A 72,089-nucleotide genomic window follows, 5' to 3' on the forward strand; every position below is an offset into this window, starting at 1 on the left:
TTTCATAACGCTCCCTTAAAACCTGCAAAGTCCAATTACATTCTTACCCAGGTGATCCAGCCAATGGCAGCACTCGCACTTGCATTGTGAAAGAAAAATGGACATCACAAAAACGAAACGGAACAGCTGGACGCTTCTGTCCCAGCAGCCCGTCGTTTCTTTCGCTACTCGGAGGGGGAGGTTGCACGTTAGGCACCGTCTTCTCAGGCCCAGCAGGTCTGAGGAAGTCTAGACGTTGGTCTCCAGGCCGTTCATGTCGATGGTGCAGTGGTCCTGGTCCTTGTTGTCCCTCTTATGGTGACGCGGCGACAAGTGCGAGGATTTCTTCTTATCGGCAGGCCTGATGCCTTCCTCCAGCTGCATGAGGCGGGCCACGTCCGGAGAGAGCGGTTCCTGCTTTCGGGGGCCCGGTGGAGGAGGCTGGAAGCAGCCGTTTTTCTGGTAGGACATCATCTGCTGGATACTGATCATGGGCTTTGTTTCACAAATGAGAGGGATCTATGTGTAAGAACGTCAGGAGAGGACACGTACGTTTAATTTCCAGAACTGAAATGCTAGCAAAAGAAATTTGATCTAAATCAGTGGTTGCCAGTTTGGGTCCTGGAGAACCCATGCTCTGCGTATTCTTGAGTCCAGGATGAGGATTGGGAACCACTGAGTTACATCAGCACTTCATACACTACTTGGCCAAAAGTATGTAAACACCACTTCTAATTAGTGAGTTAGCTTTTTGCTAACAGGTGCATAAAATCAAGCAAACAGCCGTGCAGTCTCGATAGACAAGTACAGGCAATAAAATGGGTCGGACTGGGAAACTAAATCTCCTTTCATGTAAGTCAGTTTGTCCAATGTGAGCACAGCTAGAGCTGCCTTGGTAAGTACTGCCTTACTAGAGCTGCCCTAACTGTCAGCGTTGTTATTGTGAAATGGAAGTGTCTGGGGAGAACAGCTCAGCTGCAAAGCTAACAGAAAGGGTTTGCCAGGTGCGTAGAAATCATCAGTCCTTGGTTGCTACACTTACTACAGAGTTCCAGACCACCGAGCTCTGGAGCAGTGGACATGTTCTCAAAGTGATGGATCATGCATCACCATCTGGTGATCTTACAGAGTTCGGTGAATGACAGAAGAACGAAACCTGCCTTGATCCAAAACCTACACAAAACTTTCCCAGAAGAGTAGCGTAACTCCATATTGATGCCTGTGGTTTTGGGATGAGATGTTTGGCATGCACATATGGATGTGGTGTCCATGTACTTTTGGCCATGCAGCGTACTAAAGTGACAGCATTTTTCCTCACAATGTTCACATGGATCTTACCTCTTCACCCTCCTTGATAAAGTCTTTCCTACATATGTGTGCCATAATCCCTGTGGCCAGAGCGTCACCCATCACGTTCACCATGGTCCTGAACCGGTCTCTGAAACGAAGACAGATGCATCGTTTGGTGAATGTCTTGGATCAAATGTCCTGTGTGGTCTGCAGAAACAATTTCCAGTACTTACAGGGCCCAGTCCACGGCAATAATGAGCGTGATGTCATCTGTGGGTAGGCCCACAGAGGTCAATACAATCACCATGGTTACCAAACCGGCTTGAGGAATTCCTGCAGCGCCGATACTGGCCGCCGTGGCTGTGATGCTGGGAGAGAGAATCACAGATATTATTGCTTGTGATGGAGTTGAAATCTCCAGCTCTGTTGACCTCTCACAATTCATAACTTGCTGAGCTGCCCAGCAGGTCATTCCTGTTTGTGCTTTGAGGCCATGAAGATGAAGTTCAAGTACTCAGAATACACTGCACACCAAGGCACTCTCACATACACCATCAAGTGCAGCCTGGTGAAGCTACATGTGGGTACCTTTCACTCTTCTGCCCAAGGCTTTTTAATGTTTTTACTTGGTTTTGCACTGGAAAAAAAAGCAATTTCAACCTTTAATTGTTGTGCCTTGGTGTGGCATGAACTTTGAACACTGGGATATCCAACCAAAGACCGGTGTACTGTTAACATGAGTCAACATGAAACTTAAACACAATGCCAATGCAACATAAGGCTGACATATTCATACATATGAGTCAATGAGAAACAAGGTTTAAAAAGGACATGATATGCATTTTTGTATCTAGATTAAGTGACCCTTATTAGTCCCACAATGGGGAAACTTCACTTCTGCATCTAACCCATCTGTGCAGTGAAACACCACTAGGGGGCAGTGAGCACACTTGCCCAGAGCAGTGGGCAGCCCTATCCACGGCACCCGGGGAGCAGTTGGGAGTTAGTTGTCTTGCTCAAAGGCACTTCAGTCACATAGTGTCAGCTCACGGGATTGAACCGGTGACCTTCCGGTCACAGGGCTGGTTCCCTAACCTCCAGCCCATGACTGCCCTCACAATGTGCCTTTATGTACATTTTATATCTTAAATATAGTGAGTGTGATCAAAGCTTTTAATTGCCTGTTTCAGTCATTAATACTATGCTGGTCTGGTTGCACCATTTGACTTTGACTGGTTATGCCACCTGACTTTTCAGACTAATTTCAAATTAAACAGGAATCTGTTTAGACACCATAGAAACCTTTGTTTTTGAACTTGAGTTTAAACCTACATTGTTTTTCAAACAAATAATCATTATTACAATAATTACACATTTACCTGGTTCTCCTGAGGTCAGACCTCCTGACATGGTAAACTGAACCATTCTAACCATGACTCAAGCATCACATTTTGACTAAATTTGTGAAAGGGCTGCTGACCTTGGTATTGCACCATGAAGGTCACTTGGGGTCTTTGATGCAGTACCATGGCCCCTCTTTTGTAAAAGCACATAAAATAAAAATAAAAGTCTCTTGTTTTTAGTTGTGTCGTCTGACATTGAGGGAATAAGAACTTGCGGACAAAAGTTTTTCAGTGAGTTGAGCACTTTTGAAGTTGCCTTATTTTGCAACATGTTTTCAAAGATTAAATCATGCCAAGTTGTTTTATTTAGAAATTTACCTGACGAAATTATCTTTTTTGAGAATGGTCCACCAACAGCGTCCTGTGGGCAGCGTCCTGTGACCACTGATGAAGGACTAGAGGATGAGCAACACAAACTGTGCAGCAGCAGATGAGCTATCGTCTCTGACTTTACATGTATAATGACTTTACATGGTGGACGAACAAGGTAGGAGTGTTTAACAGAGTGGACAGTGAGTGGACACAGGGTTTAAAAACTCCAGCAGCGCTGCTGTGTCTGATCCACTCGTACCAGCGCAACACACAGTAACCCACCACCACCACGTCAGTGTTACTGCATTGCTGAGAATGATCCACCACCCAAATAGTACCTGTTCTGAGATGGTCCTGTGGGGGTCCTGACCATTAATGAAGGGGGTAAAGGTGGGGTTACAAATTAAGCAGAGAATCTGATGGCCTACAGTCTGTTACAGTAAAACTTTTCACATCAAACCACTTTTATATCTATGATTGAATTATGCAAAACATTTGAATATTCCTCTTTTAATACAAATGTGTTTTCTGTAAACAGACACAACAGAGGAAGGTGAGGATTAAAGTGGTGTGAGAGAATGAAAGAGTAACACAGGATCTGATATAGATTTTGCGCTGCAATTACAGGCTCTGTAAGCCCACAGTCAGTCCTGCACTGTATTCCTGTCACCACAACAAAGCAAAGCCATTTAAGCGACCACTGAGGAATTAATTCAGTTCACAAAGTTCCTTAAGGTTTTAGCCATTTCCCCAAAGTCGATATGTAAGCAGCCATTCTTCAGTCTCGCAAATCTAAATCACCTTGCACTTCGATTGGCCGCGTTAGAAGCCGAATTCAGACGGCAGACGTACCTGATGGTGATGATCTGGCCAAAGTCCAGCTCGTAGTTGTTGACCTGAGCGATGAAGATGGCCGCCACGGCCTCGTAGAGCGCCGTGCCGTCCATGTTTATGGTGGCACCCACAGGCAGCACGAAGCGGATGATGCGTCGGTCGATATGGTTGTTCTCCAGGAGGCACTTGAAGGTGATAGGCAGTGTGGCAGAGCTGCAGCAGAGCATATGCATACAGGCAGTTCAGAGACGGCCACTTCATCTAGAGGACCATTAAATGAGCTCCACTACATGCTGTAATTTAGTGTAATGCGCTTATTTCGTTCTCTCTCTTTGCTCTTATACCTCCATTACAGTGTTCCTACATATACTTCCTGCTGTTTGCGTGAGGTTTTCTTTGTTTCTTTCATTTTACTTCTGCGCCTGTGTGTAATGGGCCCAACTCATACACTGTTCTTGTATTTTTTCCAGGTCCATTTGCAGCCATGTTTCGTATGTGAATGACCACTTAGCAACCTCTCCTTGTCCTTTAGGCTATTTTTATCACTGTGCTTTTAAGACCCCTGTGTAAATAATGTCTCTTCTGATTGGCCGTCCTATATTGTGTCTTGTTCAACAAAGCAGTTTGGGCTGAAACACTCATAATTTCAGAGTGCATGGGCGGGGCTAAACTGCCGCTTATCCTTCTGGGTTGTGGGGGGAGCTGGAGCCTGTCCCAGCAGTCACTGGGCAGAAGGCAGGATGCTAAGTAAGCAGATATATGTAAGTGTATCTGTTGGTAACATAACAAACCCAGGGAATTTTAGTCTTTGCCAACTTCACCCGCTCTATCTGATTATAAGATGCTACCGACCTAGGAGGGTGAAGGCTGGCACACGCTTCCTCCGAAATATTTCTTTTCAAGCTGACGCAAAAACAACATCACTGGCTAGCTCAACGTGCTTAGACAAGTACTCCAACTGCCCATTCTGTTACTTTAGCTAACAGACGCTCACATTGGCTAGAATTGCACTGAGTGATTAGTCCAGGGGTCGCAACCCAATTGTTAAGAAGAGCCATTTTGGCTGTAAATATGTCTCAGTATGTGCTGATGTGCTAATATAGGATAAAAATATAATATGAACAAAAATGCAGACTCTGCTTTTCTCGCATCTCCAGCAGGAAACTTTTCCTCAAAAGTAGAATAGTTTCTTGTAAAATGTCTCTAAACGTTTGATTTTTCACGAGGCTGATTTCAGCTTCTCATTCTCCAGCTTCTTGTTCAAATTTTCTCGCCAGAATGTAACTGCTGCACCTTTTAAGGTGGAACAGGAAAATTAGGACAAGAAGCTGGCGAATGAGAAACTTCAGCTTCATGACTTTTTAGTTTGACAGTTTATCACTGCAGATTAAACGTATCAGGAAACCAGCTGGAGTGATTATAAACGCAAATAAGTCCATTCGTCTCCAGATTATCGATGTTCGTCTTAAATCTCTCTCTTTGCCGTTTCGCTACTACCTGGGCAAGATTGTTGTTTGTGTTGCTATGACGACCAGCAGTCTGCGCACCAGTCTTCAGGGTTAAAGGGTGAATTAGCAGTTCTACATTAACTCCAGAGTTTAAGACCATTTATTGTTAAACTGTGTTGAACGATCAGCAGAGCTTTATTTTACTGTAAAGGAGGATTATTTTATTTTTACCTACAAATCTGATTCTGCTGTGGAGCCACAACAGGGCAGTAAAAGATGCAATGCGGCTCTGGAGCCACATATTGCCAACCCCTGGATTAGGGGGAGATGAAGAACCATCCTACCCACCCATAAAGAGCAAGAGGACAACAAAGCAGTTTTTGTAGTGTCGTTTCCATGTACAGACTGTTTGGGACGAGGAGTGAAAGATACTTCTTAAAACTGGTTTGTTATGGATTATTATGCGTGTTCTCACCTGGATGAAGTGGCTAGTGAGATGAGCAGAGCCTGCAGGATGCCTCGGATGTAGACTATGGGGCTTTTCTTGGTGATGAAGAAGTACATGGAAGGCAGGATGAAGAGGCCGTGGAGAATCAGTCCCATGACGACAGTGATGGCATAGAAGCCCAACTTCTTCCCCATGGCTGAGGGGTCGTCCATCTCCAAGATCTTCCCAGCCACCAGGAAAACAATCCCAAATGGGAAATACCTGTGAATCAGATCAAAAAGATATCAGCCCCTACAGCCATTTTTCTGGAACTAGACTGTCAACATCACACAGAGTAGCTGTTCTATATATTTTTGGGCTCTCAAGTCCAGACAGGCAGCTAGTCTGTCCCTGTAATTGCTATTCCAGAATAAAATAATCTTTGTTTTATCTTTATTCTCCTTCTGGAAATTTTGTCCCATCCAGTTAGTTAGTGATTAAGGCACTCAAGTGAGTCAAAGGGACCATAATTGTTGGGATTTGGCTAAGAGGGTGCATGTATAAATTAAATAAGAGCGGCCCAAGAATTGAGCCCTGGGGCACACCACAGGTCACTGGAACTCTCTCAGAAACATTATTTTCTATTTTGAAGTAGTTCCTTCCTGCAGACATGAACTTGAATCATTTTAGGACAGTCTCTGGGAGTCCAAACCAGTTTTTAAGGCTATCTATGAGAATTTTATGGAGTAAAGGTGAAAAGCATGGAGATCTTAATCAGGAGAGCCGGTTCTTACCAGATAACAATGGCTACAATTTTCAGCACAGCTTCATTCAGACTCTGACAGAAGTTGACCAGGGCACTACCATTGGGTCCCATTCTTCCCAGCATGATGCCTACAATACAGAACACACGGCATGAGGATGTGTTAAAAAGGTGGGAACTTCAGGTGTTGAATGCATTTAAAGGAAGCAATAAAATGAGGACTCCAAAAAAAAAATGTTCAGTACTCTTTTATGTAAATGTATTTTTTCAGAGCGTTCAGTAGGGGTTGTTTGAAGGACACTGTGATTAGAAGCTTGAATGACCCTGATTCAGTGCTTTTTGTTACATGTTTCATATCTGAATGTCAGAAATGCGAACAGATTCTCAGAAAATATGTTCTCTGACGGATTTATGGTGGCTAAATGCTAATGCCCAGTCATGTTTCACCTTAGAGTGAGTTGTGACAGACATCCAGCTGCCTGAAGTAGATGATGATACATTGCACAAGCAAAGCAATTTGTCTCATGTAAAATTGCTTCAGTTCTAAGTGACTCTGGTCTCTGGACTACTGTGAAAAAGAAATGAGTCAGCACAGTATTTCAGCACGATCCACGGAACTGATGAGTGAGTCAGTGAGAACAAATAGAAACAATCTCTGGAACAGAATATCCCCAAGGGGAGAAGTCTGGCTTTAGGCTGGGAGATGCGAACCGCAACTGCCTTTTAACAGCAGAAAACCTCACAGAAGTTGGTAGGTGCATTCACTCACCCATTGTAGCTGAGAAGATGACGATACCCAGGACGTTCATGCCGTCGCTGGTGCCCGGGAGTGTCCTGAATACCACGTCTGGAGGTGGCGTCAGGTCCAGAGAAAAGTTCTGGATGTCGGTTCCGTTGTCATCCTGGATGCCATAGATGAAAACCCGCCTGGTGGTGGTCTCCATCAGGTCCTGGCTGACTGTAGGCCTGGGCTTCAAGATGGGGATGCTCTTGGTGCGATACTACCAAAAGGATAGGATAAATAATGGCATAAATAACGCAGCTTAACATGATATTAACAGTGAATTTGTCAGTTCTTCTTTAAAAATGAAACAGCCGCCTGAGTTTCTGTATTTCTAAGAATTATGGGGAACAACTAGATTTTTATTTATAAAATCTAGAAACCAATTTCTTTTAATGAATTCACTGGTGTATACAGACAACTGGGGGCTCAGAATTTTCGTGGTATCCTACCATTCCCATGTTCATGCTTCAGCTGTTTGAGACTCACAGTAAGCTAGCACGTTTGGCTGCTGTGTGCATATAAAAAGCTCTTTAAAGGGGTTAGCATGTGAAGTAAACAGCTGTTTGGGTGGTACTGCATTTATTTTAAAAGTGTATGTATGCTATGTCAGTTCACTATTTATACAGTGCTGGAAAATGTGCAGTTCTGTGGATTTTGATCAGAATTTTTGCACATAATGACTTAAACTAACAATTACCCAAGAATCCCCTGTGTGTTTTTGACATCATGCACAAATAGTGTATGACAAACAAACAAGGTTCCATGGGTGCCTTCGTGATTAAATAAAATCACGGATTAACAACTTGGAACAGTCTGATCTCTTGAGAATCTCCTGCTTGCCTTGGAAGTTTGAAACTTCCCAGTTCCCAACTGATCATGTATGCAGCATAAATAATGTCATTTTCATGCTAGGAATTTTTGGTGCCAGTCATGTTGTGTGGGAATGATTTAGTTTGCCAGACAAATGAGTAAAATTCATATCAGGGCTGAGCGATTAATCAAATTTTATTTTCAATTAAAATTTTGGCTTCCAACGATTCTGAAAACGAGAATCCATTCCGTTTCATTTTGCCTTGTGTTATAAATCCAGCGCACCCCTTTCCTTCACAGCAGTACATTTTCACCCCTCCCTAAAAGCCTAAACTCTTCCAGTTTATTTTTATTTATTATTTTTATATCTGTTTAGTTAGGGAAGTGTTTTGGAAGTGCAAACTTATTTTATCGTATTATTATTTTTTATTATATTTATTTTTTATTTGTAATTTTTATATCATTTATTTAAATGCATATATTTGTATATTTTTCATTTATTTATTTTATTTATTTATCTTTTTTACATAGTTTTTAATTTGTTTTTCAGTTGAATTATATTAGAAGTTCTAGGAAATCCATTTTAAAGACAAATTTCTTGGCAGTTTAAGAAGGTTCAACCTTCACTGATCTTTCGCTTCTTTGATGAGGAGAATTCACCCTCTCGCTTTTTCTTGTGCTAAATAATAAATATGATCCACCATTTGTCAAATTTTTGGTTCTCACAACACAAAATGTTTAGCCAGCACCGGCAGCAACCACTGATTCTTCCAACTGGAGCTACAGCGCCACCAAACTCGAGCTGCTTCAATGGAAAAACGCGAAAGGCACCTCTAGAGCAGTGTTTGGTTTGTCTGTTCTGTGCGACTGTAGAAACAGTAAACAGTTACCAGCTAACATAAGCCATAGTTAGCATTCAGAATAAGCAGGAAAAATGTGATTAAATTAATTACATCATATAATAATCTAACCTATGATCCCCTGATCCCCTGCGTTTTCACACAATAGGCTTTTCTTTAGTTCAGCTTTCTGATTTCAGCAGAATGTGAGCTTCATTGCGCTCTCAGTTGTTTTTCCACTTCTTTTCTGAACTTGCTTGCTGTCATGTGGGTTCATGCTGTTCAGAGAAGCTCAGTTCGGTGAACCCAGCGCCACACGTCCGCAAAAGAGAACAGGCACTTTCATACACCTTTTCTTCATGTTGGTTTCTCATTAGGCCTTTTTTAATGTAATTTTTTCAGCCACTTTACTGCAATCTGGACGTCCTCTTCCAGATAATAAGGGTTTACACCCTGTAGTGTGGCCTTCTGAATGGTTCCTAGTTCCTGCACTCTGAACAAATTTCTTCAGTTCCTCTTAGGCTTTTATTCACTGGTCTGGTGCTTTTTATGCTTGACTATAGTTATTTTTCTCAGCAGGCCTCATAGCTGTGTTCTTGTACTCTTGTGATTTCTGTGTCCGTACAGAATTGGATATTTTTACCATCTACTTTGTTGTTTTTTTTTCTGAAGGTCACTGGAGTCTTCAGGTAGATTAATACAATGACGTCAAACGCAGACATCAAAGGCAAAAAATTTAGCTACGTTTGCAGCCTGATAATCCATTAATAATCCAACTAACAGCTCAATCTGAATAGACTAGTCTGATTGAGGCCATTTGGAATACAGTGTCTATCCGATTGATCGAGGTGGGTAATCCTGTAAATAATCCGTTAAATAGAAGAATAATATCCGTGTAAACGCCTGTATCTGATTACTTTCCCTATCAGAAAGTTTAAGTCCGTTCTGATCATGTTCGTCACGTCATAGTGAAAGTTTATACCGTTCAGCATGGCGGAGCAGAAACTGGTCTGCAGAGGAGACGAAGTTTATGCTCTGATCTTTAAAAGACGGCGGTGGGACGGACGTCCAGCTTATGTGTCTCAGAACACGACGTCTTCCTCTCGGCCTTCTTTAATAAGGACATGTGAAGGACGTTTTCCTGAGTCTAACATCATTTTAAAGTAATTAAAAAATTAACAACTTGTGCTTCATGGCTGTTTTGACTAGAAATTAAATGAATAACGGATGGTCTCTGACTTTTTCACAGAGCTGCACATTTTAAGCTGTAATGCTTTGACTAACTCAATAAATATAGTATCTATAATAATAAATAGCATAATAATAATAATAGTATCTGGAAATGGAACTCACCTGCTGGAAAGTAGCTTGCACTAAGTTGGCAGGGAACATGTTGCTGTTGAAAAAAAAAGAAGATATTATTTTTCAGTTCACATGTTTTCGTTCACTCTGAACAAGTTCATTAGTTAATTTGTGATTGTGTAGCTACCAGAAGCAAAATCAACAGGGATTCACGGGAAGTGTTTGAATGCATGTTCAAATCTAGTCGTCTCTATATCTTTACAAACGCTCCTTCTGAAGGAAGAGATATTCTTAAAACCATAGTTCAACCAGGAATCTGATTTATATAATTTTATTGACACAAATTGGTCCGTCTCACATGGATCACTGTTTCGTCTCAACACAAAAAAAAAATACTGACCTTATTTTGTCAGTATTTTTCAGAATCACCACCAAAAAGTAACTTCCATCAAGACTCTTTCAATAATATCCTGTACAAACGCCAAAAACCCTTTATCTCATCATGTTTGTTGACTGATTGCTGATAGTTTTCACATCTCAGCCCATGTTTGTCAAACCTCTGACAGTGTGAAAGCTGATCTGGGAACAGTTGGTGCCCTTTATGTACTGATTTTGATTATATGAGCCCTAAAATCACTGTTAGATTAGTGTTCTGACTCTGAAATTATTAATAAATATGGGCAATTATTAGCAACAAGAACATTCAGGAAACAAAACTAAAGGCTTTGTGGAGTTTTATAGGTCATTTAGCATGTGGGGTTGTACATTTACTTCCAGTAGATGCATAAAAACATTCAGATTTGGAACTTAATTCCCCATATGAAGCTGAAACTGTATCGTCATTTGTATATTTTTGTATAATTAACATTAATCATTTTTTAGAGTAATGGTACAGAGACTGTATAATTAACTGTCAGAGTAACAAAACTGAAGTTATGAATGTGCTATATTTGCAGAATCTCTCATAAAACTAAAAATCACCAAAATCTCTGTGGCCTCCTACATCCTGAAGCTACTTTCTCAACATGAATCTTGTTTATGGAACCTGGTAGAAAACATCCTGAATCTAGCAAGCCTTCACCTTGTACAGATTCAGACTGTAACTGACCCAATGTCGAGCCAGTTCTCCACAGATTTTTTTCTCCTGGGTTTGGAGCACATTCTGTGAGCTATAGGGGCAGCAAAAAACATCAGGGACTCGTAGCAACAGAATCAGATCTGGTTGTACTGTTTGTATTTTATTTGTGTGAAACTTTTTACAACCAAAACCTTCATCCAGAAATCCTATACGAGCCCCCAATGAGGATCAAGACAGAAAAAAATGGAGCATGAGGAAGAATCACTGAGAGGAACCAAGAGATGAGGAGAAACTCCCTAGTCTCAAAATGATGGGTCTTCAACGGTTCTTTAGTGAAGACAGTGGTTCTATATAGAACTACGAACACTTAAAGGACCATGGTTCTATGCATGGTGAAATGGTTCTTCAGATTGATGGAGAATGTATTGTATATTTTGAAAATGGTTCTATATAGCCCAAAAAGGGTTCTTCTACTGTTGTAAGCTTGGTGCTATATAGAACCATTTTCCATAGAACCACATAAACACATTCTCCATCAAGCCTTGAAGAAACATCTTTTTTCAAGAGTTTAATACAATGAAGAAGAACCACTGAGAGAAATCAAGACTAAAGGAGAAACTCCCTAAGAGCATGAGGTAGGACCAATGAGTGGAACCAAGACTTTAAAGGAGAAACTCCCTGAGAGCATGAGGTAGGACCACTGAGAGGAACCAAGACTCGAAAGGAGAGACTCCCTAAGAGTATAAGGAGGAACCACTGAGAGGAACCAAGACTCAACATGAAAAGCTTCCTACTGCATGGGGAAGAACCACTAAGAGGAACCAAGACTCAAGAGGAGAAGCTGCTAAAGAGCATGAGGAGGAACGACCGAGAAGAAACAAGACTCAAAAAAGGAACCCATCCTCCTCTGTAGGATGCTGAAAAGTGCAGTTAGGATACAAGTAGGACATAAAAGTAAGCCAGTTTACCTTACATGGAGGGGCTTGGATCAGCAATCACTGATCCAAAGGCTTTCAAAGATTTGATGGCACACTGACTGTGCCGGATATTAAAAATAAGAACTTGGTGGGAAAGATGTTCAATATGAGTGTAAGTTTATTACAAGAAATATATATCGTGTCACCATTGGTGCTTGGTGGTTTTGTGCAGGTACATTTTTCGTCCATCAAGATACAAACAATGTTAATGTTCCCTCAAAGGTTCACCAGTGGTATTAAGGTCCAATCGTGAAACCTTAGGTTTTTCCAGGTGAAAAGTACATAGTGGTACCTTTTAATAATAATGTTTTAAAACAGAACAATAAAATAAAAAGCCTGGAGACGAGACGGGGTGTGTGGAGTCAGTTCAACTTAGAAAATATCTCTGACTAAAGGTACTGAGATGTACCCTTGAGGGAACCACCCCAGTGACAAGAGGGGCGCAACCCCAGTAACAGTTTAGTACCTTTTTTCTGAGAGTGTACAAAAGTCAGGGCTGGATTGGGAACTAAATTTAGCCCTGAGCTTTTGTCTAGACCAGCCCCCTACAGTCATATTTGACACATGCCACTTGTCCCGGGTGGTCACTACTGAATTTATATGGGACTACATTAGAAACACTGTCACACTGTCCTGGTATTCCAGATGAAGCCCAACCGAACCTGTGGAGTCACCATGCCTGGATAGTTTAGCCATGCTGCTAACATTTTCCCCAACAGACTTCCAGTAATGGAAGGCGCAATGAAGCTAAACCCAGCGGTAAGTCGTTAGACATCACTTCCATGAGGGCCATATGGCTCAGGTCAGTAAGGAGCAGTAATTAGGTCCTGGCTCACACTCTGAGCACACGCTCCTGTGACACGGGGCAACGCTCCGCCGCATACACACATACACAGCGCTGCGACAGGTGGGACAGGACAAGTCTGTTCTTCTCCACCGCCACAAGGCAAAGCCACGTCTAAGCCTCCTCTTCTGATAGGGCCTTTCATGTAGCTGCCTCCGTGCCTTAAACTCTTAACCTTCTCTTCCCAGATGGAAGCTGCGTAATCCGCTCCGCGTTTCTGAAGCACAAACACAGAGCCCGAAGCTGCATAAGGTATCCTCACCTTGTGTGGCCTAATGCAAGTGTTTGCTTTGGTTGTGCATCATTTCATTTCATGAAATCCACCATTGTTTAGAGCGGTTTGATCAATAAGGGCTTCAGCGGCAGCAGGATTGTTTCCAAATCCCTCAAGACACACTCTTAGAATGCCTAATTAGATCTTCCTTGAGTCTTCATTTATTTCTTTCATCTCTTTCCATTTGATCTAAAAGGCTTAGAAGCAAGTAGGTGTTAAGGAAGTGAGTCTACTAGCATGTCCTACTGACCGACTGGAACAGTGACACAATGACACTGGGACTGTGCCACGTCAAGGACAAGCTGATCCCTTTGCTCTCTTCTTGCTGCAGCTAATTAGCTTAGCATGAGTGCAAGGCTTCATTAGAGCTCACAGTACTTACTCTACTCAGGAGTGACTCCATCTCCATCACATTTGGTACAGAAATGCACACTCAAGCAGTTGGGGGTTATGTGCCTTGCTCAAGGGTACATGACTAAAGTGCCCTTGAGCAAGGCACCAACTGCTCCCCAGGCGCCATGGATAGGGCTGCCCACCACTCCGGGCAAGTGTGCTCACTGCCCCCTAGTGTGTGGGTTCACTAATGTGCATGCATGTGAGTGTTTCACTGCATGGATGAGTTAAATGGTTCTAAATTCTTAGTTCTAATTTAAGAAGATCCACGTTTGGTGACGAGATCCACACTCAGCCCAATCCACACAAAACACTAACCCCATGAAATCTACATAAGATACTACCTTCAATAATTGCAAATTAAATGCTGTCAACAAATTCAACTAGAAACATGCATTTCCTGAAGGAAACGGAGCTTCAAAGGTTCCCACTTCCTGCTAGGTTGTTGCTAGGTGGTTACTATGGTATCCCAGGTGGTTGCTAAGGTTTTGCTAGTAGTTGCAATGGTGTATGGGGTGTGTATTTAGTTGTTCGTCAGGAGTTGCCAAATGTTAGTTACGTGTTGTTGTAAATAAATGGGAGTCTATGTGAGGAACGAGGGATGAAAAAACGAAACATAGAGGAGTGCAGGTCAGTGTGGCTGTGGATTAGAGCTTGGGGCTCTGCCCTGCGTGAGTACATGTACCTTGGTATCTGTTGGGCAAAGAAAAAACAGGGCTTGTGTTTGGGTGAATATGAAAGGGACTATATGGGAGGAATAATGGATGAAAAAACAACACACAGAGGAGCGCGGATCGGTATGGCTGTGCAGAGTTTGTGGTCCGACCCTGAGTGAGTACATGTAGTTTGGTGGCTGTAGGGCAACAAAGTAGTAGAGTTTGTGTGGTGGTGAAAATGAATGGGACTCTATGTGAGAATCAAGGGATGGGAAAAAACAAACAGATGAGTGCGGCCTGCCCCGAGGTAGTATATGCGAAACAGTGTCTTTCAGTTGAGCAGAAATCCAGTAGATGGTCGTGCAATTTTTCACCCCATTCATTCCTATGGGAAAACAATTCAGAATTTAAGATTGTACGAAAACCACGCATCTGATCAAAAAGCTGTATACAAGCCCGAATCACACAATCAGACCGGACGATCTGGAGTTGGAACGGTACTGATATCTCAAAAACTGCTGGAAGAGATACGCAACAAAAATCAACAGGAAAATAGGAATTAAAATGAAGAATATAAAACAAAGAACAATATATAATATATATAATCATAATAACTTGTAATATATTTAATATCACTTTTGAAACCTGTGACACTGTGGAGTTAAAGTGGCATTTAACTGGTTTTATATTATTGAAAACAGTGATTCAAACTGACGCCAATAGTGATTATATGGGTTTTACGGTCTCCCAGTGGTCCAACTCATCTGCCTTCCTGAGGTCTGCCCAGTTTGAGGCCTCTGGAGCTCATTGGAGAAAGAAGGCAGGGTCCAAGGCTTGCCTGTTTGTGCCCGTGGGCAACCCCTGGAGCCAACTAGAGGTCTTGACCCACTCTAACTCATCGAGAGTGAATAGTACCCCAGGGAGTACTCAGGGAGTCTACTCACTACAGATCTTTGGACGTCCCCAGAGAACCAGAGGACCCTACAGCAGCCCATGCTAGGTTGTCGCTAACCAGGAGCAATCCCTTTTGAGGGTTGCTACAGAAGGTGACCCATGGGTTTTCAGGTCTCCTGGTTGCCTGCCCCATCTAGAGAAGATGGCTTTGAGCAAAACCTGGTGAGCACGTCATAGATTGGAACCAGTCGTGCTTATACTAGCATTGAACAGCAGCACTGACTTTAAATGATCTTTATTTCCTGAAGAAACACTGTGTAATGATCGCACTCAGGCACTCATCCAATAGTACCTGCTCTGTGAGGGTCCATGGGGGTCCTGACCACTGAAGAACAGGGTAAAAGGGGGCTAACAAAGTATGCAGAGAAACAGATGGACTACAGTCTGTAACTGTAGACCTACAAAGTGCACCTATATAGTAAGTGGAGCTGATAAAATGGACAATGAGCGTAGAAACAAGGGGGTGGTCATAATGTTATGCCTGATCGGTGTGTATATGTCTGTATATATATTTCAAGCTGGAAACTACAAGTTAGAACTTCTTAAATGTAAATATTATACTGTAATCATTCATTTACAGATTTTGTTGGGTTACTGCCCTCAATATTTAATCACCACTTAAAATGCAAGGCATTCTGGAAATCTATTTATTAATTATAATTTCATTCTCAGTGGTCAACAGATTTCCGAGTCCTTTCAGAAGCATTTAGAGCTCTGTTCATCATCTAGACACATCTAGCATTTCCATTCCCCCCTTATGTCCTGCTTACTATTTCAAAGCTGTAAGTTGCACAGAACTACCACATTAGAATCCTAATATATATATATATATATATATATAAATATATATGTATATAAGACACTAAAACTGCCCCCATCAGATAAACAGCACTTAAAGCTTTCATCTCTGAGAGAGAGGAGAAAATCAAGCTGCTTCAGATCTGAAAACATCCACAGGTGTTTCTGTCCATCCTTCCACTGTGAGAAGACGACTCAGCGCTGTGGGTCTGAAAGGATGTGTAGCTGTCACTGAGAAAAGGAGACGGACACATCAAACAAAGAAGCTGAACAATGGACTGACCACCCCAGAGTCCAGACTTCAACCACTGAATGTGTTTGATTACTTCAGAAAATGATCAACCAGCTTCTAAGACTGAACTTTGGAGGTGTGTCTGCAGATTCTTTGAGGAACTGAAAGTGAGTCTCCTGAAAAGAATGGAAGCTGGAATAAAGGTGATAGTTGTGAAAACACTAAACACTGAAAAATGTGATATATTTAGTTGTTGAGGCTTCTGTGTAACTTTCTGTTACATATGTTTTCTGCTTTTTTCAGATTAAAAATACAAAATACAAAATGAAATTTGTAATTATCAGCCATTTTTGACTGGAAATGAAATAAATGAAAGAGTGGACTTTTGCACAGTACTGTACTTTACTGACGTGAAAGGTAGCCCATGGTGGACATCATTGCAGTTATCGCTATTCTACAGACCACTCTACTTCATATGAGTGGCCCCACACTCTGAATGGAGGCTATTATCCCAAACAACTCTGAAGTATCCAGTAACTATTAGGAAACTGTTATATAAAGGCTCCTCAATAGATCTTTAGAGTTGAAGTGGTCAGTGGACCACGAATCATTAAAAAAGGAGGCAATTTCTTACCGGATGAGGTCCAGCAGCGCGTCCGCTGAGCTCATGATTGGCTTTCCACTGTCCTCTGCGTCCTCCTTCTGCGCTGCCCCGCCCGGATGGATGATAATGACCATGACGATGCCCACAACTACGGCTACAAAGGTTGTCCACAGGTAGTATGAGATGGTCATGATGCCCAGCCGACTGGAGCACTTGGCATCCAGGGCTGCGAGACCCGACATCAAACTGAGAAGGAAGGTGAGAAATGGTCAGAAATATGGAATGATAATAACTCTGCTACACAGAATAATCCTTAGTCACTCTGATGAGACATTGCCACCCATTAAGCTTTTCTCTGTCAGTTTTCATTTCATGGAAAAAAAAGTTTTTAATTTATAGACTGGCTTTTGCCAAAGCTTTTTGGTATAATAATAAGAACTGTCATGGGCCTGGTAGACTGACATATCTAGTATATGAGAGAAATTATTCCCAATTTTTCTTTTGTGGGCACTTATTAATTGTAAAGTGACTATAAAACATAACAAATGAGCTTTGAGTCCATAAAAAAGAGCACTGTTGTAAGAACAAAGTTGGCACACTATATTGAAAAATGCTGTAATTTGAAAAGTTTTTAATAAAACTAACAACACTAGATAAGTATTTGGGCTTTTGTGCCTCACTTAATAATGTATAAAGCTCTTTGTGTTTGGAAACAAAATGTCAAACCAAGTGGGATTCATTGTAAACAGAACAGTCCAAGAGCTTGGCTGGTGGCTGATGTTTTTCAGACTGTTTTTGTTCAGATTGTAATTTCTTTACAGGCTTTTTATAACAAAAATAATTAGTTTGATTAAAATAGCATTCTTCTCAAACCAATGGATACTTTGAATTACAACAAAACTATAAATCAACAGAAAAAACACCCCACCTGGCAGGGAGAGAAACTCTCCCAACTGTGATCTAAAATCTACTGGCTTGAGGCCCAGTCAACCTCTTTTACTGGCATACAAAGTCTCCTAGCACGAAGTCCAGTCAAGCATAGCTACTGCCATGAAAAGTCTCCCATATTGTGGCCCAGTCAAACCCTGCTACAGTGGTGAAAGGTTTCCTGGCTCATGGCCCAGTCAAACCCCTCTACTGCAGTGAAAAGGCTCCTAAATCATGACCCCGTCAAACTCTGATACTGAAGTGAAAAGTTTCCCGGCTCATGGCCCCGTCAAACCCCACTACTGTGGTGAAAAGTCTCCCGGCTCATGGCCCCGTCAAACCCCACTACTGTGGTGAAAAGTCTCCCGGCTCATGGCCCCGTCAAACCCCACTACTGTGGTGAAAAGTCTCCCGGCTCATGGCCCAGTCAAACCCTGATACTGCAGTGAAAAGTCTCCCAGCTCATGGCCCTGTCAAACCCCACCACTGCAGTGAAAAGTCTCCTATATCATGACCCAGTCAAACCCTGATACTGCAGTGAAAAGTCTCCTGACTCATGGCCCTGTCAAACCCCACTACTGCAGTGAAAAGTTTCCCGGCTCATGGTCCCATCAAACCCCACTACTGCGGTGAAAAGTGTCCCGGCTCATGGCCCTGTCAAACCCCACTACTGCGGTGAAAAGTCTCCTGGCTCATGGTCCCATCAAACCCCACTACTGCGGTGAAAAGTCTCCTGGCTCATGGCCCAGTCAAACCCTGCTACTGCAGTGAAAAGTCTCCTGGCTCATGGCCCAGTCAAACCCCGCTATTGCAGTGAAAATTCTCCTAGCTCATGACCCTGTCAAACCCCACTACTGTGGTGAAAAGTGTCCTGGCTCATGACCCCATCAAACCCCACTACTGTGGTGAAAAGTCTCCCAGCTCATGGCCCTGTCAAACCCCACTACTTCAATGAAAAGTCTCCTGGCTCATGGCCCAGTCAAACCCCACTACTTCAATGAAAAGTCTCCTGGCTCATGGCCCTGTCAAACCCCACTACTTCAATGAAAAGTCTCCTGGCTCATGGCCCAGTCAAACCCCACTACTGCGGTGAAAGTCTCCTATATCATGACCCAGTCAAACCCTGATACTGTGGTGAAAAGTTTCCCGGCTCATGGCCCAGTCAAACCCCGCTACTGCAGAAAAATCTCCCGGCTCATGACCCAGTCAAACTCCACTATTGTGGTGAAAATTCTCCTGGCTTGCAGCTCAGTAACACTGTGCTACTGCCCCAGCTTCTGGCCCAGTCAAACACCATTACTGGGGTGAAAAGTCTCCGGGCTTCTGACCCAGTCAAACTCTATTACTGGTGTAAAAAAAGGCAGACAAATCTATTTATAAACCATAGCAGTGAAACAGTTTAAACTGTGTAATATTTTAAACCATGAAATTCAATTTGCTGGACTTTAGGTTGCAAACTATGCAGTCTGTATGCATGACTGGCTGCTGAAACAACTTAGTCACCTTACTTTGCTAGCTTGCTATTAGGATTTACTAATGAGGATGAGTGCATTCTGTGAATTAAAAAATCCACTCCTTGCTGCCCCGTCCTCCATTCTTGTAACGTAGTGATGAGTCAGTGTTGTTGACGGCATATTGAAAACTATTGAAATGAAGCCTCAATTAATTACTCCCATAATTCCTAAAGGAAATTAATCAGCTTTGCATGAGTTTGAGCTTCATATTGTTCTGCACACTATAGAAATAAAGATGTAAACCTTTATATAGAGCTTCAGCATTATACTGTGTTATGACATTTATAGAACAGTTTATGTCTGAAAGATATGAACTACTGAACTGTTTATAATAATTCTGTTAGTTATTTTATAATTATGATTATGATAATTGCCACTGGGTCAGCCAAATCCTGAAATGTATTCAAACAGACTGCACAAAATGAACCCTGGCTTTTGACTAAAATGTACCAGTGGTAATTACTGAAATTCTGATGACTGAGCAATGGCCACATCCTAGTGTTTGGTCCTAAATGGCAACAGATTAGAGGTTCTGGTTGCCACTGGCACAAGAAATGAGTCATGGAAGGCACATGGCACAGCTGGGATTCAAATGTATTAATTCAGATTTCAAATGGTGTTTATTTTCCATGAGCCAACCACGGTTAAAAAAACAACAATGCAGATTTCTTTGGCTCTTCTAATTTGATGCAGCCTCCAAGTAGGCCTGGTTTCTCTGATGATGGCCCTACATGTGGCAGTTTTTTCCCAGCTCCAGACCTGCAGTCCAACTGCACTGCACAGTTTTGAATTGTTCTCACGCTAACCAAGCTGAGCGGGATCCAGAAGGACTTGGTTGTTAGCCAGTGGTGTGACTGTAGTGTACATAACTGGAGGGGAAGCTGGGAAACAGTGGCTTAGGGATGTGTTAAATGGCAGCAGTGGACCACTGCTGTGATGAAGTTCTCTAAGTATAATTAAGCAAAGCATTCTAATCACCAGCGCACCATCAAGACACAGAGTGATGGCACAGATGATGCTGTTTTACAGGGAAAAACAAGCCATAAGAAAAAATTAAAGCAAGTAACACTGGCTAAGGCAGCTGGCCAGTGCATTAGTAGTTAAATCTGATATGTGGACCACATTCTCCTCAGACACTCTGCTCTGAGAGACCAAACAGGCCATCCCTGTAATCTAGCCTACAGGGTGACATTTTGAGTGAATGGGCTTCTCAGCTTCCCTGCTGATTCTAGAAGTACAGCACAGCTCTCGACAGCTTTTGGGAGAATTAAGGCTGATCTCCAACAAGACTCCAGCCAGCCACAGACATATCCCACCACAGCCTGACAGCAGGGGGTTATAGGTATTACTCCATCCGCTCAGCAGGAGAGACAAGAGACGTGACATGAGACAACAGCCGAGAGTGGCTGTAACAACTGGGTCTTTTGATAAAGTCGATGCCAGAGGTAGATTTTTTTGTATCTCATTTTCTATTTGGTTTGGTCTGTTTTATGATGCAACCAATAGTTAACAAAGGTGTGTTTGTTGTTTGGTTAGGAATCTGCGAAGGATACAACCATTCTATCACTTCTACAGTAGCCCTTTCACATGATTAATGTCCAGACAAAACTGCCATAAAGCTATTCAGCACTAAAAAAGCAGAAAATATATTTAACAGAAATACTGAACTCTCAACAACAAAATATATCATTTTTTTCAGTATTTAGTGTGTGCACTCAGCCTTTATTACAGCTTCCATTCCTTCCAGGAGACTCACTTTCAGTTTCTAAAAGAAATCTGCAGGGATATTTTTCCACACCTCCCAAGTTCAGTCTTAGAAGTTGGTTGCATTTCCCAAGTAATCCCACACGACTTTTCACCTTTTTGAGGGTGAAACAGTCGCTCCTCCCTCCTGTCTGCTCCTCCTTCTGCCGTGCTGTGGCTGCCATGGAACAGTGTAGTGGGACATTGTGAAAGCAGAGCTGGTCTGCATATCTAAAAAAATCTCTGGTGAAACTGCAACTTGTTTGACTGAATTGCAGTAATGCTCTTTCAAATTGTCCACGATAACGCATTTTTAATATCGCAGTATAGCAAATACCGGCACATAGTCTAGTTACAAACATTTCTGCATTTTGTTCATTTTATTGCATTTACAACCCACCCTGAAAATATTTAATTAATTAGTTGTGCTAATCTGAGTATATTTACTCCCAATTTCAGTATTTTATGAATGTTTATGTACTGACACCAGCATCTACTGATATATACACAGAAAAATATATCGGATATTGGCATCGGCTTACAATTCCCATATTGGTGGACCAGTACATTCAAACTCAGTCTCTCCAAGATGTTCTGGATAAATAGATGGCATGATGTTCATTGCTTGTATATGAAATAATCAACAGTATAAGCAATGAATTGAAAAGAATTGAAAACACAATGATTGGTGAATTCATTAGGCTGTCACCACTTCAGGGCCTACTTCCTATCAACATGTACAAGCCCTATTCCAAAAAAGTTGGGACAGTAGGTAACGTGCAAATAAAAACAGACAGCAGTGATTTATACATTTACTTTAACCTGTATTTGAACAAAAGGAGTAGATAAACAGGATATGCTATGTTTTATCTTACAACTTCATTGTTTTTATTGTAAATATACACTAATTCTGAAATTGATGCCTACAAAAAAAGCTAGGACAGGGGTAAAAGTAAGACTGAGAGCATTGTGAAATGTTCAAAAACATCTTTAATAGTTGATGCAATCAATATTTGGATAGAAAGGGAACATCCAGGAAAGGCCAAGTACTTTATGAGCAAGGAGGGTCGATCTCACCACTTTGCCAAAAATCCATCAGCAAAAAATCGAACAGTTTAAAAATAATGTTCCTCAGCAAATGACGGCAAGTATTTTGGGTATTTCACCCTCCATAGTGCATAATAATAACAAAAGATCCACGTAATCTGGAGAAATATCTGTGCATAACAGAGAACCACAGATCAATATCTGTGACCTTCAAACCCCTCAGACAGCACTGCTTTAGCAACCAGCATGTTATTGTGATGGATATCATTGCATGGGCTCAGGAATGCTTTGACAAACCAATGTCAGTAAAGTCTCTTCATCGCTGCATCAACAAATGGTCTGTCTCATGCGCAGAGAAAGTCATATATCAACAGCGTTCAGAATTGCTCCTGACTTTTCTGGACCCGAGCTCATCTGAGATGGACTGATGCTCAGTGGAAACATGTATTGTGGTCTGATGAGTCAAGTTTTCAGATTGTTTAAGGAAATAATGTTTTTTCTGTTCTCTGGGCCAAAGAAAAAAGGACCATCCAGATTGTTACCAGCATAAAGTTCAAAAGCCAGAGCCATCACTGTAATGGGGGTATTAGTGGGTAACCTGCACATCTGTGAAAGCACCACTAATGCTAGACACATTTTGGAGCAACATGTGCTGCCTTCTAGACATCGTCTTTTTCAGGGACGCCCATACTTATTTCAGCGTGACTGCGCCAAGCCACATTCTGCACGTTACAGCAGCAAGGCTGCGTAATCAGAGAGTGCAGGTGTTAGACTGGCCTGTCTGAAGTCCAGAACTGTCTCCCACTGAAGATGTGTGTCTTATTAAGCTCAAAACAAGTTAACAAAGGCCCCATATGGTTGCACAACTGAAGATTTAGCGAAAAATTCTGCTTTTAAAACTGGTTTAGTTTGTGTCTTTCATCCTCAAACGATGATAAGTGTTGTTACAGGAGTGGTGATGGAACACAGTGGTAAACATGCTCCTGTCTAAACATGTTGCAGGCATCAAATTTGGAATGACTGTATATTTACAAAAACAATGACGTTCATATAGTAAAACATACAATATTTTGTTTTGGTTCTGTTTTCAGACCATAAGGTGACATGGTAATTATTTTTTTAATAAGGCATGACCACAAGTTAACATATTGAGGCCACAATTTACTACATTGAGGCCACAAATTATTATATTGTGGCCACAATTTATTATGTTGAGGTCATGAATCACTATAATGAGCCAAAAAATTAATATATTGAGGCCATGAATTACTATATTGAGGCCACATACACGATCACTCCAGACCAGCACAACACACACTAACACACCACCACCACGTCAGTGTTACTGCAGTGCTGAGAATGATCCACCACCCAAGTAGTACCTGCTCTGTGGGGGTCCATGGGGGTCCTGACCACTGAAGAACAGGGTAAAAGGGGGCTAACAAAGTATGCAGAGAAACAGATGAACTACAGTCTGTAACTGTAGAACTACAAAGTGCACCTATATAGTAAGTGGAGCTGATAAAATGGACAATGAGTGTAGAAACCTGGATAATGTTATGCCTGATCGATGTATTAATATATTGAGGCCACATATTACTATAATGAGGCCACAATTGACTATATTGAGGTTAATATATTGTGGCTACAAAGGACTATATTGAGGCCACAAATTAATATATAAGAGAAACGTATCTCGTGTCCTCAATACATTAGTTTGTGGACACACCTTATTAAAAAAAAATAATCACCATGTCACCTTAGGGGCTCCGTGTTTATTAGTATCTCACATACTGTCCCGACTTGTTTGGAGTTGAGGTTGTAGATCAGTCACTGAAAAACACGCACCGCATGTAGAACACAGTGAATAAAAAGGTTCTCACTTTGCACGGCTGTTTCTGACAGAAGAATTCATTAAAGAGCTGTCAGAAGCACACAAGGCCGTATAAACTGATACGAGGCCACCATGAACACACAGCAGGTTTGGTGACGCTTGCAACTTCATTAACAAACTTCTCGGCCAAAGTGCACTGAGTCATTTCTGTCTTACCATTCACTGAGTTTGAGGTGTATCCGGTGCATTGTGAGATGTAAAAAGCCTCTAGGCGTACGTCAGATGAATGGCAGTGTGCAGAGGAGATTGAAATGCTGTATCACGCTTTGTACCTGTACAACTGCAGCTGCAGCATGAACTCGCTAACTGTGTTCCTTCATGCAGCGACAGCCTGTGTGCCTGTTTTCTCACTTCAGCCTGGAAACCATGAATGTGGCAGGGATCTTGCAATAATGCAGTGATCTTGCATTGCAGTTTGGGGGCTCCCTATTTTAGGACAGCTGCTGTAGTCAGGTGTGAAGCACACTGCCCTCAGTCTAATGCTACTCCTCAATCTTCATGCTCAGTAACTACTGTTTAAATCTGAATATTTTTGTTATTTGTTTAAACAATAACCAATACAGTGTAACATATTATAATCCAAAGACTAAAAGATATTTTATTCAATATTTCAGGTTTTGTGAGTCTAACAAATCACAAATAATGTGCTGTAATTTAAGTCTGTTCATAGTTATTTTTTGTCAAGTTAGGTTTGATCACCACTTTTTTTTTCAAGGCATTCTGGATATTCATATTATTAGAATTTCTTTTTGGATAATAATTTTGTTATAAATTCACTGGATATTAATTTTATTGTAATTTCCTTCTGGATTTTAGTATTTTTACAACTTCATTCTAGATACTAATTTCACTATATTTTCATTTTGGATATTGATTTTATTAGAACTACATTCTGGATATTAATTTCATACTAACTCTATTCTAAAGTAAATTGTGTGAAAAAATCTTTATAGATATATATTAACTTTATTAGAACTTTATTAGAACTAGAAATTCTGATATTAATTTTTTAGACACTTTTCTGGATGATAACTTTATTAGAACTGCATTCTTCATATTATTTTTATTTCAAATGGGTTCTAGATATTAATTATATTAGAATTTCTTTCAGAATATTGTTTTATTATAACTTCAATTTTCAGATTAATTTTGTTACCGATGTATTCTAGATATTAATTTTATTAAAACTTCATTCTTTGTATTATTAGAATTTCTGCATATTAATTTTATTAGAACTTTATTCTGATATTAATTTCATTCTTCATAATATTTTGGTATATTCATTTTATTAGAAATGTATTCTAGATATTAACTTATCAGAACTTCATTCTGGATACAAATTTTATTATAACTTTATTCTAATTTTATTAAAGCTTCATGCTAGATTTTTTTTATTAGAACTTCATTCTGGGTTTTAATTTTTTAGAACTGTAAATACAACAAAAGTAAATTAATTTTGAATAAAAACAATGACTCCAATCTTTTGAACGGTACTGTGTATTATTAGAACAGGCTCCCCACTATAACCAGACAGGCTGTGCTTCTTTGCCATTCCTTCAGTCACGGTTTGTGGCATTTTTCCTCTCTGATGCTACTCATATTCAAACGTGTTCAAATCAAAGATATCATCGCAGACCTGCAGTGAAGCTGCGTTCTCCATGCATGTGGTGCAGGTTCGGGCAGTTTTATGTCCGTGATGTCAGAGGTTGGATTAGGTTCCGTGCTGCCTGACCCTGCGTGTTCCTGGTGTGGCCTGGCAGCAGAAGTTCTGGACCATCTGGAGCTTACTGCCCGCACCTCTCCCCCTCAAGAGCATTACTCTAATCCTGCCTGGAGATGGGAAGGTCCTGCTCAGGCCTCTCGCCTGGGTTTTCCCTCCACAGCGGTCGGCGATGTTGTGACTGATTGTTGTGACTGATTGAACTGTTAGTTGATTGAGTTTAATTGCCGTGGTGTGACTCAGAGCTATTAGCTTCCTCTTTCCCGATGCATCTGATAAAACAATCGACCTTCCAAACAAACAAACAAGAAAAGCACATAATCACCCCGGCGGAGAGTCTCACTGAGTCATCTAATGTGGCGTTTTGTGGCATAGCGCCCAGGGATGGCACCAATACGATTCCAGAATCAGTGTCCAACTGATATCAGCAGAAAATGCTGGATAGAGCACGACTTTAAGATGACCATCTTCAGTGAAGTGCTACAGTTAAACAAAACCCATTTTAAAGGTGCCATAGAATGTATTTACCCTGTACTGTATTTACATTGGCCTGGTTCAGGGGTCGGCAACATGCAGCTCCAATAAAATAAGATAATCCTCCTTTACAGTAAAATAAAGCTCTGCTGATCGTTCAACACAGTTTAACAATAAATGGTCTTAAACTCTGGAGTTAATGTAGAACTGCTAATTCACCCTTTAACCCTGAAGATCAGCACGCAGACTGCTGGTCACCATAGCAACATAAATAACACTCCCGCCCAGCTAGTAGCTAATAAAAAAGACAAAGAAAGATTTAATACGAACATCGATAATTTGGAGGGGAATGGACTTATTTGGACTTATTATTTATATTCCCTCCAGCTGATTTCCTGATATGTTTAATCTGCAATGAGAAACTGTCAAACACTAAAAAGTCACGAAGCTTCTCTTTCACCAGCTTCTTATTCAAATTTTCCAGTTCCACCTTGAATGGCGCAGCAGTTACATTCTGGCATCTCAGGCACCATTTAAGAAAATTTAACAAGAAGCTGGTGAATGAGAAGCTGAAGAAAGGTCGAACATTGAGAGACATTTTACAAGAAACTGTTCTACTTTTGAGGAAAAGTTTCCTGCTGGAGATGCGAGAAAAGCAGAGCGAAGTAAGTCTGCGTTTCCGTTTATATTATATTTTTCTGTCTATACTAGAACATCAGCACATACTGAGACATATTTACAGCCAAGATGGTAAAATGGACATAAAATGTTGTGGCTCCCAAGGTGGATTGATTTCTGTTGAAAGGACAAAATGGCTCTTCTTAACATTTGGGTTGCGACCTCTGGTCTAGTTGAATAAAGAGAGTTCAGTACATGGAACTGATATACCGTGAGCCTCAAACACTTTTGCAAAAGAAGGCATTAAAAAGGGCCAGTCCCAAAATCCTAAACTGTTACATAACAGTCTTGACCCATTAATATTTACACCCCCAAATGTACAAACACCAGCCCACGTTCTAGCCTAGCAGGTATTGTGGAGAATGAAACAATGACAACAGAGCAACAGCAATGAAAATGGCAGACTATGTGCAGAAATGTACCGTTCCAGGCTATGAAGCGAACGTCAGCACTTTTCATTCCCTTCCCAAGGAACCAAACTGTCAGCAGGCATGGCTGATGTTCATCTTTAAACGAGGCTAAAGTTGGCTATTTGCCAGCTTCTTAATTGAGTGTTCTGTTCCACCTTAAATGCTACAGTTTCTACAGGCACCAGAATGCAGCTGCGGCAGCATTTAAGGTGGAATGGGAAATTCGCAAAACAGGCTAGCGTATAGGAGGCCAACTTCAGCTCCCACATCTTTAACAGGATCCTGGACAACTTTAAATCGTTTGCTTTGTTTATTTCACTCCTGACGGTTTCTCAAACATTGGACCATATCGAGCAGCTCCGCTCAGTGTTTGACCCGGAAGAGACGGAGGGGCAGTTCCAGCTTTACTAGCATCACAACATCAACAGCAGCCTGTAAGCAGCCAAGCTGTGTGATTTTATCCACTTCTTGACACGTGAAGCAGATCATATTAAACAGAAAGCTTCATAGTGAGGCTAACAACATTAATTTACTGTGTGTTGTTGTTGAGATTAAAAGCAAGTAGCTAGTGAAAGTAGCTAATTGTTAGCTACTAGGAGGCTCCAGGTAACTAGCATAGCTAACTAAATAGTATGACGACCTCAGTTATTCACACAGAGGTTCATTATATTTTCCTTCCTGTGTCAATTTCAACATGTTGCTTCTGAGCCATCTTGGTGCCTTGCTGTAAACCAGCCAATCAGAGCAGAGCTCATCAAATTATTCATGAGCCCCCCCATAAAAGGGAAACAGCTTGTTTTATTCTAGGGCCAAATCATAGGGTTGAAAATGGTAAATTATTAATGCATTCTATGGCACTTTTAAAGCTTTAGATAAATATTAGATCGATGTTGGGATTAGCTGATACCCAAGGTTCCAATATCGCTATCAGTGTTGCCATTTTCTCCTATACGCAAAGTAAGCATGTTGTGTAGGGACCTCATCTGCTGAGGAGGGCCCCCAATGGCATGAATTAGGTCATATGTTTTACATTTACTTATTAGATAAAACTATTATACATTTCTAAAGCGTGCAGGGTAACTCACTAGGCATAAGCACTTTATGATGTTCAGTCAAAACGTGTAACAACAATGAGCTACGTTATTTCTCTGCTATCCATAGTAGAGGCGGACAGGATGACTTTGAATTGCTATTCAACATCAGGGCTGAAAAGCGTGACACTAATAGTTTATTTATTTATTTATTTGCAAAATATGCAACATTTAAAGCCATTTTATGTTGTCATGGGGTTCACAGCTTCTTATATATAAGTGTATAATGCATTGTTTAGATGTAGATATCATACTTTCATGATTAAAGTAGTGTCCTATATAGAGGACGGGAAAAACAGAGCTTTTCCTCAGTTTGTTAACATTAGTTAATAGTCTACTGTTGAATGGCTGACAAACTTAGAAATTGGGAGGTTATGGGAAGCTAAACTTCACGCTGTAGCCAGTAGTTGTTATAAACGTTCAGGAAATTTAGCCAATTTATCCAGACGCATAAAGATCTATCTCAGACTGTCTATATCCCAGCTGTGTTTGAGTGGTCTTGCCATCATGAGCATTAATCATGAGCTTAGCCTTAGGTTTTTCAAGCTAAATGGGAATTATGAAGTCAGTAAACAGAAGAACCATTGCACCACCTAGCAACCACCTGAAACACCATAGCAACCACGTTAACAAGACACCATAGCAAACTGTTAACAAGCAACCACCTGGGATGCCATAGCGACCACTCAGCAACACCCTAGCAACCATCTGGAATACAACAGCAACCACCTAGCAGCACCCTAGCAACCAACTGGAACACGTCAGCAACCACAAGAGATATTATAGCAAACTGTTAGCAACACTCAAGCAACCACCATAACAGCCACCTAGGAACACCCTAGCGACCATATGACAGCGGCTTCCTAGCAACACCTTAGCAATATAATAGTAATAGGTTGTACTGATCTGTAAATTACATGCAAATTTTGTAGTTGTTCTAAATAATAAATTAGTTCTAAATAATAAGTCAAGGGAACAGGTTGGTAATAAAATAGAAAAATAATGGTAACACTTAGAGGTAACCTAAAAATGACATGATATATGTCTAGTTCTTAATAAATAATAAATTAAATAAGTAGTATTAAGTGGTAGTAATAAATAATATTGTTTTCCACTTATAGTGAAAATGCATCCAGCTCTTGCAGCATGACTTTTATAATATTAGAGTTATTACTGCAAAAACATTGCAGTGCATCTGCTGGGATGAAGACGATAATTAGTGCTGTAAAAAACTGATTACTTGTTTCTACATTGTTTCTTCCCTGTTATGTCTTTCAATGGTCAGGCGCAGTGTGAAGTACAGACACAGTTACAGGCTGTAATTGGGTCATTCTGCAGAAACGTCCACTTTTCTATCTCTCCGTAGGTTTCACTGGTGTTACAATCCTCATTGGTGTTACACATAAGAAAGGAACACCAGAGACATTTTAATGAACAATGCATTTTACAAAATAACTGCTACAGAGCATCAAACCACATGTTGTCAATCATGGAATATCCACTAAAATATGGAATTTAATTATTTTGTATTCTATTTTTTCACAATGACCTCAGAATAAAGTCGGTCACACCAGTGATGCCAACTAAAAGCTTCATATGAAATCATGAGCTGAATGAGAAAATCTCTGATAACTGAAAGACACACCATAGCAAACTGTTAACAAGCAACCACCTGGGATGCCATAGCGACCACTCAGCAACACCCTAGCAACCATCTGGAATACAACAGCAACCACCTAGCAGCACCCTAGCAACCAACTGGAACACATCAGCAACCACAAGAGATACTATAGCAAACTGTTAGCAACACTCAAGCACCATGTGCTTTTCTTCATAGATCCTCAGAAAACAGGTAAAAGGAAGTCGTGATGTCATCAGTGTGATTTTTATTTCAAAATAAGAGATTTTTTGTTACGCAGTAACACCAGTGACACGACTCCTTTCATTCTATATTTTATAATATTTATTTGGCGTTTGTTTTCTTTATGTCATTTAAATCATATATTCCATAGTCATGTATAGATTGTTGTAATTAAAATTGCAGAAAAACATGTTTTTTTCTTCAAAAAATGGCCTCAGCCTTCACACATGACTGTGAGGACGAGCTCTTCTGTGGTGCTTGGAATTCTGTGTAATTGATTTAAAAAACAGTATTGCTAAATTGTTTCACTGCAGCTCACAGCAGGCGATTGCATCAGTTCTTCACAATAACGTGGATAACTGCACTGAAACGGTGAGTAAATGGCTGCACTATATTTCCAAGAGCACAGTAGAAAAAGGATTGTTGAGACGGCTCTGTTATCAATAATTGATTATGGTGATGTAATATACAGACATGCGCCTGCCAAAAGCCTCAAGCCCTTAGACTCGGTCTTTCACTCGACTCTGAGGTTCATTACCGGAGGCAGTACTCATCACTGCACGCTGTCCTCTCTGACAGCTGGGCGGGAAACACACTGGCAGAACGCTCACTGACCACATGCCTTCTCACATCACATCAGTGCTCTCTGTAAACAATGGAAATGATCAGACCCGCTCCAGTGACCGGATCCCCTTTCTCGACCATTTTAAACCTTTAACCACCTCCACTCAGACCACAACTGTTTTAGTTGCTTTAGTTTTTTATTTTACTTTCTTCAATATTATCTATTTTAGTTGCTTTCTTGATTAATGGTTTTATTATTATCATTTATTTTACTTATTTTTATTATTTTATCATTTGATTAGTCTTATGTGTACAGTTTTAACAGCAAATGGTCTTAAACGCTGGAGTTAAGGCAGCCTATATCAGCTAATTCACCAACCTTTCATCCTAAACATGACTGCTGGTCACCATAACAATGTAGTCTAGCTAGTAGTAACGAAAAGGCAAAGAAAAAGATTTAAGATGAACATCGATAATTTGGAGATGAATGGACTTATTTGCGTTTATAATCACTCCAGCTGGTTTCCTGATACATTTAATCTGCAACGAGAAACTGTCAAACACTAAAAAGTCGCAAAGCTGAAGTCAGCTCCTTGTTCACCAGCTTCTTGTTCGAATTCTCCCGTTCCACCTTAAAAAGTGCAGCAGTTACATTTTGGCACCTCAGGCACCATTTAAGGTGGAACGGGAAAATTCATCCAAGAAGCTGGTGATTGAGAAGCGACTTCAGCCTTGTAAAATATTAAACACTGAGAGACATTTTACAAGAAACTGTTCTACTTTTGAGGAAAAGTTTCCTGTCAGAGATGCGAGAAAAGCGGCTATAGCTGAGCTAAAGCTTAAAGCAGAGCAAAGTAAGTCTGTGTTTACATTTATATTTTTCTGTCTAAACTAGTACATCAGCACATACTGAGACATATTTACAGCCAAGATGGTAAAATGGACATAAAATGTTGTGGTTCCCAAGGTGGTTTGATTTTTTTTGAAACGACAAAATGGCTCTTTGTGACCCTGGCTAAGCACATCTGATTTAACTGTGGTTTGTCCACTATGTTAGTTAGAATACTATGAGCATTTTGGACTTCGTTCATACGTGTTACTGGACATTGCGATCATCAGTGGTATTAAATGGCCTACAATATATTTTAGAAGCATTTTCTTCTGTCTTTTTAAATCAAGGCTTCCCAGCTCAAGCTGTATTCCAAATCCCTCCTGCCCAAGACTCAAGGCCATGTTGCTTGCAAGGTTAAGCGGCTCTAATAACATAACCCAGCTTTAAATATCATGTGGCCAACAACATCAACATCAAATATCAACAGATGCTCACCTTTACATCACTTTTACTTTTTCAGGTTTACATCTCCCAAACAACTGATAAAACTCTTTTGTGACACATGCGAGGAGGTATAATGGAACGCTGACCTGTCTTCGCTTGCTTGCCCCCCTGCACTCATCTTATAATCTGGTCTCTCCACGCATGTTGGTGGGCAGATGGTGCAGAAACATGGATGGTGTGCAGGACCCTGCAGTGGCCCCTTAAGCTCCTAGCATGCAACTTGATTAATTTGTCGGTTTTCGCCATGGGGAAAAAGTGGCCGAGGCGAGAGCAGCTCCTGGCCTGTGCTGTGTTATGTCTGAAGGGTAGATCAGGTTGATACTACTGACCCAGATAAACACACAGGTGCCTTATCGTAGGTCAGTGCCTTAACAGGAATCAGCTCACTGGGGCTTCTCATAGTCCTTCTCCCACCTGCAGTTACCCCTGCTTTAGTCTTTATTAGGAATGTGGAGTTTTCTTTGGTGTCCGGTTGGGGGCTACAGGTGGACTCAGAATTTTGTTGGGCTACAGTCAGACTCAGAATTTTGTTGGGCTACAGTCGGGCTCAGATAGAATTTTTTCCGGCTTCAGTCGAGTTCAGACAGAATTTGTTGGGTTACAGTCGGGTTCAGACAGAATATTGTTGGGCTGCAGTCGGGTACAGACAGAATTTAGTTGGGCTACAGTCGGGTTCAGACAGAATTTAGTTGGGCTACAGTCGGGTACAGACAGAATATTGTTGGGCTGCAGTCGGGTTCAGACAGAATTTAGTTGGGCTACAGTCGGGTTCGGACAGAATTCTGTTGGGCTACAGTCGGCTTCAGACAGAATTTTGTGGGCTACAGTCGGGTCAGACAGAATTTAGTTGGGCTACAGTCGGGTTCAGACAGAATTCTGTGGGCTACAGTCGGGTACAGACAGAATTCTGTTGGGCTACAGTCGGGTTCAGACAGAGTTTTGTTGGGCTACAGTCGGGTTCAGACAGAGTTTTGTTGGGCTACAGTCGGGTTCAGACAAAATTTTGTTGGGCTACAGTCGGTTCAGACAAAATTTTGTTGCCTACAGTCGGGTTCAGACAGAATTTAGTTGGGCTACAGTCGGGTTCAGACAGAATTTTGTTGGGCTACAGTTGGGTTAGGACTGAATTTTGTTGGGCTACAGTCGGGTCCAGACAGAATTCTGTGGGCTACAGTCGGGTCCAGACAGAATTCTGTGGGCTAGAGTCAGGTTCAGACAGAATTTTGTTGCCTACAGTCGGGTTAAGACAGAATTTTATCGGACGGCAATCGGGCTCAGACAGAATTTTGTTAGGTGCATTCAGGTTCATACAGAATAGCTAATATGGTTTCAATCTTCAATCTGGTTCTAATGGATTTTTTTTGTGCTCAGACAGAATTTTGTTCAGGCCTAATTGTAGCTCTACAAGTAACAAAGGTACAAGGTTGGGTTGCTCTGCTATGCAGTAGCTCCATGCTAATGTTTATCTTCCATTTGTTTCTGGGTTGATAGTGCAGAATCAATGCTATGGACTGCAAGGTGGCTGTTTTCTCTGAATAATTGCACTTGGCAGTGCTTCTTTCTCACTTGTGGTGGGAGGCCTTGGCTGGAGAGTGTGTGCAGTTGGTTCTCCCAGATTAGCAGTAATTAAGGGCTTGACCCTCACGTGCCGAAGGGCTCTGGCTTTGGGCCTTCTTTCATGGACGAGCATGAACCACTCTCCAATGCACCACTGTGAGTGTGTGTGTTTATGTGACTGTGAAACCGGGTAACTGGAACACTGACCTGGCCCTTCTGTTCAGCATCTCATGAGTGTGTGCGTGTTGGGAAGGGCAGGGATCAACTTCTCTAGTCTTTGCTGCCACATGAAATTTAAGTAGCTTACTCTGACAAAGCGTCCAGCGTGTAATCATTTGGTATGAGTGCTTTTATCCTATTTTGTGAGTTGTACACCACAAAATCACAGCAGCTTGATGCTATTAGACAGAACCACCCCCACTGCCCTCCTGAGCTCCTCTCTCCACCAATGCGCTCGCTCAAAAGAAATGAAAACCTTGGACTGATGAAGAAACCAGGAACAGACCCGTGATCCCAGTAACCCTCCTGCCACATTATCCACCAGTGACCTCACCAAATGTGCTCATTCCTTCTTAGTCTTTGTCCGATTGACTGCTATCAGCATGTTTTTTTCTGGACAACTTACTTTTTTTGATCTTCACAACAGATTTTACTGTGACCGTGAAATTCTTTATCCAGCAATTCAGTTCATTTTCACACTGAAACAGCTACACTGCAAAAAATGGTATCTTGGCAAGTGAAATGATCTAGTCAATATATCTAATTTTATGTATTATTGTAAGATTATTTAAATTATTCCTAGACATATTTTACTTGTTTTTGGTGATTTTACTCAGTGAAATGATTTTACTCTATTGGCAGATAATGTTACTTGTTTCATGCATATTTCTTACAACATGCAAAATTATCTGTCAACATAGTGAGATCATTTGACTTACTAAAAACACTTAAAACGGGCAAAAGATGTCTAGAAATAAGTTATATAATCTTATCATAAGCTTACAACATTCTCAAAATGAAAAATATTAGATATATCCACTAAATTTATATGTTTTGTTCACAAAATTTTACAGAGATTTGAAGTGAATGTTAATGAAAAATATTCCAAAATATCATGACTTGACCTGCCTTCCCTTTTTTATATAAAAATTAAAACATGACCCTGAAAAAACATGCTTTTTAGAAACAAATTTGCTTTTACACTGCAAAAAAATGATCTTGGCAATGTGAAACTGTCCTAAGTCTTGTCAATATATATAATATTTCTCATGTTAAGATTGTTGTATTTTCAGATTTTACTTGTTTCAAGCTTATTTTTTAAAATAAGCAATATTATGTGCAATTGTAGTGAAATAATTATACTTGATAAAAATTACTCAAAACAAGTAAAGTGAGAAACAAGTTAAATATTCTTATAATAAGTTATATACAACAATCTCAACATGAGAAATATTACATATATTGACTAGGTCTTTATTCAAGGATTTATCTTGGAGAAAGACCTCTGAAAGATCAGTGCTCCTACCTGGAGACGACAAGAGGCAGGATGAGCATCTTCAGCATCCTCATGAGCAGCTCTCCAGGGAACTGGAAGTACTTCACCTCCTTCAAACAGAAAGGCAGTGAAAACACACGTTACGTAGCTGAAGAATGATGCAATTGACATTGAGTGAACAGGAAGAATCTTTCTACTCTTGACCCAGGTGGTCAAAATATCGGTGCTCCAGGAAACGACCCTCCTGGTATAAGGATCATTAAGAATGAAATCATTGCGAAGTAACTGCATGACATTTGGAGCTACTATCTTGGGTCCAGCACCCTGCTGTGCTGCGTCAATACCGGCAAAAAGAACAAACTGATGAAATTATATTCAGGAACAGAAATGTTGAAAAATGTTTCGTAACTAGCACCAAATTCATCTGTAAACAAGAGCGTCATAGAGTTGTAGTCATTCCTGACTCGGGCTCTTAGGCCACAAAATTTGAGGATTATCCTTATGCTTAATCATGTAATCTGTGTTTGATGCTGCAAAAAATGATATCTTGGCAAGTGAAATATCTTGTCTTATTTTGACATTGTTGTAAGAATATTTTAAAATTAAAGCTGCACTATGTAAGATTTTTTAGTTTTGAAAGAAGAAGCATTACTCTGTGAGAAGAAAAGATAACAGGCTAAAATATGGTGGGTGTGTGCTGCTGCGAGTCGCTGTGTAAAGCCTGAAATAATCATTTAAAAGTCAGAGGTGTCGGGTCGGAAGTTTTTGGAGCACATCATATGTCTTTATGTATTAATGGCTCAAAATCACAGGCTCAAAAAGAAGGTGTGGCTCAATGTTTAGGTCTAATATGCAAAATCAACGCTATACTGATGAAGATCTGGTGATAACAGTAGATAATTTGCTCACATCCTCATCTTTCGCAAAGTTTTGACTGAATTCTCTTTGAATTAAAATCATCAGATTCATCCCCTTGGGGAAGAGACATGAAGCAGCCATGTTACAAAAGGTCCTTCTGCACATTGGGTGTAGTTACACATTTCCACCAGAGAAGTCTCCAAATCGCCAAAACTTACGCAGTGTAGCTTTAAGTAAAGTTAATTTATTATGTCATAATTTATTACCTAATAAAATGGTGAGACTTACTTTTACAGTCCTCACTTTTCAAAGTAGTACCTGAGTAAATGTGGAGCACATTGTTTAAAGTGCTGTGTGATTATTTTGGGTAAAATCATGTTAAGTACCAACACAGTCTAACTAAACTACACTGAAATGACTAACAGGTTCTAGCTATTAAGCTATACAGAAAAATATCTCAAATATTTCACATTTGGTCAGTACAAACAAACTAAATTTCACTGTATTGTCATTTAGGCATGGAAGTAAATCAGAAACACATCCAAGTAAGTCATATAGCATAAACGGACAGCAGTACAAATACTTTTTGGAGGATTTTTAAATGGTAAGGAACCTGTAAAATGACAGTAAGAATTATTGCTTTCTTTTACAGCCCAGTTTCATTCATCAGTAATACGTAGGTACATACTATATAAAACTCTTTATAATTCATTCATGTACAATGTTTTTACATCATGGTATTTTATACTCAAAATGTTTACACAGTACTGTGGAGTTTGTACCCAGTTAATGCCTAGAACCATTTGGGCATTTCAGTGTAGTAAAGTTAGACCAGTGGTCACCAACCCTCCTCTTGGAGATCTATTTTCCTGCAGAGTTTAGTTCCAACCTGCATCTAACATGCTGACCCTCTCCACGTCTATACTAATGCATTTGATGCAGCCAATCAAGGATTTCTGAAGACCTTAATGAGCCGGAGCAGGTGTAGCAGGTTGGAGTTGGAACTAGATTCTGCAGGAAGGTTGATCTCCAGGACCAGGATTGGTGCCCACTGGGGTTTGACGGCTTACCATCATAATCACCTGACTCTTTGGTATTTGTACCTCACATTTTCCTGGTGAGTACCTAGAACTCAAGAGGTTGTAAAAGAAAGCCTGATCACTGAAACAGTCTTATTCTAAACTGATCATATTTATTTCAACTATTGTTTTTTTGAAGAAAACAATATTCTTTGAAATTAGCAATTTATTTGCCAATAGAATTAGACAGTTTCACTAGATAAAATGACTTGAATACACAAAAAGTTATGGCAAATCAAATCATTATGCTGTCTGCCAAGCACCGCCTTATTTCACCAGTGTTTGAAATTGAATCTCCAGTTGTGGTCAAAAGATGAACTTGGGGGGATCTATAAAGATAAGATTCCATCACCAATAGAGTATCATTTTATACCCATTCTGAAAGCCAAAAACAAATTGAAAAACATTGTTGTCATTAGTTTTCGGTAAATTTGGTAATGGCTCTTTTACTACTGAAGTTAAAAAGGGCTCTATCAAAATGTTAAAGCAGACATCTATTTCAGTGCAACAGATCAACAAAGGTAAGACATAAATGACCCATAAACATTTTTCATGCCCGCCATGTTGTCTTCATTATGCCTGTGGTGAGCGGATGCATGCTTTAGGATGTTGCAGTGTTGGTTGGGTTTATGCTGATTAGAGCCTGACTGATAAATCGGTGTACTGATATCAGCTCATTGCAGATAAATCGGTAATGGCTGATAAATGGCAGTTTATAGACAGAACACAGATTCTTCAACCATGTTATGAGTGTTGTCATTGCATAGTTTGTCCATCAGAGGACACTCTGCAGCTTCTCTGTTGGCAACACATACATGTTTGGAACACCACAAACCACAATCAGCTGATGTAAACAGAGTATTCCATGAAAGAGGTTATCAGTGTCTATGGTAAGTTTATATTTGTCACGTATGAAATGCATCACTTAAATAATAATACAAATATCCCCATCACTTCTCCTCTTAGCCTAAATAAGCCTGGCAACATTCATATCAGCCATGCCTGCTTTAGCTGCATTAACGTGACGAATTGTGCTACCTTGTTGTAAAGTCCTACCGTAGTGCATATTTATAGGTAACTCCATACATAAAACCTCGTAGGTAGGATATTTTGGTAGCCTAAATCAGCTTAATCAAAAAAGCCTACCAGCATTAAAACTATGAAGCTACGAAGTCAGCTTCTTATTCTTCTTTCTCAAAAAAATTTCCATCCCACCTTAAATGGTGCAGCAGTTACATTCTGGTGCCTCAGGCACCTTCTTGTTTGAATTTTCCCATTCTACCTTACATGGTGCAACAATTATATTCTGGTGCACCAGTTACATTCTGTGGCACCATTTAGGGTGGAACAGCAAAATTCAATATGAAGCTAGTGAATGTCCTTATCAGAAAATGTTACCAGAATTAAAAGAATAATTAGAATATTTTATAATGAACTCAAATTAAATAGGTAAGAGACAGATTGTTAGAACACTGATACTGTCAGAGAAACAACATAATTAGCCTACATTTAACGTTATGGTAGTTGACCGGTGTTGGCTAAGGTTCCTTACCAGCTGTTGACAGACTTGATTGTAGATTTATTTCTGAAACACTGTGGCAGTTCTAGCAAGTAAACAAAAAACCTTCCTATTGTTTCTCCCTAGCTCGTCATTTCAAAAATTCTTTGGCAGCATTGCTTATAGCGGCTGAGAATGCTGTTCATTGCGAAAGTGCGTTGGCCACAAAGTTAGCTAATGATATGTTTATCAGTGGAAAACAACTAACGTTATTGATCAGTTAAACTATAGTGTTAAACTTATTCTGCCTAAATGAAGAGCAAAAAGGATTGTATATATCGGATTTTTAAATTCTGAAATATCGAAATCGGTATCAGTCTTAAAAATCGGTCAGGCACTAATGTCAATCCAATACTCCAGTTGATTGCTATTGTTTTGTAGAACCCCATGCACTGAAATATTTGACTCTAGTCATGAAGCTCTCTAGTCATGAGACGAATGGACTCATTTGCATTTATAATCACTCCAGCTGGTTTCCTGATACGTTTAATCTGCAATGAGAAACTGTCACACTAAAAGTCATGAAGCTGAAGTCACTCAGGCACCATTTAAGGTGGAACAGGAAAATTCTAACGAGAAGCTGGAGAATGAGAAGCTGACATCAGCCTCATAAAAAGTCAAACGTTGAGGACATTTTTTCAAGAAAATATTATACTTTTGTGGAAAACTTTCCTGCTGGAGATGTGAGAAAAGCAGCTATAGCTGAGCTAAAGCTTAAAGCAGAGCAAAGTAAATCTGCTTTTTTTGTTTATGTTATATATTTTTATATATTATATATAATATTATATATTGTTATCTTATATATTTTTAGCCTATACTAGCACATACTAAGACAAATTTATGGCCGAGATAGTAAAATGGACATAAAGTGTTGTGGCTCCCAAGCTGGTTTGATTTTTATTAAAAGGATTAAGTGGCTCTTAACATTTGGGTTGCTGTTCCCTGGTGTAGGGAATCACCTGGCTCTTTGGTATTTGTACCTCACATTTTCCTGGTGAGTACCTAGAACTCAAGAGGTTGTAAAAGAAAGCCTGATCACTGAAACAGTCTTATTCTCAACTAATCATATTTATTTCAAGCATTGTTTTTTGAAGAAAACAATATTCTTTGAAATAAGCAATTTATTTGCCAATAGAATTAGACAGTTTCACTAGATATAATGACTTGAATACACAAAAAGTTATGGCAAATCAAATCATTACGCTGTCTGCCAAGCACCGCCTTATTTTCTCAGCCCTCTATCACTGCTTAGCAACTGTTGCTATCTGCCATTGCCCCAAGTCTTCGGTTTGTTATCAGCGCACCAGTGTTTGAAATTGAATCTCCAGTTGTGGTCAAAAGATGAACATGGGGGGATCTATAAAGATAAGATTCCATCACCAATAGAGTATCATTGTATACCCATTCTGAAAGCCAAAAACAAATTGAAAAACATTGTTGTCATTAGTTTTTGGTAAATTTGGTAATGGCTCTTTTACTACTGAAGTTAAAAAGGGCTCTATCAAAATGTCAAAGCAGACATCTATTTCAGTGCAACAGATCAACAAAGGTAAGACATAAGTGGCTCTTAACATTTGGGTTGCTGTTCCCTGGTGTAGGGAAATCACAGTAATTTGAACTGCTGGTAAGAGCTCTGCTTTGGAACTCTTGCTATTGGTTACTTTCAGTACGTTGTATTCTTTTTTGTGTACATTTTATTGTCCAGCTGCAGACTGTAATCACCTCACTGTGAGCATCTCAGTGTACAGATGTCCTTGGCATATTGTACATCTGACAAACAAAAGATTTTGACTTCAAATGGGAACAACTGTATGGCTAGATATTTCATAACGTCATTGTCCAGAAACTGCCATAATGAAAAAGTGAGTTAAAAGGTCAAAGCGAGAGAGGAAGCAGCAGTTTGCTCTAATCAGAGCTTTGTGGAAATGCTGCTTCCGTCAGCAACTGATATGGGGCCATATTGTGTTTAAGAGGAGTTGCTGCTGCTAGTAAAGCGCTTTACAATCTGCATTAAAGGGGGGAGGGACCAGCGGAGCTTAAGATCAGGATCAGTGCTGACAAATGGCTGGAATGCACGGCTGATGGAGCTATGCTATGCTAATGCTATGCAGAAAGCTATACAGCTGGCCTGAGGCCCAGGCATCTGCCACTGGGACACCTGGCACAGGCTAGGCACAGCCTATGTCGACCCACCATGTGGCATGCTCTGAAAAGGCCGCGGGGATGCCATGGGCTCATTGGTAAACATTAAACTGCTGTAATGCTCAGCAGATAGACAACAAAATATTGCTTGGCTGAGGTTAACGAGAACATACTGACAGTGCCATATGCCAATCGCCAAATTAGTCAGTCGAGGATTTCCTCTGTTTTGACTACATTTGAATCAAGGCACTTTTGCAGTTTAAAATCACTCACCTTGGTGAGTCATTCAGATCATATGTTCGAAATCCGTGAGACAGATTTCCAAGAAAAAAGATCAAAACGGGCACAAAATTTTGGACGTAATGATAAACTAATAGAAAATACATTTCCTATGTGAATAAATGATGAAGGGCTGCCAACTCTCATTTGAATTTCAGGCCTTGCCAGCTCGATCTTGCTTATTTTGTTATGAACTTCTGGGACGAGTGCCGTAGAGGCATTTAAAAGTGTTTTAATTGCATCACAAAATTAATTACAAGTCTGAGAATAATCACAGCTTACTACCTTTTATCATTCAGCAGGAGCTGTGGTAGGCTGTCTATCTGCCAGGGACACGAAACCTCTCTAGATGGACCTCTCGCAGTCAAAACTTGTTTTCCTCCAAGCGTTTCCATCGCTCAGGGTCAGACGTGACTGTTAAGCCAGGCTGGCTTTGTATGTGAAACTTACGTGCAACCTTAGTCATATAGATTTTCCTCCAGTTGCATAATGTAAAGTGTCTTGCAACTCACTTGCAACTCAGCTGCAACAGTTGAGACTGTCTCAAGTTTCATGAAACAGCCAATCAAAACGCTGATAATGCATCACATTGAAGGCTGTAATCTTATCTCACCGGACTGATAAGCAAGAAAATGGAATTGTAGATGGTTCATTGGATCGTGGAATAGGAAATAACTTTACTCTTGATAAACTTTACGCAAGTTTGCTCAGTATCCTCAGAGTCTCAGTGCCATGACAAGCAAATTTTTACAGTTTTAATATTTCTATAGCTGGCATAAATAGCAAGCTAACGCAAACAGCTGTTTGAATGGCTTCGTTTATTCTTCTTTAGCCTGCTGTTATTGTCATCTAGATTCATTTTCTTCTCTTTTGATGCTCCTGATTTTACACAGAGCTCATTGCTTCTAGGACAGCATTAATAAAAGCATAAAGGCTGGTTAAACGTTCATTTTCAAAGGCTTAACATACAAAAAATAGATTTGAAACTCAAATATGCAGTAAAAATCTTTTCCTGCTTCCTGATTTTAAACAGCAATAATCGCTGGAAAAAATTCACCAACGAAAATGCTACAAATATGTAAATAGAGATTGCAGATTACTTTATATATGGAGAACGATATGATGTATCAAAAATATGAGCTGCTAGTTTGGCTAACTAGTGGAGTAATAAAAAGGCTTGCATGCAAATTTGATTTCTTTTGAATTTGTTTCTTTGCATGCAACTCACAGCACGCAACTAGTTGCATGCAAGTTTCGTCGTGTAAAGCCAGCCCTGGACCTTGACGGCCTTGTAGAGAAGCTCACGATTCAAGCTTCTTAGAGTCATTAAACATGATGCTCCTCTATTTGAGGATGTCGCTGAATGGAAATAATTGGGAAGAGCAATGATGCTAGTCTTGCTAAAGGTTCACTCTTTGCTCTATCCACTTGCCAGCGACATTTTCTCTGCTCAGCTATTATAACAAGCCTCCGTAGCAAAGCAATCAATCCGGGATGGTATTTTACTTTAGAGGTAATTGCCTTCGCTCTTTCACATATTCAAATACTATCTGTGGGAAAACTTTTTGTCATTCTGTGCCGGAGAATTTTCAATTCAATTTCTACTTAAAAAAAACTCATCTTGGCCTATTCAAATATCAGTTACGCACTGTGCAGCTCTAGTGCAATCCAGCTATCAAAAATGAAGATGTGACTCCAGTGAAACACCCAGAGCAATCAAGTTCTGGCTATAGGATAGGATTTTCAACCGCAGTCCTGCTTCAGTGTATGTCCATGATTGACAACTAATCCTCCTTGGCAGCTGGATCAGCTTGGGTTCCTTATTTCATAATCACAGTGTTGGATTTTTGCTGCCGCTTCAGATGTTTATCAACATGATCAGAATGGAGATCAATAGGTCTGTTGCTGAGTCTGGAATTTAAAAGCCTTCTGAGAGGTAGAAAAGCTCTGCAAACTCGAGAAATGTCGATAATTTGCTCGGTTCTTCACAGCGGACAAGCTTATAGGGATGACTTGAATGTTCCTAGGATCCTGTTTACCATCTGGCAAACAGCACCACTGCTGTACTTCATGTATTAAAGATTTTTTTGGGATTTGATTTCATACTGAGAATGAGTGTATCGCTGCTGTCAGAACAAAACCTCCTATCTCCAAAAAGGTAACTTTATAGGACAAGCACAAACGCTCTTAACTTTTAATGGAAGTAAATGGGGAAATATATTTTTCCAAGTCATTTTGGACAGTTTTTGTTGGTCCGTTTATCAGGAAATTTTGAGATTACATAAAAGGCAACTGCCTTTTTCAAACTGGTTTAAAAAATTAAAAATGGAGATGCAAGGTTTTGTCCCGACAGCAGTGATACGTACAAAACTATGCAAAAGTCAGAGACCACCCTAGTGCACAGTATTCATTTTTCAGGTGATTCCTGATGAGATTAGATATAAGATAATCCATTTACACACGGAAGAGGAGGTCAAAGGAAAATTAGTGAAAAAAAACAGGAGTTTCCAAAACTGGAGTTCAAAAAATGATTAAAAGCTACAGAGAAAAAACTCCTAACAACCTCTTGGAAGACCTGGTGGACACCAAAACTGCCCCCATCAGATAAACAGCACTTAAAGCTTTCATCTTTGAGAGAGAGGAGAAAATCAAGCTGCTTCAGATCTGAAAACATCCACAGGTGTTTCTGTCCATCCTTCCACTGTGAGAAGACGACTCAGCGCTATGGGTCTGAAAGGATGTGTAGCTGTTCAAGAAGAACCTCACTGAGAAAAGGAGACAGACACATCAAACAAAGAAGCTGAACAATGGACTGACCACCCCAGAGTCCAGACCTCAACACCACTGAATGTGTTTGATTACTTCAGAAAACGATCAGCCAACTTCTAAGACTGGAGATGTGGAAAATAGCCCTGCAAATTTCTTAAAAAAACTTGTTAAATACTGAAAACGGAAACATTTAATACTGAAACATTAAATACTGTGGAATTGTGGAAACGTTAAATACTGAAAACATTAATATTCGATTTAGTTGTTGAGATTCTGTGTATTTTCAGTGTATTTTTCTGAAAATGAAAAACTTAATGGCCATTTTCACTGAATGAAGCATGGTCTCTGACTTTTGCACCGTACTCTGTATGCAAAGCAAGTTTCTCAATATCTATTTAAACATTGTCCCAGCTGGTCAACTGGTCTAACAAGGTGAATGTCCTCGCTAGCACACAGAAAAAGTTCAATAAGTGTTAAAAAGTTGTTTTTAAGATGTCCAATTGTGTTCCTGGTGTGCCAGGGTCCAGTAACCAAGTTTGATGTGTTGGACACCAGACTAGAGATGGACCCTGCTTGGCTAGAAGGTGTGGAACCCAAGAACTGACCTGCTCTGAGAGGTGTTTGGAGCGCAGGAAGAATCCCAGCAGGCAGCCGACCACCACGGCCATCACGGACATGATGAGGAGGCCATTCTGCTGGCACACGTTCTTCACCCGGCCCCATGCTGCACCGAGCGCCATGGTGATGCGTCTCCACGATCCACTGCCCGTTCAGTCAGCCATGCATTCAACCCAGCTCAGTGGTCCAAACAGGCAGGAAGGAAGTTGGAAAACGCACATGCAGGAGAGGCCTAGGAACTAGGAAGGTGTAGAGAAGTGCCTGCTGGGAAGAAGGTGAGTTTTTACGTCCCTTTTTGCAGGGTGAACGTCCAGGGTCGGTTACTCTTAGCAAGACTAAAGCCCATCACATTGTCCAGGCACATTCGCTGTCTCTCATTTCCTTTCTTTCTCTCTCTCTATCTATCTATCTCTCTCTATCTCTCTCTCTCTCTACCTTACCACACCCCCCTCGCCTACCGCCGCAGGCTGACCAATAGGGGGCTCTTCGACAGCTGGCGGTATTGTCCTGGGGTTAATACCAGCGATCCTATTAGGGCCGCACTGCATTAAGGGGATCTGGAGCTGGATTAAGGATCTTTGAACAATTGGAAAGGGGATTGTTTCATACTACAGAAGAAAAAGGGAACAGTAGACTGAAGTCAACAGAATAACATCTATGTACACGGCTTTATATGACTCCAATAAACCCCGGGCTTAACCAAAGCGCGCAAACACAGAAGATCGCCAGCTGGGAGATCTTTGTCCATTGGCTAGTGGACTTCTGTAGTCACCGATGACCACTGGGCAAGAGTAGGACAATCTGGCTCGACAGACGTGCAACAGCTCCACCCAATGATCAGTGTAGAAGCTGAAAGCTGCAAAGACCATGACATGGCATGGCTAGAGATGCTTTATAATCTTCATCCAACTAAACACAAAGCTAGATCTGGAGGAGCTGCAAAGACAAGAGGCAAAATTCAAGATTCAGTGCTTTACTGCCATCCCAAACAAAGTTGGGAGAAATTGACCTTAATGTTCTCATTTAAAGTCAAACACAGAAGACAGTATGACAGACAACACAGGTGGGTTAGAAACTAGAACTAGTCTCAACGCATTTTTGACAAAGTACATTGTTTGAAGAGGTGGTCAGTATCTTTGGCTTTTGGGAAATAGAAGGTTTTTGTTTGGAATGAAGCTGTTAAGAAGGCAAAAAAGAAAAAAAAATATGCAAATCCAACAAAGAAGCTGCTGATGTTCTCAGAACAATGGACTGACCACCCCAGCGTCCAGACTCCAGCATCGTTAAATGTGTTTGGGACTGCTTGCATGGTGACAACTGCAAAATGCAGCCAATTCCTAAGACTGAACTTGAGGTGTGGCCACAGATTTGTTTGAAAAACTGAAAGTGAGTCTCCTGAAAAGAATGGAAGCTGTAATAAAGATAAAGTGTGGACACAGTAAGTGTTGAAAATACTGATATTATATTCAGTTGTTGAGATTTCTGTGCAATTTTCTGTTAAATAGATGTTTCCTGTTTCTTCCTGATGTTGATGTTTGGACTGGAAGTTAAATAAATGAAGAGTGGTCTCTATATTCCACTTAAATCACAAAAGCTAAGGCATTTCATTGACAGATTTTTGTTTGATGTGCAGTTTTGTGACTGTATGACCAAGTGATATAGACCTTAGTATCACTCAACTGCTGAGTTGGTTTCGTAGACATGGACTAAGCCAAGTCCTGGACTAAACTGCAATGTTAATGGTGTTTTACCAGTAAAATCTCATTTAGGCTTAATCTGAGTCTGAGAACCCAGCTCCAAGATATTTTATCAGTAGAGCTCTAAACAAGGGATGTAGATCATGTCTATCTGTCATTATTACCCATTAAATATGAAATCTGTTTAAAAAACTCACACTGGTCAACCATTTGTATAGCTCACAGGGGTAGTTTGTCCACTACAGAAACAAAAAAGAGGAACTGACTCAAATAAGAACCGATAGTTTTTGCTGTAGTTCATTTTCCACCTGTTTAGAGACAGCTGGAACTATCGTAACACCTATTTTACAGCTGGCTAATTGTCGTGCTTGCTAATGAAATGATATACTGCACTGTTCTGCACACACACACACACACACACACACACACACACACACCACACACACCACACACACACAACTCACAAAAATGTCCACATTTACAGCCTCTTGTAGTGTTTTTATAGCATCAAGCAAAGCTTCAGGTTTTTTCCTGAGTGTCAAGCATTAGCTATCTTGCTAACTAGCTTAAACATTAACACTAAATTGTGCTCACAGGAAAAGCACACTTTTCTGAACCTACACTTTTCACAGAATAACGTGTACAATCAAGCAAAGCTTATTTTTTCTGACAAACGTGAAAATACAAGCAAAACAATTGTTCTGTGGCTGCTAGCATAAATGGTAGTAGCATTAGCAGCCTAACTAGCTTAATGTCAGAGAACCCTACATCACAACATGATAATTCTAAAGTCAACACATCAACATACCATTCTAGCTTACGTTCACGTCATGTAGTGTTTGGTAACTTTATCTTTACCCAGAAGAGTGACGAATTCGCTAACTTGTTGTTAGCTTTAGCTGCAAGTGCTAGCAAACACAGAGGAGAGCAGTCCTGTTGGTAAAAATCATTGATGCCAAAAGTTCTGGGACTTTGTGTTGTGGGAAAACATCTTTAAAGTGAGAATAAATTCATTCTAAATGCAGGCATTCATGTGTACAAATAGGACTAGGTTCCTGCTGAAAAAGAAACATTAGGATTAAAACCTAATGCTTTTGCTTTCTAGTTGAAAATGGCTTATTTGGTTCCAATAGAGACCACTAATTTCCTGTAGAACACCTTTAGATCCCATTAGGAAACCATCTAATGCATTTAGAATCAGCTATTGGTCACCTGTTAAACCATTAGGATCTTTACATTGTGATATCAACCCATTAAAAAAGCCAAAAAACATATTATAAAACCATTAGGAACCAACAGAAACACTTAATGGTTTCTACAGGCTTTTTCAGCAGGGGTGTACAAAAAAGTGCAAATACACTATATAGCTAAAAGTATGTGGACACGTGCCCATCACACCTATGTGAGGAATAGGAAAGAACTTTCCCCAAACTGCTGCCACAAAGTTGGAAGCATATATTTGGCTAAAATATCTTTGTGTGCTTTAGCATTACCATTACCCTCCATTGGGACCCTAAAAAAACAGCACATTATCCCCCCTCCACCAAACTTTACTGTTAACACTATGCAGTCAGGCAGGTAACGTTCTCCTGGCATCCACCAAACCCGGATTAATCAGACTGCCAGATAGTGAAGTGTGATTCAACATGTTTCCACTGCTCCAGAGTCCAGTAGCAACGTGCTTTACACCACTCAAGCCGACACTTGGCATTGCACATAGTGATCTTAGGCTTGTGTGCAGGTGCTCAGCAATGGAAACCCATTTCATGAACCTCCTGACGCACAGTTCTTGCAGTGATGTTGCTTCCAGAGGCAGTTTGGAAGTGATTTTGATGCCTGTGAGCTGTAGTCTACCAAAGCAGCTTGTTTACACTAGCCACCATTTCATGCATAGAACTATAGAAGTAGTAATAATTTTTATAAATGGTCTCTCTTTCGAAACGAGGACAGCCTAAATATCTTTCCTCCAAACTCTGAGCAGTCTATTCTGTTTGGTATTGTGATGTGTGCGTCATTTGTTTCCTGAATAATTCCCCATACAGAGTTTCTCCTGCACAGTAGCCAACTCGATTTGTCCGACATCCTGAACGTTCAATCATCATTCTACAGCGTGAGTGTTGTCTCCCAAAGAGGCTCACTGCGATGATGCTCTTCCTTCTCCTTTTAATGGCTTCGGCTTCATCCATCAAAAAGCCCAGCATCTCAGCAGACTGATGTTCCTCCAGCAATGGAGAAATTAATTGCTCTGTACAGAGACTGTTATCAGCCGGGCCTCAAAAATAGCGTGGCCGTGAAACTGTAACTAAAACTTTTAATTCGATATGAGTGCAGCTCATCTTCCTTTAATCAAATAGAGCCACTACTAAGGGGCCTTGAGTGAAGTTGACTGTCTTGATGTCCTTCATATGTCAGATTAGCCTAATAGCTTTGGGATCATCTGACTGCCTTCAGAGAATCGTGACCATGCTTGTTCGCTAGTGTTACTTTCAATTTAGAGAAATGATTTCAGTGTTGATTTAGTGCAGTGGAATGTGCTTCAGTTAATTTGAAAGAAGGATAATGTCATTTTGGGTGGCTAAATTAAATAGCATTTGATTATAGCTGTACTGCTTAAAAGAATGGCTCTGTATACAATCTGAATCAAGAATGTACACTGTTAGAAGTAAAGGCACTCGTACAAAAGGTACAAGGAATATAAACGTTCCCTCAAAGGTGCAACAGTGGTTTTAAGGCCCAGTTGTGAACCTTAAATAAGTTTTTCCAGGTGAAAAGTTCATATTTGTACTTTTTCATAGCCTGATGCCTTAAACCAGAACAAAGTCTGGAGACTTAGAAAATATCATTTCAGTGGGTTATGGTACCACCTCCCGTGACAAGAGGGGTCCTGTCCCAGTGACAGTTTTGTACATTTTTTTTCTGAGGCCTTAGAAGTAACTGGACAGTGACAGCGTTTGTTGCTTTGCTCTGTACTTCTGCATATTGGGTTTGAACTGAAATGATGACCATGAGGTTATGGTACAGAGTGTAAGCTTTATTTTGATGGTATTTATCTTCATTGGTGATCCAAATAAGACTTGCAGCTCTTTTTATTGCGTGTCAGCTCCCATTTCAGAGGAGCAAAGGTAATTGAACAAAGTTAGTCTTATTTAATATGGCCATGTTTCACCAGACACTCTGCCAAGCCTGTAATTCAGGCTTTTACAGTTCCTACTCATTTCAGGGGGCTTTTTGCCTCCAGTTTTGCCTTCAGAAAGTGAAATGCTGCTCAGTGGCTACATTTTGGGTGACTGACTTGGCCAATTCCACTTTTTAACCCGCCAAAGAACATAGCTGCTTTAGCTGTAGGCCTACACTTCAGACCATTGCCCTCATATGGGGTGGAGCACCATCCAGTCCTTTGTCCCAGAACTTTACAGGCTTTTTAAGTGTGTTTTTAGCAAACCAAACTTCACATGCAAGCGCCACATTAATTGTAGATCTGTTTTTTTGTGCACTGGTCACCGACCCTGGTCCTGGAGATCTTGGCTGCATCCAGAAACTCTTGCCACTGCTCCTGTCCTCCGCCTCCTCTCGTACTCCTCCTGTCCTACCCTGGAAGAGGAATGGAGAGAATGAGTAGAAACTGGGTTGACAGCCAGTAAGATGGTGCCATGAAATCAGTTTGTGGGTCAGGGAGGACGATCAGCAGGAAAGAGCAGTAACTTTTAGGGGTTTCTGGACGCAGCCCTATGTTCCCGTGGAATCTAGTTCAAACCACAATCTGTCACACAACTCCTCCCACTAATTAACTTCTTCAGAAGTTCTTGATTGGCTGGATCAGACGCATCGTTGTTACATAAGGAGGATGGGCAGTATGTTAGATGCAGGTTGAAAATAATTTTCCAAGAAAGTAGATCTCCAGGAAAAGGGGTTGGTGACCACAAGTCTAGTGCAATGACAGCCCAAAATGATGATTCCTATGTGGTTTACCCAGTAAAGATATAAATACCCTTAATTCACAGTTTCACATGTTAACAGTAATGTTTCACTTAAATCCCATTTAAGTATACAAGGCTAACATAACTGCAGTGCAATCACTGTGTTGTTGTTTGGGAGGGAGGGTATATCCCCATCTCTGTTCTCTTTTCCCGCCCCAGAGATGCAATTAACATGCATTTTGAATCATTTTCTGTAACTGTTTTAAAATCTTTTGAGAAAACAAAAGAATTCACTTGGCAGACACCCCTCTATCTTGAGTCTGCCTTAACTGTATGGGCATGTTTTATACATTTGTTACTTTTCATGTCAAAAACATGGCAAGCTGCCATCTGCTAAAAGTGTTAAGTACCCATAACAATTCTGCAAACCATATGGTGAAGGAAACAAAACACAAGTAAAACACCAATTTTGTAAGACTAAGTTGAGGAAAACGGGTGTCCCTCAAGGTTCAATTCTGGGTCCGCTACCATACTTACAGATGGTTTAGCAACAAGTCGTTGTCCTTACAAACTGTTTTGTTTTTGTAAACAACATATGTTTTTTTTGTTTTACACTTTACTGGTGTTCATCAGTAAACGTAGCACACAATCTAGGAGGACAAATGCAAACACACACCTGTGCCGATGTGTAGATAGTGTGAAACTGGCCTTGACACAAAATAGCAGGGGGCTTTGAAATAAGGCCCAGAAACACAGTGTCCACAATTCACATTTCAGATTGCCTCAATTAGTGAGAGATTCACAGCCACAATTAAATTCAGTTCATCAAGTACATTTCATGTTACGAAAAGAGCAATGGGCCAGGTAAGCCTTCCGTGAAAGTGCGGATTTATTGCAGCTCACAAAGCTGCTTAAAATTGCTTAGTGAGGCCTTCTGTTGTTCAAAGTAGAAAGTTTAAAATGGAAATAATGGTTATTTTAATTGTTTCGACCTTCTCGAGGCTGTTGCTGGAGTCCATATAATCAAGTCAAGTTAAGTCAGCTTTATTGTCAATATTACAATATGTACAGGACATACAGAGTATTGAAATTGCGTTACTCTCAGACCCCATGGTGTAGCAATAACATTAAATAGACGGTAAACAGGAAATGTGTGAATTAAATAAACACTAATTGTAGAAAAATAGAATAATAAAAAAATAGTATAAATATAAGAAGGTCCCTGAAATTAACAATAAAGTGACAATAATCGACACGAATGTACGATTTTCTTTGCGTATATGATACAGTGACTCAGGAACATTGTTGAAATGAAATGTCTAGTGCCTCATCCTCCCAGGCTCTGTATGTTTAATCCGTGTTTGCTGTCTTTCTTTCCCAAACAAAGGGAGATTGATGCTCCAAGGCTGTTTCAAGCTCCCCTTTCATGAACGCATAATTGGTATGTGCTCTGAACATGCCTGTGTTTCTTAAGTGCCTGCTGCCGACCCCGGCTATTCAATCTCTCTTGCTTAAGGTGCTATTTTTTGTGAATTGAGCACTCCACCTAAAAACAACGTTCCTCTACAAGGATTTCAACTAAAAGTTGGTTCAAATTGAGTTTGTAGAAATGTGTTTTATAACATAAGGACTATACACTGACCACTTCATTAAGTACACACCCTTGTATCTACACTCACTGTCCATTTTATCGGCCCCACCTACCAGGTATGTTTATGTCGAGGCTGCGTGCAACAGGATCTGTCACAGTTTCCCCATTGTCCCTTTGAGTGTGCCTGTTTCTTCCCCTGTCTTGTAGCCATGTGCTTTTGTTTTGTTTTGGTTTCTTGCCCCGCCCCTTTTCCTGCCTACCATATTAGGATCCTCACCTGTTTGTAGTCTCTGTCTCCTCCCTCTCCCAGGTGTTCACTATTGTTTGTAGCTATATCAAGCCTTTTGTCTCAGTCTACGTTGCGTTACTTTTACGTTATGTTACTTTACGTTATTTTGTTACGTGTTGTGGTGATGTGCCTGCCCTACATGTGGTTTGCTCAACGTGTTTCTTGGTTTAAGGCCTTGTAGTTTGTGATTTAGTGTTGTACTCAGTATTTCTACTAGTTTGCTTTCTTTATTAAAGTTTGCTCACACTTACAACCAGCCTTATTACTGTCAACTCATGACAGGAACCTTTCAGACGGAAGCCTAACGCTGCATAAACACACACCGCGTGAGCTTGACTGCTATTTCTAACTTACTCAACTTTAATTCTGATTTAGACGTGGATTCATTCATAACACAGCATGTCAGTAAGAAATGAATGGAATTATCAAACGAATCCATCAAGAACATAGAATTAACTGTTCATCACTTCACTCGCAATAACACTCACATTCAGCAGGAACGCCACAATAAAAGTCCTGTATAATTCTACTGTTAAATGTTGGTGTACTTGACTTAACCAAACTATAAAATATTTATTAAACTCAATATGCATTCATACTAAAATATGTACTACTATTATACATCCTACTATATATTAAGTAGTTAAATTTCAAAATATGGGACACTTTCAGTCTCAGATGGCTGCTTTTAAAGCGTTAAACTCTAGAATGACGCATTTCACACCAGACCACCCGGAATGAATTTTAAACATCCCCCCCTTTCTGTACACAGAGTTCCAGTGAAGAACATTTGTTTAACCTAATCAAGACATTTTACTCATGCCAGGAGTTAATAAATGGCCTGTCAGGTTGCCCAGTTTGTACGGCTATGCCTGTTGCTTCTTTATTCGTGGTGAAAAATTAGCCGCTGTCAATTGCTAGCTTGCGCTAAGACGTGGAATACATTTAACATGGCTCATCAGAGCGTGAGTCATCCAGAGAATGACCATGACTGCAGTTAGTCCTTTGCTAGCTCTAGCAGCAGCTTGGTAGAATAGTAAATGGGTTTGAGAGGCAGTGATGAGGTTACACTGCACAGCACAACACCCAGAAGAATATGGCCAGGCTCTGAAGACAGATAGGCTAATTAGCATAACATTTCAGAGGGCACTACTCGCTAATGGCTGAGGTGGAGAGGGAATGTGTTAGATATCAAGATTCCCTGATTACTGAAAGCCTTTATATATGTACCTGAAGTCTGATCATAGTTGGAGGTCTGCTTGCCGTGCTGCTTTGTATGCCTGCGTTTGAACATGCCAATAAGAGAGATGCATCTGCAAGACCTGCTTGTCAATTTTGAAAAATGACTGACTTTTACGCTTCTCATTTGTGTGAGTCTGTGGGTGTGATTGAACTGTTTTCCTGATATCAGCGTTCCATCAAACCTTAATGACAGTGACGTCTCTCAGTAATTGCGCTCCCGTTTCACCTAACGTTGTCTGAGCAGGCTTTGGGCTTGTGCCGGGTACAAGCTATCTTTCATCGTTTTGGCTGTCTCTCTGAAAGAGATTTCAGATGTTGCTATGTATTTCATTGATATTGGGAAAAACACTGCAGTATGCGGCAACCCCATTTCCAAAAAAGTTGGGACAGAATGTAAATAAAAATAGAATTTAATGATGTGTAAATCATATAAACCATATTTTTAAAGGGAAATACTCCAAAGACAATATGTCAAATGTTAGAACTGAGCAATTTTATTGTCTTTTGAAAAATATCTGCCCAGTTTGAATTTGATGCCAACAACACGTTCCAAAAAAGTTGGGATGGGGGCCTGTTTACCACTGTGTTTCATCAGCTCTTCTTTAAACAACACTCTGTAAGCATTCGAGAACTGAGGAGACACTGCTGTAGTTTTAAAGGTGAAATGTTTTCCATTCTTGTTTGATATAGGATTTCAGCTTCTCAACAGTTTGGGGTCTATTTTTTCATGCTTTCCTTTCGAAATGCAGCAAATGTTGTCAGTGGGTGTCAGGTTTGGACTGCAGGCAGGTCAGTTTAGCGCCCAGACTCTTTCAATATGGAGCAATGCTGTTGTAATACATGCAGAATGTGGTTTGACACTGTCTTACTGAAATAATCAAGGCCTTCCCTGAAAAAGACGTTGTCTGGATGGCAGCATATGTTGCCAAAACATGTATATATTGTTCAGCATTAGTGGTGCCTTCACAGATGTGCACGTCACACATACCATGTGAACTAATGCCCCCTTATACCATCATGAATACTGACTTTTGAACTGTGCGCTGATAACAAGCTGAGTGGTCTTTAGCCCAGAGGACAAAGTGTCCATGATTTCCAAAAAGAATTTCAAATGTTGATTCATCGGACCACAGGACACTTTTCCACTTTGCCTCACTCCATTTTAAATGAGTTCAGGCCCCGAGAAGGTGGCAGCGTTTCTGGATCCTATTTATGTACAGTTTCTTCTTTGTGTTTTAGAGTTTTAACTTCCATTTGTGGATGCAGCGACAAACTGTTTTCACAGACAGTGTTTCAGAAGTGTTTCTGAGCCCATGCAGTGATTTCCACTACAAAATCATGTCTGTTTTTAAAGCAGTGCTGCCTGAGGGCCCAAAGATCATGGCCAGTCAGTACTGGTTTTTGGCCTTGTCCCTTACATACAGAGATTTCTCCAGATTCTCTGAATCTTTTAATGATATTATGTACCGTAGATGATGAAAAGCAAAAATTCTTTGCTATTTTATGTTGAGAAACGTTATTCTTGAATTGTTGCACTATTTGATCGTGCAGTCTTTCACAGAGTGGTGAACCCCTCCTCATCTTTACTTCTGAAAGACTCCGCCTCTCTGAGATGCTCTTTTTATACTCATGTTACTGACCTGTTGCCAATTAACCACCAGGTGTTTTTTTTAGCATTACACAACTTAACCAGCCTTTTGTTGCCCCCGTCCCAACTTGGAACATGTTGTTGGCATCAAATTCAAAATGTGCAAATATTTTTCAAAAACAATAAAATTTCTCATTTCAACATTTGAAATGTTGTCTTTGTACTATTTCCAATTAAATATAGGGTTTAAATGATTTGCACATCATTGCATTTAGTTTTTATTTACAATTTGCACAGCGTCCAAACTTTTTTGGAAATGGGGTTGTATATTAATATGAAATATGCCTATTATTAGATCGATTATTTAAGAGCTAATGAGCTTGAGTGCTCAAAGTGCAGTAGGGGAGCATAAGGAGCAACATAACGCTGGGCAAAAATGAACACAGACTTTTTACGTTGTTAAAGAAGCTGAAGCAGCGTGAGCTTCTGGCCACTTCACCACGTTTCCTAGCTGTGGCCTCCCACCAAAATTCAGAGCAATTCTTCAGCATTTTGAAGAGATCTGTGCCAAAGAGTGTTTTCAGGGCATGTAAGTCATTTTTCTCAACGCAAGTTTTTTTGGTTACTGAAGTGTTTGTGTAAATCACCATCTTGTTTCCTAGAACGTAGGACTGTTTAGAAGCAGCTGACACGGTCACAGCAAGCGCTTGTTAGGCTTTATTAAACCTCTGTCCTGCAGGGTCAGTTGTTACACATTGTTATAGCTCAGACACTTTTAATACACAAAGACAAATAAAGTGCATTTAGTCTTTCTGTTCCATGTTCACACAGATTTTAAGATGAAAAAGAGAAACATCTGAAAACAAGGACTTTTCCTGCTTTATCAGTATCTTTCAGATGCCAGTATTTTGGTTTTAGATAAGTATATTAATGAAATTGACATTAGCAGTTAGTAAAACTGTAGTTATTCAGAAACAGTGTTCCATATTTTACTGGTGTATGATGTTTTTATTCTCCTTCACTGGAAAATAAATCTGTCATTGATTGACACTCAGTCTCCTGTCAGTGTTCATATATAATTTGATGTGTGTGTGTATCTATCAGTTGATCTGTCTGTCTGTCTTATAGATGATAATATTTAATGCTCTATGGCTGGAAAATATCTTTGTTTTTTACAATATAGAATTATATTGAATTAACTCTGTTTGCATTGATTCATTAGACATTTCTCGCAAGTGTTAAATTGACCCTTTGTCTGTTACAGCGAATCCACCCATGGGTTAAACCGTAACATTTTGCTTCCTGTAATTTGGGTGGAACTGTACATGAACGGTAGGTGCTAGAAACAAAGTTCAAGTGTTGGTTTGTAGCAGAGATGTTTGTGTTGATTGTATAGAAACATGATTATTCCAACTTCAATATTTTTAAAGTTATTCAACAAAAACCAAAATATATTAGGTTGTGCCCCGCTCTCCCCTACTACTGCTGGGCCAGAAAGACAAAACAATATGCAAATAAAGGTAGGTTTTTAAAAATGTGTCTTATAACATTACCTTATACACTGACTCTCCACTTCATTGAGTTCACCTCCTTGTTTCTACACTCATTGTCCATTTTATCAGCTCCTCTTACTATATAGGTGCACTTTGTAGTTCTACAGTTACAGACTGTAGTCCATCTGTTTCTCTGCATACTTTGTTACCCTGTTCTTCAGTGGTCAGGACCCCCACAGGACCCTCACAGAGCAGGTGTTATTCGGGTGGTGGATCATTCTCAGCACTGTACTTTGAATGTGCCAGTGTAAAAGTTTGGTAGCACTTTCTATTATGCCTGTATTTATAGGCCATTATAAATGCGCTTATAACTTTTCATAGCTTGGTAACAATTAAACTTCAATCATGCTTCAACAGGCTTTATTTACAAGACTGTAATGAAGTCGTTGACTTATAAACATGTAATAAACCAAATTCATTACAATTACAGACTCTTCATTATAATGCCTTACAAATGGATAATGACTTGTCTGTAATAATAAAGCACCTATAATACTTTTTAACAATTATAAAAACATTATAAACACTTAAAAATGCTTTGATATTTTATGTTATTCTTTGTTATAAATCAATTATACACTACTATAAACTTTTTGTAATGTGAGATCTGATCTGATCCTGCAATAATAAGATATACAGTATATTACCGAGCACAAAAACAGTGCATTTAACATTCAAATGTGCATGACATAAAATATCAGTCACTTTACTTAAAGCATGCACTGATGCAATTTTAAATGTTGATAATTGTTAAAAAGTATTATAGGTGCTTTATAATTATGTACAGGCCATTATCCATTGATATGACATTATAATGAATATAATGAATACATTTTTGTAGAACATATTGCAGCCCTATGAGGCATTATTAGAGTTTATAAGTATGCTTACAAAGCATTGTTACCACATTACAAAGAGTTATTAGCACATTTATAGCTATTTATGAATGCAGCCTTCTTGGAATGCATTAACAAAAGTTTTTTTTAACTTTAAAATTAGTTTTATTTATTCACTGTTTGGACAAATATTGACACCCCTGTTCTTTTTCAATAACTGTACTAATAAAAACTGTCTTATCTGCTATCTTTAACCCCTTAACATTCCTGGTTTGTTTTATGCAATGCCTCATTATTCAGTAACTACAGGGCCTTCGATGCAATAGAGCTATTCTTAGATTTTAGAGGTTTGTAATAAAACTTGAATATTCAACTATTCAGATATTTGTTCATTTGGTAGGTATTTGGTTGTTATTTTTGGGATTCGGATATTCCCGTTTTTTGGCTAAATGTAGGCTCTCAATATAGGCGAACCGCAAAATGCTGTAACGTTCAGGGTTCTCAGGAGAAACTTAGATGACTCGGGGCTTAGATGACTCACATGGTGAGAGGAAACAGCCTCTCCAGCGCTGACAGCTAAAAACACAGCCCTCTGCTATACTCCGGAACACCCACCACTCCACCCATATTCAGGCTCTTCGACATAAAAGTCTTTGTATGAATGAACCTAACACAGCCCAACATAAACATTTCTTCTCTTTAAAAGCTGAACTACTTGCATTGCGGAGCGGCAACACCACAGTACATTTTGTCAGCATGTTTTTGCAAGTGGAACATCATGCTATTGCGGTGCTAGACAGCATGTATTCCCAGTGTGTCCGCAAACAGTGCCCCGCTGTATCGGACTCTTAATAGGACCACAAGTTATGCCCTTGAGTTAGACCACCTCCGTGAAGCGCTGGTAAACCAGTGCATGCATGATAGCGCCCCCTAGCCTGCAGGCCTGGTAGACGGAGTGAGGCTGTGCTATCAGCACAGCAGCTAGCCTGGAGATTCAGATTTAAAATGGGTGTCAGACACGAATTTTCTCAGCCACCCCAACATCCCCACCCCCACCACGGCCTGATGTCTTCTGCTGAATCCCAGAGCCCAAAAAATGGTATTTGGGTCAGCCCTACAAAATATTTTGATTCTGAAGAACACAAACAAACAGAAAACAGGCGCAGCTGACTGACAACTGGCAAAATCTTCAGGCCGACAACAGACGACTGGGCCACTGACTGACTGACTGACTGACTGGCGCCAACTTTCAGCACTGCACATAGTGCATGTCACGGCTATGATATAATATCATGTTCTAAAAAAATATTCTAATGTTTGGAACCTGTGGGTTCACTGGGTCCCACTCCTGTTATAAGGAGGAGGAGGCTGTTTGCTAGTTCAACAGCTAATGAGAGAGCTCATAGTGCTCAACATGGCTTCTGTTTACAGGGAAAGTCCCACACGCTAGCTGGTAAAGCCTATTAGCTCAATTTAAAGCATTGTAAAAGAAAAAATATCTGATCAGAAGTGATATCATGCCATTTCCATTTTTCCACACTCCCTGAAGCTTACAGTGCTTCACTCGCACATAATTGGATGCCCCCTCTTTTCATGATGTTAGCTGTCAGCCTTGATACATATTGTGCATATCGCTGAAATGCACAAGTGGGATATACAAGGCTGTTCAGCATTCAGTTCATCACGCAGACTCAGCAATGGACTGAGAATCGGCTCGCTCTGGCCTGCAAAGGCTTTAATCTTGCGGCTTATGTGTAAAGAGTACTGAAATTCTAACTTGGGTGAAAGTTCAGTTAGGTGTAGCGTAGAGAGAATACCTGAGGAGACAGATAAGCCCATTCCCTGTGGGAACTACTCCAGGAAAAATACTTGTACTTTTATGTGACTTTTTCTTGAACTTCTGGTTATTTTGTCTAATCTCTAAAGCTCAGTTTGGAAGTATAGCATGGTAAAAAATAAAGTAAGTCGTAGGCCGCCAACATCCGGTAGTTTTGCTGTGGAGAGACTCTGTCTATACCTTAAGCACTGAATTATGCCGACATTTTGAAATATCAGTGGACTTCCCCTTTAAGTTTAAAGCCAGTAATGTCAATGCAATGCAATTTACTTTTCAGAACACCTTGCGCTAACCATGGCATAATCTCTTCATTAATACTTAAGTGTTGCTTTATAAACCCTTATTCATTACTTATGCATGTGCTATGAGGTCACTATGTAGGCCTTCAAACAAAGTGTTACCGAAATCAGAAGTGCTGTATTCCCAATGGAACTGTAGTGGAGCTTTCAGCATCTAAAAAAAAGCTGTGAGCAACAGCTCAGCAGCTCAGGAGCTGAACCAACACAACAGAATGAAGCCCAAAACAGGAATCGGTGAAGTAGAGCATGTGACTCATTCCACATGAAAAACACAACATAATGCAACAGTAAATCGCATTTGAAACATTTTATGTGAACTTAGGGGGGATTCATTTTCATTGTCTTCAATGACAGAGGTGTGTTTTGTTTGCTGGTTTTGTCAGCTGGACCCCTCGCTTTTTATGAGCCCTGGTGCTGAGCTCTCCGGGCACCCTGAACTGAAAAAAGGACGCTATGAAATGAGTGTGTTTTCTGTGGAAGCCTGTTTACACCACTGGAGAAAAACACATAGTCATTTAGTAGCTAAGTCATAATAATGATTATAGCAAGAAGATTTTATATAATTATGACTATTATGATTATGATAATTATGATTATTAATTAATTATTTAGTATTTAGTCATTATTAATCATAATTATCAGATATTAAGTCATAATTATGAGAAAGTAAGTCATGATCATGAGATACTAAGTCATAATTATGAGAATGTAAGTTATAATTATGAGATACTAAGCCATAATTACTAGAAAGTAAGTTGTAATTATGGGATACGAAGTCATAATCATGAGATATTAGGTCTTAATTATGAGAAAGTAAGTCATAATTAAGAGATGGTAAGTCATTATTATGAGAAAGTAAGTCATAATTATGAGATATTAAGTCAGAATTATGAGATATTAAGTCATAATTATGTGATGGTAAGTCATTATTATGAGAACGTAAGCCACAATTATGAGATAATAAGTCATATTTATGAAAAAGTAAGTTATTATTATGAGATATTAAGTCACAATAATGAACAAGTAAGTCATAATTGTGAGATATTAAGTCATAGTTATGAGAAAGTAATTCATGAGATGCTAAGTCATAATTATGAGATGCTTAGCCATAATTATGAGAACATAAGTCATAATTTTGATGCTGAGTCATAATTATGAGATAGCAAGTCATTATTATGAGATACTGAGTCATGATTATGAATAATATCTCATTATTATGAAATAGCAAGTGGTAATAATTAAATGCTGTTATATTTATGTGAAAGTAAGTCTCATTGAAAACGTTCTCATTATTATGATTTACTAAATGACTATACATTTTTTTACTTTTTTGTATGTAAAAAAAGAAAAAAAACTTTTGAATATGTAGTAATAACATAAGAGGAATGTTTTTCATTTTTTCATAATTATATCATTAAAATGTAAACAAAATCATTCAGAGTGGTCTGATGTGGAACAAGCAGTCAGAATTGTTCTCAACAGTGATGATAGGAACCAGACGTCTGAGGAGTTTAAAGGGGGATTCCACCTGTATTTCAAAATTGCATAATTTAATGTTTAAGACGTAAACAGGGTTGTTCAGAGTGGTTTGGTGGGAAACGCTCCGTTCTAGAGAAACTTACCGAGTCAGAACTGTTCACAGTGGTGGTGATAGGAACCAGACGTCCACCTCTAAAAGCTCTTTACACAGGTTATTGCACAAAATGGTTTTGAATTCGCTGCCTGATGTCTTGTTTTACGATAGTTTTGAGAATACGTTAGTCTAAAAGATATTTTTAAAATCCATTCATGGAGAAGGGATGCATGCAGGGTGTCTAAAGGCAAAACAGTACCAAAATAAAACTTAATTTTAACTATTTTTTTTTACTAATTTAATGCTATTCTACCATCATTAACATTACGTAGAAAAACTCAGAAGACTCGTGTCGGTTCGCTGGTGGTTTAAGATGGTCTATATTTGTGTTGTAGACATGGCAACTCCTGGTTCCTATCACCACCACTGTAAAGAAATCTGAATACGTTTGTCTGCAATTTACAGAGCCCCGCTGGTGACATCCTATAGAAATAAAAATAATGCGTGGCCACGCCTTATTAACATGTGGAAACGAGATCCCACGCCTTACTAAGTTGTGGCCATGCATTAGAATCTCATTCCTATGGCCTACTAAATCGTGGCCACGACTTAACTATCTTGTTCCCATGGCTTACTAAGTCGTGGCCACACCAGCGAGGCTCCGTAGGCAATTAACCATTTTCACATAAAAACACTCTGAATAACATCTCAGCGACTGAGTTATGTAGAAAAATTTAGAATTTGGTGGAATTCCCCTTTAAATGAACGTAAACTGCAGGCCCCTAGTTCTCAAATGATGTTGTTGTCAGGGGGCGTGCCACGCTGTTGCCAGGGGGCGTGGCCCAAGTGAACAGATAAAACTGACCCCCAAGTTGGAGTAACGGACTTTTTTTGAATTCGAATAACGGTTATTTCTGTTTGACCGGCTCTGGTAACGAAAATTACAGTAAAAATGGAAACAAATTCTCGAAGTTTCGTCTCAAAAAGAGAAAAATAAAGGCATCCTGGCACCCACGGTGGAAGTACAAGCGTGTGAGGGCGATGAAAAGCGGTGCGAAGCGGGTCTTGCCGTTAGCATGAGCTCGGTGTGCTCGGGTTACTACACCCCGGAGAAAGCGTTCGTCCGCGGCTTCACCTGCCCCAAACCGGGCGGCGACCAGCGGGCGGCGTTCTGCTGCGGATTTAACGACATTAAATACTGCTGCGACGACCCGAACAGCTTTTTCCCCTACGAATATGGGTACATGTGGTGGCTGAGGTGAGTCTGTGAGCCCCTGGAAGGCGTACTGAGTTGTTTCTTACGAGGCTGAAGTTGGATACCTCGCTATTCGCCAGGTTCTTGTTCGCATCTTCCCGTTCCACCTTAAATGGTGAAGCAGTAACATTGCCAGAATGTATGTGCTGCACCAGTTAAGGTGGAACGGGAAAGTTCGAAGAAGAACAGGTTTTATTCCCCCGTAGTTTTGTAAGGAGGAGGTTCTGATAGGCTCTGTTTCCTTTAATAAGAATCTGCAGTTGCAGGACTTTATAATCATCAGATGAACAGCTAACATTAGTTCATGTGTTTATTTTTGTTCTTCTTTAGTGTCTATTTTAATGTACAGTCTGCTTATGTCTAAATCTTCCTCTTTTTCTCCTTTTCTCCTTCCATCCCTCCATCTACCACTGTCATTTTTCTTCTCTTATCCTGTGTCCATCTTTCTTTCCCTCTCTTCTTTCTCCTCTCCTTGTCTCACTCTCTCTGTTTCTCCCTGCCTCTCTCTGTCTCTCTGTCTTTCTTTCTTTCTCTCTCTCCCCCTCTCTTTCTGTCTCCCTTTCTCTCTCTTTCACTCTCTGTCTTTCTTTCTCTCTTTTTGTCTCTCTCCCCGTCTCTCTCTTTCTGTCTCTCGTTCTTTTTTTGTCTCTCTCTTTCTCTCTCTCTCTCTCTGTCTCTCTCTCACCTTCTCTCCCTCCCTCTGTCTGTCTCTCTCTCTCTCTTTCACTCTCTCTGTCTTTCTTTCTCTTTTTGTCTCTCTCCCCGTCTCTCTTTCTGTCTCTCATTCTTTCTTTTTGTCTCTCTTTCTGTCTCTGTCTGTCTGTCTCTCTCTCACCTTCTCTCCCTCCCTCTGTCTGTCTCTCTCTCTCTTTCACTCTCTCTGTCTTTCTTTCTCTCTTTTTGTCTCTCTCCCCTTCTCTTTCTCTCTCTCTCTCTTTCTTTTTGTCTCTCTCTCTCTCTCTTTTGTTTTGTATCTCACTCTCTATCTCTCTCTCTCTCTTTCTTTCTTCCCTTCTCCCCCTCTCTCTTTCTCTCTCTCTCTCTACCTTTTTCGCTCTCTGTCTCCCTCTCTCCGTCTCTCTCTCTCTTTCTTTTTGTCTCTCACTCTTTGTCTCTCTCTATTTCTCTTTCTCTCTCTCTCTTTCTCTCTGTCTCTGTGTCTCTCTCTTTTTCTCTGTCTCTATCTGTCTCTGTCCCCTCTTTTTTGTCCCTCTCCCTGACTCTCTCTCTTTCTCTCTCTCGCTCTCTTTTTCTCTCTCTGTCACTCTCCCCTTTTCTCCTCCCTCTCTCTGTCTGTGTCTCCTTTTCTCTCTCTTTCACTCTCTGTCGTTCTTTCTCTCTTTTTGTCTCTCTCCCATCTCTCTCTCTCTTTATCTGTCTATTTCTCTCTCTGTCTTTCTCTCTCTCTCTGTCTATTTGTCTGTTTCTTTCTCTGTCTCTCATTCTCTCTGTCTCTCTCTCTTTCTCTATTTCTTTCTCTCTCTCTCTCTCTCTCTCTCTCTCTCTCTCTCTCTCTCTCTCTCTCTCAGTGTTGGAGCTCTGGTAGGTCTCTCTATCGCTGCTGTTGTCCTGCTGGCGTTCCTCATCACTGTCTGTGTTCTCTGCTACCTCTTCATCGCCACTAAACCGAGCCGCCTGGACAGCGGCCTACCTCTCAGCGCCCCCGGTCAGTCAGACACAGACAGATAGACAGAGTGAAAAAATACTGGAGGACAAGTGAAATAGGCAGACTGATTCATTTATAGACCATGGCTCATTCAGTTCAGATATGTTGTCAGAAAATGAAACATGTAAGAACTGACAGGTTTAATCACCAGTTTTCAGGAGAAATCATATGTTTCAGCTTTCAGAGTATTTATAGTCTTAAAGGGCTCATTTCACACATTCTCACAAGGTGCAGTACTGTGGGAACACCAGAGACCACCATTCATTTATTACGTTTCCAGTCAAAATGACCATTAAGTACAAGATATTGGTTTTTCAGAGGAGATTAGATATGAGATAATCTACTGGCATTAAGAAGGAGAAAGTCAAAGGAAAATATATGGAAAAACCATGAGTTTCCAGATTTTGAGTTCAAATACTGATTAAAAGCTACAGAGAAAATGGAGAAACAACCACCTGGAAGACCTGGTAGGCACCAAAACTGTCCCCATCAGATAAACAGCACTTAAAGCTTTCATCTTTGAGAAAGAGGAGAAAATCAAGCTGCTTCAGATCTGAAAACATCCACAGGTGTTTCTGTCCATCCTTCCACTGTGAGAAGACGACTCAGCGCTGTGGGTCTGAAAGGATGTGTAGCTGTCAAGAAGAACCTCACTGAGAAAAGGAGACGGACACATCAAACAAAGAAGCTGAACAATGGACTGACCACCCCAGAGTCCAGACCTCAACACCACTGAATGTGTTTGATTACTTAAAAACATGATATTATATTTAGAATAGTTGTTGAGATTTTTGTCTAATATTCTGTTAATTTTTTCTGCTTTTTTCTGACACTGAAAAATTAATAACTTAGAGAGAAATGACTGAAGGGTGGTCTCTTTTGCACAGTGCTGTAACCATAAAGCAAAGGTCTAAGGGGCATTTCTATAGACCACTGTGGTCGTGTCATCATTCTGTAGTCGGCGCCATGCTCTTATCCCTGTATAAGGAACTCTGCATCTCAAAGAGATTTCTCTATGAGAAAAATAAATGGAGTTTTCAAAAAAATTACCTCTTTCACATCATGTTATGGTCAAAAATGTTCCAAAACTGATATGTTTTGTCCTGTGAACATTCTTCTCTCGGACATCACTGGATCTTCTAAATTCCGAGGTCAGTAAAGAGTCGAAATAAGCACAGTCAATTCACGTCATTAGACTGGCAGCCTCCTTAAGCACACATTGCCAGTGTGGTAGCGTATTTCCATGTACAGACTGAAGGCAATGAAAAGACATCAGAACAAAAGAAGCAGTTTTCCCTGCAGTTCTCTGTTCTTCATCTGATTCTCACTGAAACGTGATAGATTTGTCCAATCAGTACACAGCTTGATTTGAAAAGCACTACAAACTTACCTACACTCAGGCTAATTCAGTACAGACTCAACTTAATATCACTGCTCACCCCTGATTTAGGCTATTAACATATCCTAATTATTATTTTAATGCTAGTAACATCTTCTAAAGACATTTTCTTAGGACATTCGCCAGCTGCTTGTTTGAATTTGCCTGTTCCAATTTAAATGGTGGAGCAGCTACTGTCTGATGCCTGAGGCGTTATAACAACTGCTATGCCATTTAAGGTGGAACTGGAAAATTCACACAAGCAGCTGGCGAAAAAGAAGCTTCATGGAGAGCTGAAAGGCGTGATGTAAGCTGGTAGCTTCATTTCGGCTTGACAGCTGATTAACATTTAACTTCTTTTTGCTGTTTCACAGAATCAACAGGTCATTTTTTTGTCCCGTTTGCTGATGTATGTAATAACAAATCACAACTGGTTCATCTTTAAGATGGAAAGAGATTACAGCCTCGTAGTTTTGATGCTGGTAGTGTTTTTATAAGGAGCTTTTAGGCTGTCGAAATATCCTACCTAGAGGTTTTTTACAGGCATACCTATAAATATGTGCTACGGTGAGACATTTTGATAGGGTAGCATAACTTAGAACACTGCTGTAGCCCGCCTTACCTTCAAGTGGGTTAGGGACATCAAATTGATGCGCAGTAGCTTAGCTTGCATGTAGCAATATTAGTATTAAGACTTTTAATGACCTCGTAATTCAGAGGATCCACACAATAACACACAATAACACAAATGTATAAATAAAAATAATGCATGGCCACGGCTTGGTAAGGCATGGGAATGAGATAACACGACATGATCTTGTTCCCACGCCTTACTAAGTGGTGGCCACACCTTAGGATCCCATGTGTTAATATGGACATTTTTATCTACCACAAAACCCCCTTTCATTCTGGACATAGAGAAATCACGCTTAGACCCGGAATTCCTAATATGGGCATAACGCAGACTACAGAATGAGGCACGACCACAGTGGTCTATCACCATGTAAAATCCTACATGTCTGTCAGCCGTGTGATGTTATGGCATAATGAAAGTGAATGCCGAAGAGGAGATATGATGGTGGGAGGATTGTGACACTAAATTAAAGGCAGAGTGTCACTCAGGTGCTGTTCACTAATGTTCCTTTCATTCTGCACCAGACATTCATGTTTAAAAGCGTTGGAGAAGACGTGAGGAATAAAAGCGCAGAACGTGAACACAGGCATGAAAGCCTGGATGCATTTTTTAATTAGGTTCTCTGTATTCGGTTGGGTCGCCTCCATAGACCTCTCTCAAAGACAATGCGTCCAAATGGACTAGAGAAACATTACTGAATGCGCCCGAGTTACAAAGAGGAGCAGGCAGTATGTGATAGTGTTTGGTATGCGGATCCTTGCTCCTGGATTGTGAAACAAAATGAGACATGTTTTATTCTGAATCATTCTGTGGGTCTTTAAAGGAGGTTTATATGATGTTGTCACCTTTGCGCATTTGAAAATGAGCTGACAGACTTGTTTCTTTTCATCAATTGATGCTTAGTTATCATAGAAATCACTCTGTTGGGCATGTTTTCAGAGCTGATTGTTTCTTTTTTCACTTTTAATGTATTTTTATGTGATCAGATAAGCTTCTGACAAAGAAATACAGCTAACCTTTTGTTTTATTCAAATGGATATGCTAAAATATGTAATTTAACTTAAATTATGCTGAATACTGTGTAGATTGTCAAAGTATATTGACTTTTGCATCCATTTTTAGGAGCAGAATAGCTGTGATTGGTTAACCTTTTCAGTAACACTTTCTATGAATACCATATCTCTCAGAATCTATGGACACATTTGTAACATGTTATAATACATTTATAAGGCATTATAAACATGGCTATAAATATGTATAAAATGCATCGTACTTTATAGTCATGTTTGTAATGCCCTATGAATGCATTATAATATGTTATTAATGAATTGTTAACATTTCGCATTATAAGTAGTGTTCATTCCTTCGTAGTCATAAAGAAACACAGAGTAATGCCATGGTTTCCTTTAATAGCTTGATCTGTTATGAAATATTAGCCTATTATTAGTCATTTTTAATGCATTTCACTGTATAGTGACAGCGTTTATATATATATATATAATTATGGGTATTGATTATTAATAGATATATGATATAAACTAGTTAAAATAACAAGTTTCATTTGTAAGCTGTTTATACAGTGTGATATATTTTAGAAGGTTTATTTATGTTTTATTTATGTTTATGTTCGTTTATGATTAGGTTATGAACACTTAATATATATTATATGTATATATATATATATAACCTGGATTATCTGAACATTTCATAATGCTTTATATACACTGCTATAAAGTGTAATGCATTTTTTTTTATATTTGGTAACGCTTTATAGGAACTACATGTACATGGAGCACTCATGGCATATTCATAAACAGTACAGGAACAATCCATTACAGTTGCATAGTCATTCATTGATGGGCAATGAATATGTAATGTAATGAATTGAAAACACTTGCTTAGCATAAACATCATATGATCATGAATAAATTAAAGTCTATTCAGGGAATAAACAGCCTAAGTAGCCTAAACACTCAGCACAAGGCAAGCCGATTCAAGAGAGATCCAAATTACATTCATTGTTGTGTAAGAGGGTTTATGATCATCAAGCATCACAAGATCTAAGCAAGCTGCGATACCAACTCATACATGAAATATTCCTGTAGCATTCACGAACTGTACAGTAAAATCACAGTAATATCACATTCTCAGGATAATCACTTTATGAAATATTAATGGATATTTTATCTCATGAGTTACATGTAATGTATAGAAATATTTCAGCCATGAATGCTTTTTGAATGTTATTAAGATTAATATCAATAATGATGCATTATTGCAGGATGGAAACCTTTTGAACATCATGTGCTTTGAATCGTAGTTGTTCCCTGAAATGTTAACATATTTATGATCATATCTCTGATTGTGTTTCCAGTTCTTTACATTATATGTTCATCACTAATGAATGAATGTATTTAATGAAGGTTTAACAATGATTATGTGATAATAATGGAGTTACTGTACTGTTCATGAATACCATGATCGCTTCATGTATATGTAGTTCCTGTAAAGCGATATTAAATGTCTATTGCCACACTTTTAATGCTTTATGACTGCATTGTAATGTGTTATGAATATGTAATGTGTTTCTCAGACATGCACAAGGTATTTTCACTCTCAAAGTACTTTAAAATGTAATACTCATTTAAAAAAGTGTAAATGCATGTAAATAAACATACATTTCGCTGTTGACGGAAGAAAACCTCGTATCTCCATTTTCGTAGTTTTTCAGTGTTTGACATAATTTGAAAATACCTGTTGTTCTTTACATTGTGTGTAAATTTCATGACAAATGGACCAAAAGAAATGACCCAAAATAACTTGTAAAAAAGTCTGGTTCCATTGACTTACATTAAAAGTAAAGTAGTTTTTTCCTTCTCCTGTAAAGTTACCATTTTTAAGATACAAAGTTTTTTTCCGACAGCAGCGATATCCTGTGTTTTAATGCTGCTGTTGTTAATTTACAAAAATACAGTGTAAATTCATAAAACAAATGATCGCCTTTATTTCACAGACATTCATATTTTTTTTAACAGCTGTTCCTGTTATTACAGTAAAATACTGTATATCAGAATAAGTAGCTGAACTACTGATATATTGATGAATATTTTAAGCAACCAAAGCAATATTTTATATAATAATATAAGTAATTTATATGACTGCAACTTCACAGATTTTTACTATGATTAAGAGAACATAATTTTACTTTTAATTAACCGATTTTGTCTGGAACCTTGATGTTGGCTTTTTTTTTTCTTGTTTTTGATTTATTTTTACAGATTTTTTTTTTACGGTGTGGTATTTATATAAAGTATTACCACCTTTTCTTTATAACAAGTGATGTTTTTTTTATAACAAATGGTCATCTCTTCAGAGATTAGAGATAGTGGACTGACAGGTTTATACACCACGCTGCTCAGATGCCTCTTCAAGCTAATCTTTTAGAGCTAGAGTGCTGCGCCTTATTAGTTTACATCTCGCAAAGTGCTCTTACAGAGTGATGCTAATAGATAATAATGAAAAGCTATGAAAAAGAGACCTAACGCTTAGGAGTCGTTGGTTGCCACCTCCAGGCAAAGAGACTTAAGGAGTTTCTAACTTGGCTTTGCTGATTGATTTCTTTACATTATTTATACACTCTTGTCTTTTCTGATGCAGAGCCAGAGCCCAGTCCCGAGCCCAGCCATGCCGCCGGCCCTCAGGGTTTCCGCAGACACTTCCCAAACAGTAAACTGGACTGCGCCAACCAGCCGGCCGAGCCTGAGCGCCTCTTTCAGCGCTGCTTCGTGGCCACTGTCAGCAGGGTGAACGATGAAGGCCCTTCCTAGGATTCCATTCTGTACCTCAGGTTTTCCTTCTCATCTCTGGAGATATTGAGAGTTTTTGGGCTGGGCGCCGGACACGACTGAGCTACTGTTCGTTTGAAGATAAGTCCGTTATGTGCCTACAACTGAATGTGTCCAGTGTTTGCTGCAGCAAAGTATTGCAAGAAGATCATATTGCCAGTGGATGTACTCAACATAAAAACTCAAAGACTTTCATCATGCTTCTGCTTGTTTTCAGCGGGACGTTTGCCCCCTGGCGTTGTGGCTTTTGAGCCAAAGCTAAGTCAAGTTCTAAAGAGTCTGCTATCAAGTTGGCCTCAAGACTTTGTTTGGAAGTTTAACAAAGCTGAGATGATTAATATTCACACTGGAGATAACGCAGTTAGCACTTTGTTTTCCGATACGCACCGCAAATGCAAATTTTGGCAGTTTGCACGCCAACAGACTATCTGTTGTGAAATGCATAGTTCTGGTTCTGAAATCTGATTGGCTGAGCTGCATTCTAACACGTTGTAGAACACTTGATACACACATACTTATGAGTGCACACATTAAATGAATTCTGTATTAATGTACTTAAATATTAAGAAGTGTTTGTTGTACAGAACACAGTATTGGAACCAGAAATGACTGTGTACTTAAACCATATTAAACATTATTATACCTGACATAAGAACCAGGTTTTGTTTAACTGCGGGTAGGGCTGAACGATTAATTGTGTTTATACTGAAATCGCAATTTGAAAGACTACGGTTTTTAAATTGCAAGAGCTGCAATTTTTATTATAGTCAACGGCGACACATTGCAGGTTTTGAGTAACCTAATTACATTGAGCTTGTGAACTGCTTTTAGATGAATTCGACTAATCAAAAGCAACTAAACTTGTGACATCACAACCACTGGCGGGCTGGCACACAGTGTTAAGCGTTTGAGCCTCAAAGCAGAAAAAATATACGCTGGTCTTCTTAGGCACAAAAAAGGCCCAAACCTCAGTTTATAGAAAACAATTTATAGAAAACTTTTTCAAATTAAATCAAAACTGCAATACTGGTCAGAAAAGATGGAATTAGAAATTTTGCTAAAGTCGTTCAGCCCTAACTGAGGGGCTGATACTGTATCATGTTCATGATTACTTGACCAAAGTCTAAAAAGTTGATGAAATGGCTAAGATACATGATGCTTGCCTACTGAAAGTCCTACATTACAAAATTCTAAGGTTATATTTACCACTCATTATCACGCCAAGTCAAAATGAACAGAAATGCCGTGACTGAGACTAGGACTGAAAGATTAATGTTGTTGTTAATGATGTTTTATATTGAAATCACAATTTTACGAGAGCACAATTTTCAAATCACAAGTGCTGCAATTTTTTAAATTGTAGTCTATATTGTCAGCGACGTTGTCTTAAGTTTTAAGTGGGAAACTGAACCTAATAACACAGCTTGTAAACTCCCTGATGAATTAGACCAATTAAGGTCTACCACTCCTCCATGTGTTGTGACATTACAGCTTACTAGCAGTCTGGCACACTGCATTCAGGGGTCAAGCCTCAAGCCAGAAAGGGTGGATGTTCTGGTCTTCTTAGCCAAAAAGACCCTCATTTATAGAAAATAATTGCAATTGAAAGTCACAATTTTAGTCAGAACAATCACAATTTGATATTTTCACCAAATTTTCATTCTCCAAGTCGATACCTTCCTCAAAAATGTCCTGACTGAGGCAGCTTTGGCTCAGTGTACCTCAGTAGCTCTCGTCTGTCCACCATATCCTTTATGATTTTGCATTACCTTGTGTCATTAACTCACATGCAGTGCATCACACTTTGTCTTGGAGAACATGGGCAAGAGAAAGTGCTGTCTTATTGCTGGAGGATGTTTGCATTTAATGTTGTACCTGGTTGTGCCATCATCCTCTCAAAGTGCTCCCGGACACCACTATTTTTAGCCATGCGCTTCATTTTTTAGTAGGCCTGTTTAACAGAACCAGTTTTCTATTGTGCAATTAAGCGTACAACTCAGAAATTTACCAAGTATTGGCCCATTTTTCTTTAAAAGCTACCAAGCTTTAAAATGAGCTATTTTTCATTGAAGCACTTCACTTAAGATGATAACTAACTATTCAATCATTCTATTAACCCCACAGCTAACATCATCACAGTGCGAGTGTGCTATTTCAGGGTAGGTTTGTTACAGGACTGGATTGGATTTTCTCTCCAATATCATATATATTTTCTCTCCAATATATATATATATATATATATATATTTTTTTTTATTTATTTGGTGCATTCACA

General features: G+C 39.8%; 2 protein-coding genes across 3 annotated transcripts; one reads left to right on the forward strand and one right to left on the reverse strand.

The window, feature by feature from the left end:
• Positions 1-228: 228 nt before the first annotated feature.
• On the reverse strand, positions 229-44,737 carry slc1a7a (solute carrier family 1 member 7a). 2 transcript variants are annotated; one of them, XM_036596555.1, is made up of 11 exons: positions 44,603-44,737; positions 35,343-35,422; positions 17,032-17,247; positions 10,243-10,285; positions 7,226-7,457; positions 6,488-6,587; positions 5,742-5,975; positions 3,837-4,031; positions 1,503-1,637; positions 1,318-1,417; positions 229-498 (listed from the first exon to the last, which is right to left on the reverse strand). In XM_036596555.1, the coding sequence occupies exons 1-11, from the start codon at positions 44,735-44,737 to the stop codon at positions 229-231; spliced, it is 1,740 nt and encodes a 579-aa protein (XP_036452448.1). The 2 variants fall into 2 exon arrangements, with proteins under 2 accessions (XP_036452448.1, XP_036452446.1); XM_036596553.1 differs by having other exon boundaries at positions 229-499; positions 1,313-1,417.
• Positions 44,738-61,946: 17,209 nt separating this feature from the next.
• Positions 61,947-69,797, forward strand: LOC118826404 (protein shisa-like-2A). The gene is made up of 3 exons (XM_036597366.1): positions 61,947-62,295; positions 63,822-63,958; positions 69,628-69,797. Exons 1-3 carry the CDS (start codon positions 62,114-62,116, stop codon positions 69,795-69,797), a joined length of 489 nt encoding a protein of 162 aa, XP_036453259.1. The 5' UTR covers positions 61,947-62,113.
• Positions 69,798-72,089: the final 2,292 nt, after the last annotated feature.

This window comes from Colossoma macropomum, unplaced genomic scaffold (genome assembly GCF_904425465.1).
Source record: "Colossoma macropomum unplaced genomic scaffold, Colossoma_macropomum, whole genome shotgun sequence".
NCBI lineage: Eukaryota > Metazoa > Chordata > Actinopteri > Characiformes > Serrasalmidae > Colossoma > Colossoma macropomum.

Coding starts and splice junctions, on each gene's coding strand:
- LOC118826404 (XM_036597366.1), top strand. CDS start 62,114: ATGAGCTCGGTGTGCTCGGGTTACTACACCCCGGAGAAAGCGTTCGTC. Junction 62,296..63,821: donor GGGTACATGTGGTGGCTGAG/GTGAGTCTGTGA, acceptor TCTCTCTCTCAG/TGTTGGAGCTCTGGTAGGTC. Junction 63,959..69,627: donor CCTACCTCTCAGCGCCCCCG/GTCAGTCAGACA, acceptor TTTCTGATGCAG/AGCCAGAGCCCAGTCCCGAG.
- slc1a7a (XM_036596553.1), bottom strand. CDS start 44,737: ATGGCGCTCGGTGCAGCATGGGGCCGGGTGAAGAACGTGTGCCAGCAG. Junction 6,588..7,225: donor CATCTTCTCAGCTACAATGG/GTGAGTGAATGC, acceptor TCTGTATTGTAG/GCATCATGCTGGGAAGAATG. Junction 4,032..5,741: donor TCACTAGCCACTTCATCCAG/GTGAGAACACGC, acceptor GCTCTGCTGCAG/CTCTGCCACACTGCCTATCA.